This window comes from Physella acuta, unplaced genomic scaffold (assembly GCF_028476545.2).
Source record: "Physella acuta isolate Inbredline_101_S28 unplaced genomic scaffold, ASM2847654v3 ptg000308l, whole genome shotgun sequence".
NCBI lineage: Eukaryota > Metazoa > Mollusca > Gastropoda > Physidae > Physella > Physella acuta.
The window spans coordinates 743,322-815,410 of record NW_026731827.1 but is presented as its reverse complement, the minus strand read 5'-3'; the positions used below and the strand labels follow the sequence as shown (position 1 = coordinate 815,410).

Genomic DNA, 72,089 nt, shown 5'->3' with positions numbered 1-72,089 from the left:
GTTGGTTGGAGATATGCGGGGACCCATTCAGTCGGCAAAAAGTAATCGCACTGCAACATAGTATTCCTTCACGCAATTATCTACGGACTCAGATGTTACAGAACATTGAATTTTTACATATTGTTATAGATGAACCCATAGTTTTCCGTGTCGTTGATGACAAATGTAGCTGTAACTATAATCAGAGGAAGACCTGGATTCACACATAGGAAAATTGTTTAAAAGTCTAGAAGAAATATGTCAATCCATGATTTACAATTTGTTTAAACAGTAGGTTAACATGTTGTCAAATGTTTAAAATACACGGGTTAGCTGGTTGTGTAGAGAAAATGAAGTTACCCCATCCCACGAGTGAGCTCTTGAGGTAAAAACATTGAATTTCTGTATTGAAGACTTGAGCCAATGCTCGATACATATAGAACGCGTTAACAGCATCCAGAATATTCAGGTGAGTAGCGCTAAGTGTTGTACCGCAGCCACCGCCTGTATTTTTGTCATTGATGGAAATATAGGTTGCAATCTGTATTTGTTAAACTATAGGCTACATTGTAATAGGTACAAATTTGCATCTTAGAACAAAATTAGGAAAAACAAGTTTATTATTTATTTTTGTAAATACACATAGTTTATTTAATAATTCTACTTAAGTTCAAATGTTAGCTGGATTATGTTAGTAAGATTTATTCTAAATGATTGATTTGCTTATTTTTGCGCTTTTATCTATTCATTTAGCAAAGGGAGAGATTCTTCAAAAGAAAAATCTGCAGGTACTGTATACATTTTATTTATAAATTTTTCAACATGTGAAAACGGGCTTATTTTGCTGCCCTATAACTTTTTCTAATTTTTCTAATCATTACTTTTAAAATTCAAATTAAAACTTTAAATTTACTTTGTTTTTTTATACTTGTATACATAGTGTATCTGGTAAAGCTCTGTTATTTAAAAAAAAAAGTTACGATAGCTTTTATAAGCGCAATTATTCGTTGCGTATTTTCCTGTTAGCCCCAAAGTCGGCAAGCTAAATATAAGCACCAGGTCGTTTATGTTTGCCATTTTTTTTCTCCTTGCCGGATTTTTCTTCTTTAGTATTGTTTTACGAAACAGCATGCAGAACAAAGATAATTTGAGTATAGCATTGTTGTTAAAAATGCATAGATTTAGGTTTACCATAATAACATTTTAGTTTACTTTTTAAAAAATTGTTCGATTGTACGTTCCATAAGCAGTTTTTCCTCCCGCCATTCTACGGTGGTCTGAGGCACTTGGTTCAGGAACTTTCCACATTATTCTTAACACTAAATGACGATTTAGAAAATAGCCTTGTGATTTACGATGGCCCCAAAACTCCAATCACAGTTTTCCTAAATAGATTAATGCATCCATGACACTTTCAAGTACATTATTTTCTATTTCCTTCTTCTCTGCTGTTGCAACACCCCATAATATGTCTCTGCCTTTAAACAGCAGGATATTCCGTATTTGTGACATTTATAGCGGTGACAGGACAAATGATCTCAGGACAAATGATCTCAGACAAAATATCTCAGACAAAATACCTCATGGACAATTGATCTCAGGACAAATGATCTCAAGACAAATGATATCAAGGACAAAAGATATCAGGACAAAATATATCAGGACAAATGAGATATTTTGTCTTAGATATTTTGTCCTGAGATCATTTGTCAAGGAACCTTTATAGCAATACAATTGACTGGCTGAATTCCTCGCATATTTTCTAACTTGTAGTAGCCAAATCAGCGATAAAACAAGTCGAGGTTTTTATTAATACCATGTAAAAGTAACAAAGTTTTGTAAAAACAAAGTCAATAAATACATTTTTAATAACATATGTTTATTTCAATTTCAAAATTTGTAATAAACATTAAAAGAAAGTGTGATATATATTATAATATTTTTATAGTTTTATTATAAGAATCGATCTAATTGAAAATTAACATTAAACCCTTAATTTACTTTGGTAAGAAAAACGAAAATTAATTAATACCCGTATTAATGGTATTAAATGTTAACACATGATTTATAATTTATAATGTTAAATATAATTTAATTAATTTTACTAAAACATACACAACGATCATCCTAACAATTATAATATTGAAAATGATTATTCAGTTTTTAAAATATAACTTAAAGAAAATAAAAAATAGTGGTGTTTGAAAACGAAAGAAGATTGAAAAAACAATTGTAAAAAATAAAGTTAGTAAACGACAGCAAATATCTCTTTTTCATTATTACCTCGTAGGATACATACAGTATACATAATAAATATTATAATAAGCCAGTAAACTATAAAGAAATAAAATGATTCTTTATTAGAAATGAGTTACGATGTGACAATATTTTGATTCTAGTAAACTATCGCAATAAATTCAGATCAAGGTAGTAGTACCCGGTTGGTAACATTTAAAAACAAAACTAAAAAATACCAGCGGCTCGGCTAAATTCTTACTATCTATGATGGAGCTGCATTTTCTACTTTTTAGTTAAGTGTTTTATAAAGCAAAATGTTACTTTTCAATTACATACTTTTATTTTCAAAAACATGATAAACTGCTTACACAGTGCTCTTAATCTCGGCATTGGAACTCATCTGTGTGCTATAAATGGGTTCTATAAGCGATAATAAAAGTGTTATTTAAACAAAAATGTAATGCTAGAAATAATTCAATTTCTATAAATATTTAGGTAAACTTGACTTACAGATAATTACATCACAAGATATTTCTACACTTATTGTTTATAGATTGTCTTTACCTTGATGCATTTGCTACCGAGTCAACACTCATAGTGATGAACACATGTTTATAAAAGATTATCACAATTATTTTGCCTATTTTTTTCTGACTAATTTCGGTTCTAGCTGTCTTGAATCTATAAGAGATAAATATTATAGACGATTAGAAAAAAGGAAAGTAGGCCCTATGTGTTGTGTTAAAATTTAAAGAAGAGTATACTTTTAAACTTGTGGCAGATTTCGCCTGTTTCTACGACCTCTCCATTAGCAGGAAGAATGTGAACATAAACGTCCCTCATTTATTTTGATTAAAGATACTCAATTTCTATCCCTCGTCCACACCTTCACATTCCGGTTGTGAAAAAGGGGAAACAATAATTTATCATTGAGAAACAAAATACTCTTGTCTTTCAGTGCAAGATGACGATGTTAAAGAAATTAACAAAGTAAATCAGTAATCACAGTAAGATTTTGGTAAAAAGCTCAAGTTCAACTGAAGTTAAATGTTTCACAAATTACATGTAGGCAGGTGTGGAGTGGTTGTGTTCAAGGGGCCCGGGAAATTTAAAAACTGGCTCACACTTTTAGATTGAAATTTTCATTGTGCATTCAAATTGAACTTTACGCCTTGATTAAAGGAATGGGAATGGTAAAATGGAGAAATACCAACAAATTGTTTTTAAAAATCAAAACACTTTTAGGACGTATAGTTCCCGGGGGCCCACCGGGAAATTCAAGTGAGGAACCACCGGGATTTTCCCCAGAAGACCTGTGGTCAGTCGACCAATTTTACTTAAACTTTTTCATAGTGGTTTTAAAATTACCTTGATCTGTCGATACTCTTGAAATTTCTTCAAATAAAAAATATAAATGAATAGAATTAGACTAACAAAACATGTTGAGTTAATTTAAAAAACGTAAATTTTAATAATTCACTATATTAAGCTTTAATAACATAGATACGCTCAAAAAGTATTTAATTCTTAGCTTCCTTTACTTTTCCCGACTTAACATTTTTACCAACTAGCACGATCAGTAATCTTAAGCTCGCTCAATCTTTCGACCACATCATCATGTAACATTGATAATGAAAAATGCGTTAACTTTTCAATGCGTTAATGTTTTTCATATTGAGAAATAAATCAATAATTTTAATAGGACTTCGAAAACATTATACGCCTGTTAAGACTCAAGAACAATGATACCTGACATTTACTTTGACTTAACGGATAAAAATAGTTTTCTTAGTGGCCGTAGAAAAATAAAGAACAGTTATGTTTGATTAAAACACAAATATTAATTGGTTGTTTAGAAACTCAGTGATTGTTTTACTGAAAACTACACTTTGTAATAATTTAAGTAATTTATGCCATTGTCAATTTATAATTTCCTTGAGTTTTAGGCTTTTTAATATATTCTTTAGCTATTGAAAACACAAAAATATTAAACACATTCGATCTGTAGTTAAAACCGACACACACAAAAAACCACAAAAAAGGATTTTTAAGCTACAATTATTTAAAACAAGCGATACACTTTTATTTAACGTTAAATGGAAAATGCAAGACAGTTGCGATTCGGCCAATTAGAGTTTTAATTTTTTTTTAAATAAAATAAAGACTACAATGTAAAGTGATAATTGTTAGCATAATGCGTACGTTTGGTGTCTGTATTTTTAGCTATGAGATCCCATAGCGTAAAAAATTGTAATAGTGTAAATGAGAAATAAGAAGAAAAAAAACATCATTTAAAACAACAATATTTTATAAATGCTTTAAAAAGAAGAACATAAGATGTCTTTTTATCTATAATAATAGTTTCGCTGTCTATAAATATATGTTAACGCATTACTATAAAAAAAACGTGTGTCGCTCAGAAAATAGTATAGTTACTCACTCTTTTTATTATAAGTATTAAAATATAGGCGCATTGACATATATTCGATAATTTTCTTTTCTACATTAAAAAATGTGACTATTAAAAAATATATATATAAACTCAATTTTTAAAATATTGGGCACTTTAGTCCAAAATGTTTAAGATTTCTCTACAAATCGCTGCTTACAAGTAATGCTACGTTATTAGTGTTTTATTTGACAGTGGATTTTAAAAAAAATTATTACCTTGATAGGTCGACACTGTAGGAGTCTCTTCAGCTTAAAAAAATATTAATAAATAGAATCATAATAATATTTCTATTGTTAATAATAATAAATCATAAATAATCCACTCTAAAAACGTTAGGCCATAGTATTTAAATTTAGCTGACTCTTAAAGACTCATTCTGAGTATTTACAATATCATTCTGAGTATTTACAATACGTTTTATAGAATATTTTTTAACACATTACCTTTAGGTTTTTGGGCCTTTGAGTCATCAGACTTGATGTTGCATAGCTTCTTCAAAGATATTACAACTTCTTGTTTCAGCATACAATAAAATGTGAAAATAAACAGCCCCTGATAGAGAATGTGCAGTCAGAAAAAAATTGTTTGTATATTTTGTATGGCCTAATTAACGGATCCTCTTTGATTCATGCTCTTAAAAAGATGAACGTCAACTAATATAATACACTGTGGACAGGTGCCAATTACGAAATGATTACCTCTAGTCAATATAAAATGGGATTCATTATTTCAATGTAAAAAAAAAATTTCTTTTCGAATTATCACACGCGATGAATAAAAATATTCATTACATTATGTGGATTTAATAACGTTCGATGCAAATATAAGAACTCTGAGACAACGTACCAGGGGTAGATAATTTATCGATAGACATTTTATTATATTTTATAGAAATATCAATGTATGTATGAATTATTTTAAATTGTTGTAAAGACATTTTTAAACATAATAGATATTTAGCTGTAACTTTAAACAGGTTAGGTATTTAAACGTTGATGTAATGATACATTAATAAACATGCTAGGTATTTACAACTGTGGTAACGACACTTCAAAAAAACGAAGCAGAGCTTTTACCTGAAATGTGTTGAAAATTGCGAAGAGGTAATTGAATACGATTCTAAATTTCCCAATAGCGCAGAAAGCAAATATCCACGTAAGACCTAACAGAATAAACAGGCTCGCCGTCGCTCGAAAATTTGATATTGCACTAAAAATAGAAACATTTACCACATGTAAACGATCTAAATAGCACATTAAAATATGCAAATAATAGCTACGCCCAAGAAACATTATGTTTTTCATTAAAAAAAAATATTTTACCCATCTGGTATAATTTAACAAGGATAAAAATATTTAAGACCATCAACCCAAATAGCAGCTGTGAATTGAATATGTGTAATAATTCCTCGAGATAATATAGAAAATAATTCTTAGTAATCTAAAACCATAATTTAGAACGTTATTATTATATTTGTTGTGTAATATTTCTTCTTTATCGGTCTTTCTTTCGGCCAGTATGCATTAAAAAACAAATGATAACTGTTGTTTAAAAATGTTTTAGCTAACTACAAACTATTTCTTTGTTTTTCTATTTGTAGTATTCGGAGGTTACCTTGAGTTTGTTGTAGACATCTTTGCTATCAGTCGTAAAATCTTTAGAAATACGATGCAATTGACGAATATAATAAAAGCCACGGGCGCAATCAAACCGTAGTATATGGCAGGATGTTTTATCCAACATCTGTTTCATGTCAAATATAAATTTTATTTTATATTAAATATAGCGTATTGTCAACGATGTATGTCTTAAATTAACAAGTAAAATAGAATACGTTAAAAGTTGACATTGTTATGTCCCTTGAGAAGTAAAATGTGAAGAATAACACTAACAGTTAGTAGAACATCTTAAAGAATATCTTAAATTGCATGTAACACAAAAACAAACTTACAAATGACTAGATATCAGACCGTAATTGTCTGTTTTGTTTATAGCTAAAGTTATAGCTACAAATATAAATGGTGATCCTAAAAAAGGCAAAGAATGTATAGTATAGTAGGAATACTTTCAAATTTTTTAAAGTAACGAGTATAAATATTTTTAATTTTTTAACTTCAAATAATGCAACATATGAGCGTTAATATAAGAGCACAACAACTATTGAAATTTTTACACCTTACTGTTATAATGCAACCTTAATAGATTTATTTATATTACCCCATCCTGCGAGCGAGCATTTGAGATAAAAATTGTCGATGTATATGTTAAAAACACGGATCAGCGACAAGTGCATGTAATAGGCATTCACAGCCATCCAGAACATTGCAGCTAGCAGCGAATAGTGCATGCTTGCAGCCAAAACCTTAATAAAGAAAATTACAAGTAAACTTTTTAAAAGCCTACTACTTTTAAAAAAAAAACACACTATTTTTGCCTGTCACTCCGTGTTCGTCCATTCATCCGTCCGTCCTTCCATCCATCCGTCAGTCCGTCCATCCTTCAATCCATCCATCCATCCATCACATCGATACATTACATCAATCTATTTATCTCTCCATCCATTTCATCTGTCTTTCTACCTACTGAATCGATCGAACTAAGGTTTTGTTTTTGTTTACTCTCCCTCTTTCTCTTAATAAATAGCATGAAAACAATAAGTCCATGTCACTAGTAAGCATATGATTAAATTATATGTAGAACAAACAGAAAAACAGCTGAGCCATACCTTACACCAAACAGAATCCGTGTCATCATTTATTGCAAGGCCCAACAGGAAACATAGATTAAACGCTAGTAGCCCCCAACACATGTTGTAAAGTATCTTAGACGGCTCGTCCCTTCTCAGACGACTGGAGAGAAAGACACGGGTTAGACATATATTAGAGCTAAGTCATGAGGAAGTATGGCGGTAAAGTAACAATTGTTTGGATAGGCATTAGAGCTAAGTTATGAGGAAGTATGACGGTAAAGTAACGATTGTTTAGACAGATATTAGAGCTAAGTCAATAGGAAGTATAACGGTAAAATAAAAAAAAATAAAAAAAAAGTCAAATATTACATACAAATATCTAAATTATTGTTCAACTATTAGCAAATGTTATGGACCGTTGACAGCTAAGTAGTTTATACCTAAACATGGTGTAGATCAAGACAGTTATAAGCAAAGCTACGAATGAGATGGCACATCCGATGTACGAAATGTATGACAAAACTTCATCATCAGAGGCGTAGGTCGATGCTAGACTTTCCTGACCATACACATCCTGAAACGTTTATACATTTATTTATACTTTCTTTATCAGCTTGTTAGTCTGATATAATATCACAATTAGTTGTTGATTCTTTATAATAAATGGAAATAGAAAATGCCTAGATTGTAAACCGTTATAGTTTGAAAGACTTTAAGTAAACATAGAACTTAAACTATTAACTGTATTTTACTCTATTCCACTGATTTATTCTACTACAGAATGATAAACCAATGTCCAGCGAACTCATATAAACTCATTGTTTTAGTAAACTATATGGCTTTATCTATTACCATCACGCTAATTAGTCCAAGATTTAGTGATTAACCTAACGTTTCGCACCATGAGTAACGCAAAACTGGTCACGTGATTACATGTACAGACAGACATCCGTTCAGTTGTCTGCACCAGGCTACAGCCATCTGACGACCAACGCCCAAAATCGTCGCCATGATGCTTTTTCCAGAAAACGCAGACTGGAGAAACCAACTTCTGAAAAATAGAGACAAATTGAAAATTCAAAACATAATTAATTTAACAAATTTTACCTTTCGATAATCATTCACATCAGGAAAAAATCTATTTTAATAGAAATGTTTCTCTTCTCAATATTAGACACTGGGTGCCTTATCAACACGTCTTTTATAGTATGAGAGATCGTTCACAATATAAACTAACAAGACTTTGGCGAAGTTTTCTTGTAAAAAGTCACCGAGCCGTCTAAGCTGCAGACATTATACAATTAAAAATTCAAAGATAAATTAAAATATGATGTCGGGCCGGTCACAGTTACTTACGGTGTTATAGTGAGTAAATCCTATTGTGACGTTGTCGTGGAGTTTTATCGCTTCTTTTTTTGGTGTTAGAACTGATATGATCTGGCTGTTCACTATCAAAGAATTGGAGCGGTCTTGAACCTGGAATTGAACATGAATTAAATGTGCAAAATATTATTTAAAAAACTGATCTTTTAATTACCTGCTGTTTTTTGTTTGCTTATTTTCATTAATGATCATTGTTAGGAAAAATAGTGTATGTAAATTGAAACAAAAATAATGAAACCTAACTGCGAATAGCTTGTCAGACAGCTGAATAACAAACGATAGTCTTGTGTTTTGCTCGATGAGCTCTCCTGTGCTGAAAATACTTTCAAGAGACTTTACGGGTATATGTATGGACGATACGCCTGGAGTCAGCGTCATGGAGTCGCAGTCGAGCTTTCCGTTTACCTGTTGGATAAAAATAATGACAAAATTAATGAGAGATGTTTGTTTAAATACATCAAACTTTGTAATATATTGGGGTATTGTTGTTACTTAGGATTAATAATGAAAATAACTTCAGCATTTTTTCAAGCAAAAAATTATTTAGTGACATAAATAGTTAACCGATTGACAAGAATACACAAAATCCCAACGATTAATTTTTCAAACTCGAATACCTGCAATGTTTTTATATTTTTGGAAGCAACCAAAATAAATAAGAATCGGTGTATATAACAAAATTATTTTGATTTTAAAATGATCTTTCTCTCATATTAACCTCGATATTAATTTTTGTGTGTTTAAGCTTTGTTGTTTTTAAAATTGACGTTTTACCTTGATTTAGCGCGTATTTGATAATTTGTCTATGTTTTTAATTTACTTACACTTAAATAAGCTTAATCAAATTATTATTATTTTTATATTTCACTAAAAGTTAAGATTATATATTCAATTATTTTTTAAAAATTTACTGACTTATTAGATTTGATTGAATCCACCCAGGACAAACCTGGTGAGGTATCTACTTTAAATAGCCTCTACCTTTTCCGTCGTAAGGTCCGTGTGTGAGTTGGACAGCACTGTTAACTCAACACCTCCCAGCCGACTTGTGTTCATTTGATACGAGACAAGGGCGATTGTTGGCTTGACGTGTTTGTACATCCCTGACGTCAGTGAAACTTTATTCGATACACTTTCTATTATCTCAAGTACTCTGAAATTTTTTAACATTTTTGGCCAGAGTTTCTTCTGGGCATATCTTTGGGGGAGCGGAGCCCCCTGAAGAAAGTATACCCCTTCCCCCCCTCCCCGAACGAAATGGAATTATACAGAAAACATACTTTTACCAGTGTCCGTCTCCCCCCAGGAAAATGTTGTCCCCCCCCCCTACCCCCCCCCCCCACCCCCACCCCCACCCCCGGAGAAAGAAATCTGCAAGAAACACTGTTTATGGCTGCACAGAAAAAATGTGAATGTTTTAAAGATAATAATGTTTTTACGGAACAAAATGTTTTAAAAGATGATTGTTAAGGAGAATTGTCAAATCACATGAATAGAATATTTTCTGGATTGGCTAAAACCACCGGTTGTTCTCATTTCCAATTATAAATTGCTATTTTTTCCCACGTTTTCTTTAACTTGCTTTCGCGTCTGTTTTACCAATCAAATCTTGCGATCTAAATTTCGGGCACTTCCCAGTTAGCTAGCGCGCTGAAATTTTCAGGGAAGCTTTGTTTCCAATGAGAATACAATATTCAATTATTATGATTACTAAATTGATCCATGGAAAAATTTTATTGATAATTTTAGACCCCTATATATTTGTACAAAAAAGGGACATAACCTAGTAATTGTAATTTGATGAAAGTAAGGTTCGGTACTTTCCCTCTTGTGGCTTACTGAAAGAGCGAGCACGCGATTGGCTGAGTAGTGGTCACGCGGTGTTTGTGAACAAACCTATGCAAATCTGACTGATCATGAAGTAGAATGTTGATGGCAACACAGAAGAAACGTCGATTGGAAAACGCACGTGTTTTTTACGAGCTGTCTTCGTTTACCCAAAAAAAAAACTGAATGCGAGAAGATAAAATCGATAGCAAGATTTGAATGCAAACAAACAGACAAAGACTAAAAAGTAGAAAATAATTATTATTAAAAAAGTTTTTAAAAACTAATGTTTTCTGATTGAACTAAAAACTAGAAAATAAATGCTATACATCACAATAATGCAAGCGATCACTCTACTATCAGCGATGAAAAACGTGGGGCGCCGTGATTTTCTTATAGCTTCTAATACTGTTGACTCTCTACAAGCTCCCTAATAAAAGTCAATAGTATCATCTAATCAATAGTAATATAAGTTTTACATCTTAAAAAACTTTTACTTCGGCGCCCCACGTTTTTCATCGCTTATAGTTGAGTGATCGCTTGCATTATTGTGATGTAAAGCATTTATTTTCTACTTTTTAGTTCAATCAGAAAACGTGGGTTTTTAAAAACTTTTTTAATGATAATTATTAAAAGGATAAATGATCTAAGGACAAAAGATACCAGGACAAAATATTCAGGACAAATGATGCTATGGACAATTGATATCATGGACAATTGATCTCAGACAAAATTTCTCAGACAAAGTATCTCACGGCAATATATTATAGTATTTGAGATTATTTTAGTGTATTAACATTAAATAAACCGGGAGTGATCTCCCCTAAACTTTCTCGAATATTTTTATATAAAATAACAGGGGATGGGAACTCGGGCTATAGACATGATTTTTAATCCATTTTAAATACTTAAAGTTTTAAAAAAAGAATAAAATCTCGTAGACAAATTAATTGCACACCAAGTGAACGCGAAATAAAAAAGCGCATAATGGTGCGCAATATTATTAGTACTTTTAAAATTTACATTAGTTTTTTGAGAAATCGGAAGTAGCGTAAATTACTACTTCCGGTCAACGGAAATTACTCAAAATTTAACAGAAGGTAGAGAATTAGATCTTTTACTTACATGTGAAATTTCATTTATCTATCTGAAATAGTACTCAAGTTATAGGCTTTTGAAAAATTCAAAGTAGAAAAAGTACCACTTCCGGTTGTCGGAAATCGCTCAAAAGTTGATACGGATCTACGATTTTTATAAAATACTTATATATGAAATTTCATCAACCTAGCTGTAACGGTACTCAAGTTATCGTGTTTACACACGGACACACAGACACACAGACACACAGACACACACACAGACATACGGACAAGATTGCAAAATTATGTTTTTCCGTATCAGTGAGGTGTAAAACGTCAAGATTTGTAAAAATCTCGATTTTTTTTTGCACGATTACAATACTTTCTCTACACTACGTGTATACGAGAAAGTAAAAAGGGATTTTACTTACAATTTTTACACATAATAATTGTGACAAAATGTTTGTCTCATAGGTATGTCACATTACATTAAATATATTAAAATTACAAATGCAAATAAAATATTCGCAGATTTTAAAATAAGCTTCGATAGACAGTGTAGATCATTAGTCCTGAGATCATTTGTCCTGAGATCATTTGTCCTGAGATCATTTGTCCTGAGATCATTTGTCCTGAGATCATTTGTCCTGAGATCATTTGTCTGATATCATTTGTCCTGAGATCATTTGTCTGAGATCATTTGTCCTGAGATCATTTGTCCTGAGATCATTTGTCCTGAGATAATTTGTCCTGAGATCATTTGTCCTGATATCATGTGTCTGAGATCATTTGTCCTGAGATCATTTGTCCTGAGATCATTTGTCATGGAACCGTTTTTGATAGGTCAAATGAGATTTCTTTTTTTAATAAATCATTTTTGTTTAGTGTGTCTATTATTTTTATATAAATATATCTGCTCTTCTAGGTAAAGTGTGAAATTACTATGTTGGAGACTGATTAAAAAACAAAATAAATACAAATAAATAAAAATGATTCATATGTAATGACCTTTGGAAGTTTTAAAATAGTAACGTTTCTACTTTTAGTTGAGCACATTTTACTAAATGTTTGACTCATGGTCTCGTTTGTTTGCTCTCTTAAAATTTAAAAACGTTTTATTGTAAAATTTTGATGGAACTTTTCACACATTCAATAGAATGCCGGCTTTACTCTTGGCTGATAACGAACAGATATGCACCCAAACACACACAGACACACAGACACACACACACATATATATATATATATATATATATATATATATATATATATATATATATATATATATATATATGTGTGTGTGTGTGTGTGTGTGTGTGTGTGTGTGTGTGTGTGTGTGTTTGTATTTGTGTGTGTGCATATAGCTAGTTACTGATGTTTAAAGTAGATCTAGCAGCACTTACCTTCCCGCACTGCTACCATCTAGCTCTAATTTCTCCAATTCACCAATGCTGAGCAAAATGTATTCAGCGACACCGGGTGTCTTGAGTATGGTTTCCTCTGTCAAAGATTCCAGCTCACGGATGAATTGCACGATAGTTGTGTTGTCCGTTATGTTCAGAAACAACTCGGCTTGAGCTAAATTGTCTAAATTACGCGTGTGTTTAAGTTTTTATTTACGTCTCACCTAAATATTTTAGATTTAAAAGTTACACAGTACCAAAATACAAATAGACAAAAGTACTTTGTTCTATATTGATACTACTCACTGATGTTTTGAGTGGTGGTATAAGGTACGTGTTCCTCTACAATCTCACCCCACTTTGCAATGCCATCTTCTGCGATGCTTTACATCATATGAAAAAAATTAACGCATTAAAAAGTTTTAAAAATACTACTCATTCAGAATTCATTTGTATTTGTTATTCTTATTAGTTAATAACGTTAGCACAGTCTTGAGGATAATTCTTTAATAAGTAAAATGTTTACCATTTCGCTTTCAATTGCAGAATTGAATCTGGCAATGGTATGTTTTGAATCCGAGTTTCGCCTACATAAGACTCATTATATTGTAAAGTATAGTTCATTTTTTTAATTTCAAAAGCTGTACAGTGTATGCTTTCTGCAAACAATTTAGAAATGTATTAAACATAATTTTACATTCTTTAAAATAGATCAGCATGTATACACTTTTTTATTTAAATTTTATTAATCACATTGTTTATATTTCTTTGCGCTAAACACGGTTTTGAAACTAAAGTAAAATGAACAAGACATATTACTAAAAATCCACATAACTCTTATCCATATAAATTCGCTTGGTTTTAATTTAGTAAAAATGAAACTAACCTGGATCGGACACGAAAATAGAATCCACATCCACACCAATCCACATCGACTCACTTGGATTTAGTGTACTTAGCTCCAAGTCTTTCTGTATTGTAAGTCTCGTGAGCTCGGAGCTAAATGTGTTCACCACTGTGGCTTCCATGTGGATAATATAGAGGTACTTGCCATCTGACGTTAAGCTAAAACATGCACAAATCAGCGCCGTTTTCATTAACGTTCTATGTATTTATAGTTTATAGCAGTCATTAAACCAAACCCACTGTTGAACGATCTTCATTACTGTATTTTTTATTAAACGCACAGGTTTTATATAAAATGAAAATGAAGATTTTAAAAAATTGCAACTTAAGTTAGAAATTATATGGTTTATTTTGCTTGGCTGCAAACTTCTTTACTTCGATGAACGAAATAATTTAAGTACACACATTTTTACAGCTATAGTCACAGACCAAAATATTATATTTAAAGGTCTGAAATTTGTTTTTAATGACTATTAAAATGTGAACGTAAGACCAAGCCAAATACTTTTTCATTAAGTTACGGCAGTATACACCGAGCTTTTTGATTTTTCTTTTTCTTCTTCGTTCCTGATTGCAATGTTTGGAAATAATTTCCTCCAACGCAATGTCAACTTGTTATGCGTCATATAGGTAGTTGACTCCGAATTTATCCTTCTTGGGTTCGCTTCTAAATCATTTGTCCATCCAAGGTAAAATTAAAGACATCAGTTGTTTGATTTTGGAGCTTTCTCTTAAAAAGGGCTAAAATCCTAGCTATCGAGACACGTCTGTGCTAGGGTTCAAACTCGCGACTTTTCGTTTCAGCAATCTAGTCGGTTCACGCCGTCTAATCTAAAAGTTGCATATTAGATGTAGTAAATCGCGAATCAACCAAACGGTCGCTTAGACATCAGTGAAAAATTAATTTTAAATTTTTTTTTTAATTTTAAAAATTAAATTTAGACGATGTAGATCAGTGGTTTCCAACCTTTTTCGAGTGGCGACCCCCTTTTATAAAAAGTAAGTGACCCGCGACCCCCATAGAATTAAAAAGCCGAAATTAGTATGGAAATTAATACGCACTAAAATAAGATTTTCTAGTAGACTTTCAATATGAACTACCCTTGATAACTGTTTTAATAGCATGAGTAAAATTGCATACTATTCACTAAACCTTCGTGGTTAACTTTTTAATTAAAAAATTTTTTGTTAACGCCAACCTATGTCATTATAATTATCTTAATTTTGTTTTTAATCGAAGAATAGTGTTGAAAATATATTCTCGAAAAGTCAATCAATTTTACGTTTGGGTATGAATGGTGAATACTACACCAAAAATTGTGTGTGCAGTTTTTCATATTACTCGGAATCACTCTGCAAATCAAAGAATTCATCTTGTAATTCATCGGGAATGCTGGCAACATCAACGGAAGAAGAGAATGGGTAGTGCGTAAATGCAGATTCTTCTTTTTTTCAGCTCAGAGAAATAGCGATGCAGTTCGTTTTCAAGAGAATCAAGATGCTCAGAAATCGCTTCTTTCAAAATTTTAATTATCTCACAATCAGATTCATCTACCACACCGCAGAGTTTCTCAAATTTACAATATTTCCAAGATTCATTTTCTTTACCGATTTTGCAGTTTCGATAAAAATGCCCCGAGATTATCATGGAAAGTTATAATATTCGTTCATTTTCCCTGAAGTTTCAGGTTAAGCTTATCTTGATGTTCGAACACATCTGCTAGGTATGATACTCTCTCCAACCACTCCATGTCGTTTTAAGTATACCAAAAAGTCTTGTTTCCTTTGCACTTCCAAGAACAATTTGATTTCAGATTTCAATTCAAAAACACAATTTACAACATTTCGTTTGACAGCCAGCTTACTGTAGTGTAGAAGAGCAGAACCTCTTGATCTATATTAATGTTTTTGCTCAGCTCTTTGAAGGCTTAATTTCAATGACAAATGTGTTATTTAACATTTACGTACATTTACTTTGATGAGATTTTCTGCTATTGTTTTTTTTTTGCTTGGCATTTTCTATCGCGACTTCATTTGATGCTTGCACTAATGCTGGTGAAAACTTCTTGTTCGATCAAGTTTCTGGCGTTTGCAACTAGCTTCTTACCGACGAAAGAACTCCATATATGTTTGGTGTGTTCCGAATGACTCGTCTCAAATGACGTTTTAGTTATGAAGATTTCATAGATTCGTGACTGAGAACAACTTTGTACAGTGCGCTTTGTTTCTTCTCTATTACATTTCCAGTGATGTTAATGAAGCCGAATTTTAAAAATTCTTCTAAATATTTATGTTTTGTTTCAAATTACTAAGGTTTAGTATACCAGTTGGCGACCCCCCCCCCCCCCCCAGAAAGACCTTCGCGTTCCCCAAGGGGGTCGCGACCCCCAGGTTGGGAACCCGTGATGTAGATGTCCGGTGAGAAACACAGATCTAGTTGTTGGTAAACGGGATCATTTCTTGATGTTTGGAGAAACACAGATCTAGATGTTGGTAAATGGGATCATTTCTTGATGTTTGGAGAAACACAGATCTAGATGTTGGTAAATGGGATCGTTTCTTGATGTTTGGAGAAACACAGATCTAGATGTTGGTAAATGGGATCATTTCTTTTTGTTGTCCGCCAGCCATTAAAACCGACGAAGACAGAAGGGAGACATCAAGGAGTAGGATGGGAGCAAGAGAGAAATCTATTTCAAGATATAGAAATACAGAGAGTGTGGGAGAAATCTATTTCAAGATATATACATATAGAGAAAAAAAAATATAGATATAGAAATAGAGAGGGGGGAGAGAGAGATATATATTTCAAGATATAAAAATAGAGAGAGTGAGAGAGAAATATATTTCATGATATAGAAATAGAGCAAAAGGGAAATATATTTCAAGATATAGAAATAGAGAGAGAGAGAGAGAGAGAGAGAGAAAATATAGATATAGAAATAGAGAAAAGAGGGGAAAAAAATAAATGAAAATAGTGATAGGGTTGGGGTGAGAGAAAATGTAAAATATTTGTGCAAGAGAGTATGCGTAAAATTTTTTATTCGTACTTATGCTTTGTAACATTTTTACTTTCTCGTATATACGAAGTATAGAGAAAGTATTGTAATCGTGCACAAAAATCACTTGAAATTTTAACAATTTTCACCGTATAACACCTCAGTCCTTCATCACATCCGAAGTATAGAGGACTTATTTTAATCGGGCAAAAATTATCAATCCAGATTTATCAAAATTAAGAGGTTTTATGCCTAATCCAGTCTGAAAAACTGGGCTTTGCAATTCTGTCCGTATGTCTGTGTGTGTGTCTGTCTGTCTGTCTGTGTGTCCGTGTGTAAACACGATTACTTGAGTACCATTACAGCTAGGTTGATGAAATTTCAAATATAATTATTTTATCAAAATCGTAGATCCGTATCATTTTTTGAGCGATTTCCGATAACCGGAAGTGGTACTTTTCCTACTTTGAATTTTTCAAAAGCCTATAACTTGAGTACTATTTCAGATAGATAAATGAAATTTCTCATGTTAGTAAAAGATCTAATTTTCTACCTTCTGTTAAATTTTGAATAATTTCCGTTGACCGGAAGTAGTAATTTACGCTACTTCCGATTTCTCAAAAAACTAATGTAAATTTTTAAAGTACTAATAATATTGCGCACTATTATGCACTTTTTTTTTATTTGGCGTTCACTTGGTGTGAAATTCTTTTGTCTACGAGATTTTATTCTATTTTTAAAACTTTAAGTATTTAAAATGGATTAAAAATCATGTTTATAGCCCGAGTTCTCGTCTCCTGTTGTTTTATATAAGAATATTCGAGAAAGTTTAGGCGAGATCACTCCCGGTTTATTAAAGATGTAAATAGATGTCATTTGCGTTTGCTAAATGCGAAAAATTAAATTTAAAATCTTGAAGACAAAACGCGCCATAAACTTACTGAAAACTCACGTGAACTACTTGAACCCCACCAGGAACTGAGACTGTCAGCCGGTTTAGCTATGAATAATTATAAATTAGAATTAATGGTGACCTCGGCTGTTCTAAAATCTGGAGCTTCAGACATTCATTTAGGCCTACATATGTTAGAGTGGACAGACTTACAACGGCGGTCATGATTTGCTGTAGTTGTTCCGTTCTCTTGGCTCGTGAACTCCAAGACGTGTGAAAAGTTTGATTTTGTTTTACAAAGGTTAAAACAAATCTGTAATCAACTGTTCTACCTGGACATTTACAACGGTTAAAACAAATCTGTTATTAACAGTTCTGCCTGGACATTTAAAACGGTTAAAACAAATCTGCAATGAACTGTTCTACCTGGACATTTACAACGGTTAAAACAAATCTGCAATGGACTGTTCTACCTGGACATTTACAACGGTTAAAACAAATCTGTTATTAACAGTTCCGCCGTGTGATACTTACAAAGGTTAAAATAAATTTTTAATCAACAATTCGGATAGTTCACACATTAAAAAAAACAATGTCGACTAAAGTGTTAAGATACTTTAAAAAAAACTATCCATTACATAGACTACTCGCAAAGATAAATGATCTCAGTTGAAAATTTCAAAAGTGCACTATTTAAAGTTAGAATAATGATATAGCAAATATTTAGAGACATTAAGTCATTGTATCCTACCTCCAAATTGGTTGATCAAACATTCGTCCCAATAACAGCAAAAACTGCACCTGATCATTTTTTTGCCACTATAGATACAGCTATGACTGGCATTAAGTTCTTTTGTGATGCAATTGTTTAAATCTTCACAGGAGGTAGATAATGACAAACCTTCAGCTTTTAACACAATTTCCGAATGGCACATGTTCTAAAAGTCGTTACATAAAAAAAATATGATTTTTATAATTAGAAATAACTGATCGCGTAGTGCAGACTATTTCTGAACCAGAACTGAATACATTTTGATAAAACTACAATGAGTTGCTTAACATTTTAAATTTATGTTTGTAGAAATTGGTCTTGCTTTACATCGAATGATCAGAATTAGAATCAGAAGGTTGACGCAATAAATTATTCTACAAGCATGTTACGTTATGTCACATCCTGCACCTTTGTTCTCTCACAATGTACCACACTTGATTGTACACAGGCGTGGCTTGTGTCCGCATGCTCGCATGAGCTGCAAGTGGAACTTTGATCATACAGGTCGTCAGCTGTGTCTTGAGAACATAGAAAGATATTGTCAATTTATAAATATATATAAACACGTAAATAAACAATTATTCCGTATATATCTATATGAATACCCATACCTACTTCTATATCTATATCCCCATCCCTATCCACTTCCACATCCATATCCCCATCTACATCAACTTTAATATCTATATCTATATCCCCATTCCTATCCACTTCCATATATATATATATATATATATATATATATATATATATATATATATAATATATATTCCCATCTACATCCACTTCCATATCTATATCCCCATCTACATGAACTTCCATATCTATATCCCCATCTACATGAACTTCCATATCTATATCCCCATCCCTATCCAATTCCATATCCATATCCCCATCTACATCTACACTTTCATATCTATATCTATATCCCCATTTCTATCCACTTCCATATATATATATATATATATATATATATATATATATATATATATATATATATAATATATATATATATATATATATATATATATATATATATATATATATATATATATATATATATATATATATATCCCCAGCTGTACCGTCATTATTGTAGTATAATATAATGTTAGCTGTATTGTCATTATTGTAGCATATATTGTTAGCTGTACCGTCATTATTGTAGTACAATATAATGTTAACTGTATCGTCATTATTGTAGTATAATATAATAATAGCTGTACCTTCATTATTGTAGCATATAATGTTAGTTGTATCGTCATTATTGTAGCGTATAATGTTAGTTGTATCGTCATTATCAGTGAGTTGAAGGCACATCTAGCCTTGTTGATACGGCATTTTATGTCCTCGTCTGCTCCCCCGTCCTTATTGATCACGCTTCAAACATATGTGCATGTGTTTGTTTCTCGTAAATCTTCTCTATTTAGCTGTATGGGCAGGTCCTGGCTGTTATTGATTCTGATGACCTCTGTTTTGTTTTTATTGATTTTTAGTCCCACTTTTGAGGCTGCGTCAGATAGCCGATTTAGCTTGGCTTGCGTATGTTGATGCTTATGAGATAGTAGGCAGATGTCATCGGCAAAATCAAGATCCCCCTTTTTGTGAAACTCCACTGGATTCCTGTGTCGTTTTTTTGTGGCCCTCAGCATGATCCAGTCGATTACCATCAAGAATATCATTGGCGATAGCATACATCCCAGTCTTACTCCCGTCGTCACCGTGAATGGTTTTGTTAGCTTTCCCTTGTGTATTACCTAACTGGTGGAGTCTTCATATAGTTTCTGTGTGATAGATATAATATTTTTGGGTATTCCATAGTGGCTCATTAACTTCCAGATAGAATCTCTATTCACACTGTCAAACGCCTTTTCGAAGTCGACAAAAGTCATGCATAAGGGGGATTGCCACTCAAGGGACTGTACTATAATGATGCGCAGCGTGGCGATGTGGTCAGTACATGACCTGTCCTGATTAAAACCGGCATGTTCTTGTCTCAGCTTTTTGTCCAAGGCATCTCTAATTTTCTCTAGGATGATTCTTGTCAGCACCTTACTTGGAACTGAAAGAAGCATTATCCCTCTCCAGTTCTTGCATTGTGTCAGATCTCCCTTCTTTGGCAGTTTTATCAGGTATCCCAGCTTCCAGTCAGATGGGATTATCTCTTCTTCCCAAATCTGCTTAAGTAGAGGATGTAGTATGTCTGCTGATATGGCTGGGTCTGCCTTGAGTGCCTCTGGTGGGATGCCGTCCGGGCCAGCTGCTTTACCATTTTTCATGTTTTTTATTGCTCTTATGGTTTCTAACTTTGTGGGTGGATCTGTACACACATCTAGTAGGTGATTTGCAGTTGGTATATCGGGGATGTTTAATGAGAGAGGCTGGTTTAAAATCTCATCAAAGTGCTGTACCCATATGTCTCTCTGTTCTGTGTCACTTGTTAAGATATTTCCTACTTTATCCTTTACTGGTTTGTTGGGATTAATGTTCTTGCCTGATAGTGTCCTGGTTACTTCATAGAGCCTCTTCATTTTTCCTTGTCGTGCCGCAGTTTCTGCCTCCTCTATCATCTCCTGTATGAACTGTCTTTTGTCTTCTATTACACTTTTCCTGACCATGCGATTTACTTCACAATAATGTGTTCTGAGGTTTATTTTCTCTTTTTCAAGCTTACATTTGCTAATCTTCTGCTTTATCTCTTTTGTATATTCAATTTTGGCCCATGTCTCTGTTGTGATCCATTCTTTTGGTTCATTTTTTCTTCTCCCCAATATGTCAGTGCATGTTGACTTCCATAGTTCCTGTATTCCTAGCCATTTTTGCTCTACTGTTTCCTCTTCCAGGTTGGAGAGTGCTTCATACCCTTTTTTTACTGCGCAGTTAAAGTCTTCCTTTATTTTTGGACACCTAAGATATGTTGTATTGAATTTAAAGTGCGGTTTATCAGCTCGATCCCTGTAGGATTTTAGTTTTAATTTTAGTATTGCAACCACGAGTTGGTGGTCTGAGGCTGCATCTGCACCTCGTTTCGCCCTAACATCCATTAAACTTCTTCTCCACTTTCTGGAAACTGTGATGTGATCAATTTGGTTCTTTGTTTTGCCTTCGGGTGACGTCCAGGTGGTCTTATGTATATCTTTATGAGAGAAAATTGCCCCCCCCCCTATAATTAGATCATTAAATGCGCAGAAATCAGCAAAGAGTTCCACGTTTTCATTTATTGTGCCTATTCCATTTTTCCCCATTGTGAGCTCCCGTTCTTTCTTTTCTTTTCCAACTTTAGCATTCATGTCTCCCATTACTATCTTTATATCTCTTTTTGATGATTTGTCAATTTGAGCCTGCAGGGCGCTGTAGAAGTCCTCTTTCTCTTCATCTGTTGCAGCATTTGTGGATGCATAGCACTGGATTAAAGTTGTTTTCCTTCCCTTGGCATTGAGACGAGCTGCTATGAGTCGTGGCGAGACTGGTTCCCATGCAATCAAAGCATTTGTTGCTTCTGGAGACATCATTATGGCTACACCTTGCGTGTGTTCATGATCTTCGTCCTCGTGACCTGAGTAGATGACAGTCTCTCCCGAGACCAACCTAGTTTGGCCACTGCCGTTCCATCGTGTCTCACTTAATCCTAGGACTTTTAATTTATACCTTCTCATTTCTTTGGCGACCTGGGCTGATCTGCTGCTTTTATATAGGGTTCTGATGTTCCAGGTCCCTAATCTGGTTTTGGTCTTGGGCGTTAGGAGATTTGTAAGCAAACTAGCTTCCGTTAGGCTTTCACTAGTAGGCACCATGTGCTCTTCTAGAGAGGACCCCCCTTGACCAAGTCGGTGTTGGATTTGTGTATTTGCAGTTTCTGTAGCGGTATATTTTTTTTACGAGATAAGGTTGCTAGCCTTATGTTTCAACCCACAACCTGGAGAACCAGGGTGTTAGCTTTGGTCTGATCCCTACCCTAGCAGACCTTCCCAGCTTGGTAGAACCTACCAGGAGTGCACCGTCATTATTGCAGCATATAATGTTAGTTGTACCGTCATTATTGTAGTATAATATAATGTTAGCTGTACCGTCATTATTGAGGCATATAATGTTAGCTGTACCGCCATTATTGTAGCATATAATGTAGCAGTTATAATGTTAACTGTACCGGCACATGGTCCGAATGGGGCCTTATCCAAAGGTACAAAATGCCCCATAGCCGTCTCACATTCTACTGCCGATAAAACCGAATTATAACCTTCTGAACTTGTCACCTTTTTTAAGCTCTCCCGTATCGACATAAGTTCACAATTACATTTCAAGTTGTTATAGCCGAAAACTCTGAAATAAAAATTAGGGACATACATAAACAGTGACAAAAGGTTATTCTATATTTTAGTTCTGTAAAATTTTGAAGATTAGTTAACCGTTGGAGAAATTTTACTCTCCTTTGAGATGTAATGTCGCCTACATCTATTTACGCGATCTCCTTTGAAAAATATAACCCACGAAGATATCTTACTTACATTTCAACTTTTCGGGATGCCAGTGTTAAAAATGCGTATTTGTCCATTTCTTTTACGCCATTGAAGCTTATATCTCTGTTGAGTTAAAATTAACAATTTAGTTTTGGTTAAATTAGTTAAGATAAATCAAAGACTTTGGCAATGAAGATTGTTTGATCCTTAAGCTACATTTTTACTTATCTGTTTCTATGTATGGCCGTTTTGGGATTTCAATAATTTAAAAAACAATGAAAAAAATAATTTTGAAAACATACTTCTCCTTTATTCTGTTTAACTAACTTAAACGGCTAAACATATTGTTTTTTTTTTGGGTATTGCTAGAAGTAGGACCATCATCTTTTCGTTTCGCCACTGGATTTTATTGTTCTAATTCTCCAGTAAACGAACCTTTATTGTTACAAATATTCATTTTATTCTAAGTCTTTAAAAAAATTTAAAACATGACAATAATAGCTGTTTAATAAACTGTGTACAGAATTTTAAAAGCAACGTAATATAAGAAATATTTAATTTTTTTTAAAATATTTAAACAACAACATTCATATTTTGCTTACAAAGTGCGAAGCCTTGGTAAATACTTGAAGTTAAATTTGGTGTTTGAGATACCAGCAATTCGATTATTGTTCAAAATTCTAGTTCCAAATAATTTCATTACAAAAAAAATATTATTAATGGTACATCTTTTGTGAAATTAATAAACACTGTACAGGTTAATATTGTCAGTTACATGGTTCACACTGGGACAATAGTTATTGTTGCCAGTTATATGTATCACTCTGTGATTACTTGGGTGTTCTGTTTTAGAAAACGGAATGGAGATTATCTCGTTCTTGCCAGATTTATTTGATAAACAATGCTTTAAGTGATTATAAAGTCAAATAAATTTTAAAGCAATGAGCAGCCCTAGTAGCAATAGAATTTCAGTAACAGCGCTAACAATAGAAACTGTCCTGACAATTGTCATTATTTTTAAAGGACAGTGTAAGTTGATTACTGTTATAAAACACTTTTGAACACATCTTCACTTTCAGGAGTCGCAGTCAAGTTAATACGTAATTGGAAAATAGTCTCATGTTTTTATGAAAAAGAAAATGGCTTACAATATTCGAAGGCTGAACAGGCTTTTAAAAGCCATTGGATGAACTTTGGAAATAACATTGTAAGGGATGGACCTGAAAGCATTGTATTGATTGATTTAAAAAATAAAATTATCATCAATATCACATTATGAGTAAACGAAGATATGTATGTATGTATATATATATATATATATATATATATATATATATATATATATATATATATATATATATATATATATATATATAGAGAGAGAGAGAGAGAGAGAGAGAGAGAGAGAGAGAGAGAGAGAGGGAGAGAGAGAGATTCATATATAGGTGCATCCCCCCCCCCTAAAAAATAATTAGTTCTTGAACTGTGTCCGCCACTGTCTTTGAATAACGTGCACTAACAGTGTTTCAAGTTTTTCCATTCCGAGGAGATCATTTTCTTTAATTTCTGTTAATCTGTTGTAGCTGAGATCACTGTTAATATTGAGATTGAAAATTATTAATGAGAAGAAAATAAGAATATCATTACGTTAGGTATTATTTTAAAATTTACAAATTTAATAAAATTAATCAGTCTCATTCAATTTAAATCAAAGTTTCTTTCAGGCATCTCTTCCGGGTGCACCCCCCCCTCTGAAAAATGTCCCACTTCCTGGCAATTTAAGTCCCCCCTCCCCAGAGTTTTAAGTTCAACCACCCCACGCACTTCCTGAGAAAATTGTCTGGTCTGAAAGAAACGCTGCTTACAACTGTTATAATTTATTGTATAGGTTTAAACAGCTTAAGACTAAGCAGGCCGTAAAATGTAGATTGATTTTAATGTGTATTAAATAGAAGCTCAGTACCAGATAAATTCAGCGGTTTTAGTAAAATTGTGGGTTATTTGATTCATCTAATATGAACTCACTCTTTTTACAAGTCAAACATCGTCAATTTTGAGCTAACTTACACAACATACCCACGTTAAACTATTAATCGAAACTATTTTCGATTAGTTTTTGTCAATATAGCGTACAAAGTGTTATTTGTTTTACTTTCTGATTTCATGTCAGAGTGACTTAGACCGTGTGTTTTCGAGCTTTAATACTGCGGACTTATTTGAAATAATAGTTTGGTTATTTTCCCGTTTGGTCGTGATTTTTAGAAAAAACTAATGTAGGCTATTATGTTTGTGTATCTTATAGTGAATTTGTATAAGACTTTTGTTATTTTAATACAATTTTTAACATTGAATTTTAATTATCTATCAAACTATAATTGATTTGGACTTATTCATGCTATACTAAAACGAAAAGAAATATTTTCTACTCACATATCTAAAGCGTCAGTTGAGATGTTAATCGGCATTTTAATCAGTGAGTCGGTTAGTTCGAAACAGTTGACGTGCGTCTGATTGCACGCACACTCGGCGTCACTGACGACTCCACTAGTCATAGTACAAGCCGCCCTTTCAGCGTACACGGACATTGTGTTGGTAAAACATACAGTGATGAGTACAGCAAAGGACAGGCGGTTCATGCCGAGAATAATGCTGAGTCTTTTGTTGACCTTTCCTTTGCGATTGTTTTGAGAACTAATAGTTATAAATAGAAGGGAAAAAATTAAACCACACAACATTAAACTTAACATGTATCTGGGCTCTGAATCTTATCTAATCCTAACCTAGTATCTCACACTGACTGTAATCTCAATCGAAACAACTAGACTAGGTGTGTTACTAGGGGGGGGGGGGATTTCATCATGCCGATGAATTTTATTATTTAAATGAAAATAGCTGGAAAGTCTATTTGAGATTTTGTTTTACTTCGGTCGTTAGCCTAATTGCTAACACGTAAGTCTCGAGTTCGAATCCGGGTTCAAGTCAATAGACCGTCCCTGGGTCCACCCAACTCTGATGGGTACCTAACTCATGTTAGGGAGAGTAAAGGCGGCTGGGCATATTGCTGACCACACTATCTCTTCATATGCCGAGGTCACAGAAAGAAGTGAACTCTACTTCACTCGCCCTATAGACTGTCAGGTTTGAAAGGGAACTTTACTTACCTTAGCCTAATAGTAACAATGGCTGTGATGTTGTTTTTTTTTTACTTGTAGGATATAAAATATAAGATATAAAAATCTCGATTCGAATTGTTTTTGTGTCTATTTCAGTATAAAATGTAACTAACACTGCCACCATAAGACTTACTCCAACATCGAACCGTGTTCAAAACTATACATCATATCCAGTTCATAACCTAACTACTTGTGTTCAAATTAAATTTTGAAAATTGTATTAAACTACTTCATTAAAGACCTTTCAAGTTTTAACCTATCAATTATCAAAATACTTGGTTAAATCGAGTCTGACAAAATAACACTAATACAAACAATTTATTGGACCTCACAACACCAGTGAACGGTGGCTAAAAAGCTTCAAACTTAATGCTTGTGGTCAACCAAACATAATCCAAATGACGTTTTTTTAATCAAGAGTCAAAGTCATGCATGTAATCAAGTGGGCCTCAAATAAGGAAGTACAACATAGCAATCTGAGTTTGTGTTTTTGTAAACTCAACTTCCGTTCATTATTAAAATAGTGCTAAACAGTGTTTTTTTTTAGTAAAATACGTGCTAACGTAAAAAATTACACATCAGTAGCTCGCAGTGGTGCTTAGACTTTTCAAAATCATCCTTTGATTTTCTGTCTTCTGGTGTTTGCTTCCATTTTTTACAAAATCGTTCTACTATTTTATTTATACTTTTCAATTTGTCCATGCCAGGAATTTTTGGATCTCCCTCTTTTTCTTTGCCTGTATGGAATCAATGATATAACTTTCGCTGTAATACTTAATTCCGATTTTTTTTAACCGAACCCCACCCGTTTCATATGCGCATTTGACGAAACTTTTAGTTCGATCGCCGGCATTGACAAAATCAGATTATGAATCATACGAGTCGTGTGTATGTCTTGACATCCGCCGAACCCCTGCGACTAAATAACCGAACCACTGAGGTTCGATCGAACCCAGGCTAAGAATCACTGCCTTTTGTTCTACCCGTCTTTATTTTCTCTATGTGTCCGCTCTCCTGGGGTTTAACCCTGCTCTGTCCCCTAGGGAGACTGATGTGTTATGTATTTGGTCAAACCAATTTGTATTTCATTTAAAGCCGCCGTAAGCAGTCTTTTAAAAAATGTGTACTCTGTTCCAGGACTCCATTGTTGATCGGAAACTGCTGATGTGTGTCTTATGTCAAATTAACGGTTTGATGGTTGGCTAATTTTTTTCACTTTTCGTTTACGTTATTTTTGTTTTTAACAAAACAGCATTCAAATGGGTGTAGGACAAATGACCGACATCCAAAAGGCCGACAAGACAAAAGGCCGACACGGACAAAAGGCCGACATGGACAAAAAGCAGACAGCCAAACGGCCGACAGACCATAAGGCCGACAAACCATAAGTCCGATAAACCATAAGGCCGACAAGCATAAAAAATTCAAAGATCGCAAAAAATGTGTTACTGCATATCACCTATCTTGAAAACCATCAAAATAAGGCATGGAATAAGGTGAAAGGTTCAAGAGAAGAGAAGATGCTAGTTGCTATTCTTAAAAGGTTAACAATGGGGTCCAGGCGACTTAAGATTACGAGAGTGTCTTAAACCAGTGGCGGAACTAGAATAAAAGGGCCACCACACAATTTTTTTTTATACAAACACAAAAATGCGAACATAATATACTCATTGCTGGCCTGTTCGGGTTTTGAAAATTAGTTTTTTTTAATTAAAACAAATTAAAACATCATGTAATGTGTGTAAGTCCATTAGTCTGTTTTATGAAAAGCAGTTTTATTTTATCTTTGCTTTAAGACCTCTTAACATCTAGTCGGTCAAAAGAACATAAAACATGAAAGCTTTGCATAAGTAACGAGCCGACCCGCGGCGAATCATACGCCGCTATTTAGTTGTTTTATTTTCTACTTTTCAGTAATTCATAATTTGAATGCTGCCACTGAAAATATTTGCTTTAAAACACTAAAACCCTCCTTTCCCCCCAACCCCTACCTCCCCGCCCCCCGTGAAAGCAGCCTCTTCTTAGTTATCTCCGCTAAGTTTAAAATCGTTTCAAACTAAGTTATATGCCACTAAACCCGTCACTAAACCCGGCTCTACGATGGTAAACATTTAGCGTGAACCATGTTTGGGTGGGGGTGGGGGTGGTAGCGATATGCCTAGAGAGGAATAGAGGGGGCTGCTAGGCTAGCTGAGTTTGTTGGAGAAGGAGAATCAAACACTTGAGCAGCATACAATGTGTAAACTGTGTCACGTGACCACTGTCAGGGACCTGTTCCTGCCATGAGGTCACCTGTTTGCCTGCAGCAGTTGCTCCAAGTCTTTGACACATTGCCCTGCCTGCAACACCCAGATTCTGGCCACCGTCACAACCTACTTCACCTGAGGGCCGCTGTTGCTGTGGTCTGGTTATTGTCTTTCACACGAGAGGCAAAGCTAGCAGCCGACTCCACCTATTCAGCATATACCCTAAACACTTTCTTTGAGGCTCTCTTAAGGGGGGGGGGGGGTCTGTCTACCGGAGCAAAAATTGAAATCATAGAGAAAATATATACTTCAATCAGTGTCCACACTCTGGTAATTATGTCATTCCCCCCCCCCCCCCCGGATAAAAAGGTCTGAAAGAAAAAACTAATTTACCATGTACCCTAAACAGAGTTTCTTTGAGGCATCTATTTGGGTGAGGGGGGGGGGCTGTCTACCGGAACGAAAATAGAACTTATATAGATAATTAGAAAATAAATATTTCAACCAGTGTCCATACTAAGGAAATGTACGACCGCCACCCCAAAATGTCAGACCACCCCCCTCCGGGAAAAAATGTCCAAAATAATTACATACTGAGTCCTACAATATGGACCTTCACACATGGCTCTTAAGATGTTACAAAAGTAACACAGGCAAGATCCTACTTGTGTACCTCGTTATACGGGCTAAACTTTTTTCCAATTTTAAGATGTTTCATACCAGACGTAGTTACTGTAATCTTACTTGCTGGTTGTTGTTATATCGCTACACAAAACGGCCTAAACTGGGGAAAAACTGATAACCGAGAAAGTTTTTAGTTCAAAAGTAACAAGTGCCTTTGATGTGTTTTTTTTTTCGAACACCCCCTGGGAAGGACCTCAAACTGTCTCACGTTATGAATACTAGCTCCACTGGAATCCATCTAGGACATTATCATTTAAACAGATGGAAAACTTTATTTGTAGATTGTGTAAATAATGTGTAGATATACATTGTAATATACTTAAGAGACGCTTTATTTTTATACTTATGTAAATAATTGTTTGAATACATGTATAAAAAAAATATACCATTTGTAGACCTATAAGTTTTGTAATATGTATTTCTTTGAAACCATTCAGCTCTGATGCGTACCTGACATACTTTAGGGACAGTAAATGTGACTGGGTATCGAACTGACCACACTACCCCTTTATAAGCCAAGGTTACAGAAAAAAGGTGAATTCTTCTTCACATGTCGCACTAGTCAGGCAGTCGGAATGGGTAGCCATCTACAGTTTTGTTGATCGAAATCTGATTTTTAACAGTAGCTAAAAATTGTTCTTTATTTTCATTTAGGTTTACCTCTAAACTAAATCAAATAAAAATTTATTCTGTGTTGTATTTTTGTATAATCCATTTCTCTCGGTGTCTGTGTAGCCTCTTGAGAATTGTTGCAAACCAAATGCATAATTTGGTAGAGAAATATGACATGTTTTGTTTTCCATATGACATATATATTTTTAAACATAGGACTACTTTTTAAAAATTAATTGCTATTATAAAGATTAAGTTTAATAATTATTTTGATGTTTTGTTAAGTTTAACAAATTTATTTTATTCACAATTATTGTGCGTAAAACATGTAAACAAAACCATTTTGACAGTCAATAAAAAAAGTTCGAATTAACTAAAATCATTATAAATAGGCTTATTATATATATATATAATATAACCATATTTTTCTTTCGTTATCACAATTTAATAGCTAATTCAACAAGAATTAATTCATTATAAGTAAATTTAAAATACAAATACACAAATGTTTATAGTAAATTTGTATACACCCAATGTTTAATCAAATCAACTACTACTAAATTCAGTAAAATAATTTAATTGTTTATAGTTTAAGCAACCTCTTAACATCTTTATGAACAAAATGGTGCACAATTAAGTACTGGTTGTCGTTATTGTCGTCGTAGATTTAAACGGCAGTAACTGATAATAAATAAGTAAATGTGTAGGCCTACTCATACAAACGTATATTTTATAATTACTAATTAAGTTGATTCTGCTTTAGAAAGTGATTTTGTTAAGACAATTTAAAAGCAGATTGTATATGTCATAACTGCCAATCTTGAAGACTTTCAGCTTACAAGTTTGAATGTTATTTTGTTAAGAATAATAAAAATAAAATGTGTGTATTCAGTTTTATAGTATGTAAACGGCTAGATGTTTGCTTATGAGTATTTGCCAATACGTAAATAACTTAGAATATATATATATATATATATATATATATATATATATATATATATATATATATATATATATATATATATATATATATATATATATATATATATATATATATATATATATATATATATAGTATTTACTATCTTCGTCTTCTTCGTGGACATGAACAGGAATCGAAATTTGAGACTTTACTGTGTAAAATAAATGAATTATTAGTTAATTATAATTATTACTAATGATGAATATTCGACATTGTTGATTGTATTTACAATAGTGTGACAGATACTGACAGTATTGATACACTATATAACGATATAAAACCATATTATGATATAATGTCTCTATCATTAGGTTCGCACTCATTGCATTAATTGAAAACATAAAAATATAAACAGGGAGCGATCTCCCCTAAACTTTCTCGAATATTCTTTTATAAAAAACAGGGGGTGGGAACACTCGGGATATAGACATGAATTTTAATCCATTTTAAATACTTAAACTTTTTAAAATAGAATAAAATCTCGTAGAAAAAAGAATTGCACACTTGTGAAAAAAAAACTAAAACGTGCATAATAGTGCGGAATATTATTAGTACTTTATAAATTTACATTCGTTTTTTGAGAAATCGGAAGTAGCGTAAATTACTACTTCCGGTCAACGGAAATTACTCAAAATTTGACAGATGGTAGAGAATTAGATCTTTTACTTACATTTGAAATGTAATTTATCTATCTGAAATTGTACTCAAGTTATAGGCTTTTTAAAAAATCAAAGTAGAAAAAGTATCACTTCCGGTTATGAACCCTATAATCAGAGGAAGACCTGTATTCACAAATAGGAAATATTGTTTAAAAGTCTAGGAGAAATATGTCAATCCATGATTTACAATTGTTTAAACAGTAAGTTTACATGTTGTCAAATGCTTAAAATACATGGGTGAACTAGTCTGGTTGTGTAGAGAAAATGAAGTTACCCCATCCCACGAGTGATCCCTTGAGGTAAAAACATTGAATTTCTGTATAGAAGACTTGAACCAATGACTGATACATATAGAACGAGTTTACAGCACTCCAGAATATAGTGGTAAGTAGCGCTAAGTGCTGTACCGCAGCCACCGCCTGTATTTTTGTCATTGATGGAATTATAAGTTGCAGTCGGTGTTTGTTAAACTATAAATTGAAATTTTTACAAATAGACATTTTAAATATAAATGAGAAAAAAAAATCATTTTATTTTTGTAAATACACATAGTTAATTTAATAGTTCTCCTTAATTTCAAATGTCAGCTGGATTATATTAGTAAGATTTATTCTAAATGATTGATTTGCTTACTTTTGCGCTTTTATCTATTTATTTAGCAAATAAAAAAATCTGCAGGTACTGTATAAATTTTATTCATAAATTTTTCAACATGTGAAAACGGGCTTATTTTGCTGCCCTATAACTTTTTCTAATTTTTCTAATCATTACTTTTCAAAATTCAAATTAAACCTTTAAATTTAATTTGCTTTTATTTATACTTGTTTACATAGTGTATCTGGTACAGCTCTGTTATTTAAAAAAAAAGTCATGATAGCTTTTATAAGCGCAATTATTCGTTGCGTATTTTCCTGTTGGCCCTAAGTCGGCAAGCTAAATGTAAGCACAAGGTCATGAATGTTTGCCTATTTTTTTCCACTTCGCGGATTTTCTTCTTTAGTATTTTTTCCCACGTTTTCTTTAACTTGCTTTCTCTGTTTGTTTGTTTGTTTGTTTTTCCAATCAAATCTTGCGATCGAAATTTCTGGCACTTCCCAGTTAGCTAGCGCGCTGAAATTTTCAGGGAAGCTTTCTTTTGGATGACCATAGAATATTCAATTGTTATTATTACTAAATTGATCAATGGAAACATTTTATTGAGCATTTTAGACCGCTATATAATCTATATATATATAATTCTCCTCTTCGAGCCAATAGAAAAAAAAACGAGCGACGCGTAGCTCGCCTCTCTCTTGCCGCGCGCAGTGAAGCGAACGATCCCACGTCGCGACAGGCTTAGGGGCAGATAATTTAGTTTGAACCGACTTTAAACTTACAGGAGGTAACTATTACCACTGGTGGCCAGTTTGGGGGAGACGATATGGTCGAGTGGTTGGGCACACGATTGCTATCCCACTCGACACGGGTTCAAATCTATGTGTTCTAGTCAGTAACCAGCCCTCGTCCTAACCGCTATCAACTAACCTCTGACAATCATTCACTTGCGATTGAGACCGAAGAAGAAAGGGTCTCTCGTTTTTTACGAGTTGTCTTTTTACGAGTTGTCTTCGTTTACCCCAAAAAAGTGAAAAGATAAAATCGATAGCAAGATTTCAATGCAAACAAACAGACAAAGACTAAAAAGTAGAAAATAATAATCATTAAAAAAGTTTTTAAAAACCCACGTTTTCTGATTGAAAAACGTGGGGCGCCGTGATTTTCTTACAGTTTCTAATACTGTTGACTCTCTACAAGCTCCCTAATAAAAGTCAATAGTATTATCTAATCAATAGTAATATAACTTTTACTTCGGCGCCCCACGTTTTTCATCGCTTATAGTAGAGTGATCGCTTGCATTATTGTGATGTATAGTATTTATTTTCTACTTTTTAGTTCAATCAGAAAACGTGGGTTTTTAAAAACTTTTTTAATGATTAATATTTTGAAACAGCATGCACAGCAAAGATAGTTTGAGCATAGCATTGTTTTTGCAAATGCATAGATTTAGGTTTACCATAATAACATTTTAGTTTACTTTTTTAAAAAAGTTTGATTGTACGCTCCATAAGCAGTTTTTCCTCAATCCATTCTACGGTGGTCTGAGGCATTTGGTTCAGGAACTTCCCACATTATTCTTAACACTAAATGACGATTTAGAAAATCGCCACTCCTAAGCCTTGTGATTCACGATGGCCCCAAAACTCCAATCACAGTTTTCCTAAATAGATTAATGCATCCGTGATACTTTCATGTAAATTATTTTCTATTTCCTTCTTCTCTGCTTTTGCAACACCCCATAATATGTCTCTGCCTTTAAACAGCATGATATTTCGTATTTGTGACATTTATAGCAATACGATTGACTTGCATAATTCCTCGCATACTTGCTAACTTGTAGTAGCCAAATCAGCGATAAAACAAGTCATTTTTTAATAACATGTACATGTAACTATTATTTGTAAAAATGAAGTCAATAAATACATTTTAATAGCATATGTTTATTTCAATTTCAATTACAAGAATAGAATTAATTAAAATAACTTAAAACCGTTAATTTACTTTGGTAAGCAAAATGAAAATTAATTATTACCAGTATAATGGGTATAAATTGTTATCAAACGATTTATAATTTATAATGGTCAATGGTTTTACTTAGTTTTACTAAAACATATACAACGATTATTATATATAAAAGGATTCAGTTTTTAAAATACAATTTAATGAAAATAAGAACATAGTGGTGTTTGAAAATGAAGGAAGTTTGAAAAATAAATTGTAAAAAATAAAGTAAATAATCAAAAGCAAATATCTCTTTTTCATTATTACCTCTTAGGATACATACAGTATACATAATATATATTATAATAAGCCAGTAAACTATAAAGAAATTAAATGATTCTTTATTAGAAATTAGTTACGACGTGACAATATTTTGATTCTACTAAACCATCGCAATAAATTCAGATCAAGGTAGTAGTACCCGGTTGGTAACATTTAAAAACAAAACAAAAACAACTAAAAATACTAGCGGCTCGGCTAAATTCTTATTATCTGTGATGGAGCTGCATTTACTACTTTTGAGTTAAGTGTTTTATAAAGTAAAATGTTACTTCTCAATTACATACTTTCTTTTTCAAAAACATGATAAACTACTTACACAGTGCTCTTAATCTCGGCATTGGAACTCATCTGTGTGCTATAAATGGGTTCTATAGGCAATAATAAAAGTGTTATTCAAACAAAAATGTAATGCTAGAAATAATTCAATTTCTATAAATATATAGGAAAACTTGACTTACAGATAATTACATCACAAGATATTTCTACACTAATTCTTTGTAAATTTTATTTACCTTGATGCCTTTGCTACCGAGTCAACACTCTCAGTGATGAACACATATAAAAGATGGTCGCAATTAATTTGCTTATTTTTTTCTGACTACTTTCGGTTCTAGCTGTCTTGAATCTGTAATAGATAAATATTATAGACGATTAGATTGTTATGTTCAAAGGGTGTTTAGGTCAAATTTTGTTGTGTTAAAATTTAAAGAAGAGTATACTTTTAAACTTGTGGCAGATTTCGCCTGTTTCTACGACCTCTCCATTAGCAGGAAGAACATAAACGTCCCTCATTTATTTTGATTAAAGATACTCGATTTCTATCGTTCGTCCACACCTTCACATTACCGTCGTTAAAAGGGGGAAACAAAAAATTTATCATTGAGAAAAACAAAATACTTGTGTCTTTCAGTCCAAGGTGACAATGTTATTGAAATTAACATAATAAATAAATAATCACAATGAAATTTTGGTAAAAAGCTCAAGTTCAATTGAAGTTCACAAATTACATGTAAGCAGGTATGGAGTGGTTGTGTCCAAGGGGCCCAGGAAACTTTAAAACTGGCTCACAATTTTAGATTGAAATTTTCATTGTGCATTCAAATTAAATTTTACGCCTTGATATAAAGGAATGGGAATGGTAAAATGGAGAAATAACAACAAATTGTTTTTAAAAATCAAAACACTTTTAGGACTTATAGTTTCCGGGGGCCCACCGGGATTTTCCCCAGAAGACCTGTGGGTCAGTCGACCAATTTTACTTTTAACTTTTTCATGTTGGTTTTAAAATTACCTTGATCTGTTGATGCTCTTGAAATTTCTTCAAATAAAAATATAAATGAATAGAATTAGACTAACAAAACATGTTGAGTTAATTTAGAAAAACGTGAATTTTAATAATTCACTATATTAAGCTTTAATAAAATAGATACGCTCAAATAGTATTTAATTCTTAGCTTCCTTTACTTTTCCCGACTTAACATTTGTACCAACTAGCACATCAGTAATCTTAAGCTCTCTCAATCTTTCGACCACATAATCAGATCCATTTTCAAAGGTAAAAAAATAATGTAACATTGATAATAAAAAAAAAAATGCATTTAAATTTTTTTTATTAATAAAATAAAACAATAATTTTTAATACGACTTTGAAAACATTATACATCTGTAAAGACCCAAGAACAATGAAATCTGACATTAACTTTGACTAAACGGATAAAATATTTCTCTTAGTGGCCGTAGAAAACAAATTAAGAATAGTTCTCTCTCTTTTCATTAAAATATAGGCTCATTGACATATATTCGATAATTTTCTTTTCTACGTTTTAATGCACACATTAAAAAATGTGATTATTAATTTTTTTAATTTATACTCTATTTTTAAAATATTGGGCACTTCTAGTCCTAAACGTTTAAGAATTCTCAACAAATCACTGCTTAAAGGTAATGTTAGGTTTATAGTGTTTTATTTGACAATGGATTTTAAAATAATTTATTACCTTGATAGGTCGACATTGTTGAAATCTCTCCAGCTTAAAAAAATATTAATAAATAGAATCATAATATTTTCTATTGTTAATAATAATAAATGATAAGTAATCCACTCTAAAAACGTTAGGCTATTGTTTTCAAATTTAGCTGACGCATAAAGACTCATTCTGAGTATTTTCAAAAGGTTATATAGAATATTTTTTAAACACATTGTAATCTATTGAGATTTGTGAAGTCAAGGGAACTCACTCTTTTTGTATTATTTATATTTATAATGTTGTTATTGAGTGATGTCCCTTGTATTTATCTATCGCTTCTTCCTGTTTCGGTTTCCATCATGTTAGCTGAGGCCCAATAAAATCTATATACAAACAGCATGGTTTCTGTCGTCAGTGTTTCCAATCTATTACAACTTGCGACGAGGATAAATCAATCGACTTAAAAGAGCACATGCTTACTTTAAAAAAAAGCTTGCTAGAGCATATTGGCTAAGTATTTCTAGGATAATGGCGCTGTATGGCCAAATAAAAGAATTTGATTCGAATGATGAAACCATTCATGATTATCTAGATAGGTTAAGCTTTTACATTGAAGCTAACGACGTGACGATAGAAGCCAAAAAGAGAGCTGTTTTGTTAACAGTCATAGGGCCTCAACAATTTAGGCTATTAAAGGACTTATGCGCACCAGCTAGTCTAACTACTAAGAGCTTTAACGAGCTGAGCAGACTGCTAACAGACCACCATGCGCCTGTACCATCAAAGTTCCTGTGTAGAGCCAGATTTGACGGTAGGATTCGTCAACCAAACGAGTCAATATCAGAATATGTTGCTGCTTTACGTCATCTAAGTAAATTTTGTGAATTCGGAGACACGCTGTCTGACAGACTATGTGAAAAGTTTGTGACAGGTGTAAACAGCCCTGATGTTCAAAGAAAGTTGCTGCTCGAGTCAGATCTAACATTAGAAAAAGCAATACAACTTGCAACTTCATTCCAGCAGTCATCCGATGCGGCGAGATCTCTAGCACCCTCAGGGATCCATGCAGTAAACAGCAGGTTAGTCAACAAACACCAACCCCATCAGAGCATTTCAACATATGCTAAACATCCTGCACGTTCAAATCCTAGATCTAAATCTAGTAATAATGATCAAAAATGTCGTTGATGCAAAGGTCCCCATGCATCTCATCGATGCAAGTTCAAGTCAGCAACTTGTTATAAGTGCAGTAAGCAAGGTCACATTGCCAAGGCCTGCTTTGCAAAGTCTTCGTCTGTTGCTAAATCTAGCCAGTCAAGACAGGACCGCAACCAAAGAAAGCACTATGTTAACTCTCACCAAGACTACCTAACCCAACCAATAAACCACTCTAACTGTGAAAATGCTCAAACTGATTCGCAGCCGGATTTCAACCTGTTCTCTGTGAAATCAATAAGTCATGCTCCCATCAATGTACTAGTTAATATCAACGATAAGAGCATCAGCTTCCAACTTGACACTGGAGCATCTCTAACAGTCGTCACAAAGAAGGACTTTGACGCTGTCACAGGAGGATCAGTGCCTCTACAACCAATGTCACAAGTGTCTAACAACATACACTGGTGACAATGTTCCGGTGATAGGAGAGTGTATGGTTCATGTAAGCTATAATGGTCAAAGTGTTAAACTTCCTCTTCTTATGGTTGAAGGAAATGGACCACCGTTACTAGGTAGGAACTGGTTAGTTGATCTTAAGTTAAATTGGGAGAGTATATTTTCAGTGAACAAAGCAAGAGAATCTAGTTTTACTTCAATAGATAAAGTAGTATCTGAAAATAAAAGTTTTTGGTAATTCAGGATTACTAAATGATAGAACAGTGAAGATAAGCATTAAAGACACAAATCCAAGATACTGCAAAGCTAGAGTTCCACCTTATGCAATGAGGGATAAAATTGAAAATGAGCTAAGTAGATTAGAATCTAATGGCATCATAAAGAAGGTAGACTATTCCGATTGGGCAACGCCCATTGTGCCAGTGTTAAAGAAGGATGGTTCTGTAAGAATTTGTGGAGACTATAAAGCCACACTGAATAAGCAAATAGAGCTAAATAGGTACCCTATTCCTAACATTGAGGAAATTTCTTTGAATTTGGCAGGAGGAGACACATTCACTGAATTAGACTTTAGTCATGCTTACACTCAACTAGAACTGCATCCAGATTCTAAAGTCTATACGACAATAAACACACATAAAGGACTCTACCAATATGAAAGACTATGTTTTGGTATATCATCTAGCCCTGGAATTTTCCAGGCTGTCATGGACAGTATTTTTAAGGATATTCCAAATGTTTGTGTTTACTTTGACAATGTGTACATAACTGGTAAGAATGACACTGAACATCTTAAAACACTTGATAAAGTCTTGAAAATAGTTGGTGAAAAAGGGTTAAAGATAAACAAAGATAAATGTCAATTCATGCTGACAGAAATTAGTTTTCTTGGTTATATTTTAAGCAAGCAAGGTCTCAGACCTCAACCTGAGAAAACAAAAGCCATTAAAGAAGCACCCAAACCTAAAAATACCCAACAACTAAGAGCTTTTTTGGGCTTGATAAATTACTATGCGAAGTTCATAGGGAATCTGTCTGGTAAACTATCACCACGGTACAAGCTGCTGCAGAAAAATGCAACTTGGCACTGGGGTAAACAACAAGATGCTGCTTTTAAATCAGCAAAAGAAGCTTTGTCTTCTGACACCTTACTAACTCACTATGACCCAGGGAAAAGACTTATCTTAACATGTGATGCTTCACCTGATGGTGTAGGAGCAGTCTTATCCTACATAGATGAAAAGGGTGACAGACCCATTGCTTTTGCCAGTAGATCTTTGAACCAGGCTGAGAAAAATTATTCTCAGTTAGATAGGGAAGGCTTAGGCATCATTTTTGGTGTTAAGAAATTTCACAAGTTTCTGTTTGGTAAAGAATTCACCATCTTTACAGATCTTAAACCATTGCTAGGTTTGTTTGGGGAAAACAAACCCCTACCTGAGCATGCCTCACCAAGAATTCAAAGATGGGCTATCACACTAACTGCATACAATTATGAATTGAAATACAAACCTGGATCTGAGAATAGTGCAGATAGTCTTAGTCGATTACCTTTAAAAAAACTAAAGCCTTAGTTATGTACCAGAAGATGTATTTGTTCTTTTCACTATCATGGATAACTCCAATATAAATGTGAATGATGTTAAGAGAGAAACACAAAAAGATGAGTGCTTAATAAAAGTATATGAGTACTGTAAGAATGGTTGGCCTGAAGAGTCAGTGAATGATGACTTAAGGCCATATAAAGTAAGAAAAACAGAATTAAGTCTAAAAGATGTAGAAGATGCAGTCCATTATCAGTCAGAGTTGCCTAAACAAAGTATTTGTAACTTAATAAATGATTATGGTGATATGGCAATTTCAAATGCTTTTAAAGAGAATACATTAGTAAGAAGGAATGTGATCAGCAAACAACTTTGCTAACATCATTAGCACTTACAGAAACTAAAAGGGTAACATCAAAAGAAAAAAAAAAGATTTTTGCCATTTAATACACCCACTTCAAATACTGGATCACAGTTGCAAATTGATATGGTCCAGGATAGTACTTTTAAACAGTATTTTTGGTTACCAAAAAGCACTATCAGATTACCTGGGAAAATTGATCAATCAAAGAAATCTATGTCAGTTAAGGATCTAAATAACAGCATGATACTTTCAGATGCCAATTCAAAAATAGTTCCATTAAATCATGACAAAACATCCGTTGAAAGAGAATTTGCAGTTAATGAGAATGTGTATCTGAGAAATTATGGGAGAGAGGAAAAATGGATACCAGGTCAAATTGTTCAATGTACAGGACCTGTGTCTTATAAAGTAAAAACAAATGATGGACTTATTGTCCGTAGACATGCAGACCAGTTAAAAATAACTTGTGCAGATAATAAGTGTGAATCTATCAATCCCACCAAATCTGATCAGTTCACACCAACTCAGTTTGTTCCACAATCAAGTTCTGTTGATATGAGTGAACCAAGTAGTCTAGATTCAGAAAATGTAAATTCTGGAATTAATGATTTAGATCCTAGACCTCCTGAGATAGAGAATCCATATGGTCAGAATCTTGAGTCACCAAATCAAAAGCCACTGAGAAGGTCAAACAGGACAATCAAAGTCCCAGATAAGTTAGACCTATGATTTTAAAGGTCAAAAGGACTTTGACGTCATTGTTTTGTATTTTAATTATGTTGTAGCATAGTTTGCATTTGTTTGTAAGGGTGTAATCTACCATAATGTTCATGTTACAATATATTTGGTGATTTTAGGATACTATCAATTGTTCTATTGAGAGATGTGTTGTTGTTTACTAAGGGTAAAGGGATGTAATATATTGAGATTTGTGAAGTCAAGGGAACTCACTCTTCTTGTATTAGTTATATTTATAATGTTGTTATTGAGTGATGTCCCTTGTACTTATCTATCGCTTCTTCCTGTTCCGGTTTCCATCATGTTAGCTGAGGCTCAATAAAATCTATATACAAACAGCATGGTTTCTGTCGTCAGTGTTTCCAATCTATTACACACATTACCTTTAGGTTTTTGGGCCTTTGAGTCATCAGACTTGATGTTGCACAGCTTCTTCAAAGATATTACAACTTCTTGTTTCAGCATACAATAAAATGTAAAAATAAACAGCCCCTGATAGAGAATATGCAGTCAGATAAAATGTGTGCTTATAATTTGTATGGCGTAATTTACGTTTACTTTCTGTTTCATGCTACTAAAAAGATGAACGCTAACTAATATAATACCCTGTGGGCAGGTGCTGTTTAAGAAATGATTACCTCTAGTCAAAGTAAAATGGGACTCATTATTTCAACGTATAAAATATTTCTTTTTCTAATTATCACACCCGATGAATAAAAATATTCATTACATTATGTGGATTTAATAACGTTAGCTTCGATGCAAATATAAGAACTCTGAGACAACGTACCAGGGGTCGATAATTTTATCTTTAGACATTGTATTATATTTTATAGATATATCAATTTAGGTATAAGTTATTTTAAATTGTTGTAAAGACATTTTAAACGCGATAGACATTTATAGTTGCTGTAACTTTAAACAGGTTAGGTATTTAAATGTTGGTGTAACGATAATTTAAACATGCTAGGTATTTAAAATTGTGTAATGACACTTCAAAACAACGAAGCAGAGCTATTACCTGAATTGAATTGAAAATTGCGAAGAGGTAATTGAATACAATTCTAAATTTCCCAAATGCACAGAAAGCAAATATCCACGTAAGACCTAACAGAATAAACAGGCTCGCCGTCGCTCGAAAATTTGATATTGCACTAAAAATAGAAACATTTACTACATGTAATCGATCTAAATAACATATTGAAATATGCAAATAATAGCTACGCTCAAGAAACATTCCGTTTTTCATAAAACAAAATAATGGAAATTCGATATAGACCTGTTTATACACATTTTACAAAGATTAATAAAAACAATATTTTACCCATCTGGTATAATTTAACAAGGATATAAATATTTAAAACCATCAACCCAAAAGCAGCTGTGAATTGAAAATGTGCAATAATTCCCCGAAATAATATAGAAAACAATTCTTAGTAATTTTAAACCATAAATTAGAACGTTATTATTATATTTGTTGTGTAATATTTCTTCTTTATCGGTCTTTCTTTCGACCAGTATGCATACACAAATAAATGATATCTGTTGTTTAAAAAAATGTAGCTAACTACAAACTATTTCATTGTTCTTCTATTTGTAGTATTCGGAGGTTACCTTGAGTTTGTTGTAGACATCTTTTCTATCAGTCGTAAAATCTTTAGAAATACGATGCAATTGACGAATATAATACAAGCCACGGGTGCAATCAAGCCGTAGTATATGGCAGGATGTTTAATCCAACATCTGTTTCATTTCAAATATTAGTTTTATTTAATATTATATATGGTGTATTTGTCTGCGATGTATGTCTTAAAATCAACAAGTAAAATAAAATACGTTTAGAGTTGTAATTGTTAAGTCCCTTGAGAAGTAAAATGTGAAGAATAACACTAAAAGTTTGTAGAACACCTTAAAGAATATCTTAAATTGCATGTAACAAAAAAGCAAACTTACAAATGACTAGATATCAGACCGTAATTGTCTGTTTTGTTTATAGCTAAAGTTATAGCTACAAATATAAATGGTGATCCTAAAGAAAGACAAAGTAAGTATACTATAGCAAAAATAAGTTCTAATATTTTGAAAGTAACATGGATAAATATTTTAAATTTTTTAACTTCAAATAATGCATCATATGAGCGTTAATGTAAAAGCAAAACAACTATTAATATGTTTACACCTTTCTGTTATAATGCAACCATAATAGATTCATAATAGATTTATTTATATTACCCCATCCTGCGAGCGCGCATTTGAGATAAAAATTGTCGATGTATGTGTTAAAAACACGGATCAGCGACAAGTGCATGTGATAGGCATTCACAGCCATCCAGAACATTGCAGCTAGCAGCGAATAGTGCATGCTTGCAGCCAAACCCTTAATGAAGATAAGTAAAAGTAAAATTTTTAAAAGCCTACTACTTTTATTTAAACAAGTTTATTAAAAAGTCTAGTGACATTTAAGCGCAATTTCCTTATGTTATCTAAAAATAGCTCTGTCGTAGCGTAAATCAAGAGCAGGGTTAGTAAAACCATTGGTTAGTTATTAAAACGTTTTTTATTAATTTTCAGTATTTTACATGTTTTATTTACAATAGAGTTACATGACTAAAAACCATTGCGCGCCTACTGAACGTGATGACGCAGCCATTGAACGTGATGGCGCAGCTATTGAACGTGATGACGCGTGTTGTGCGGTTGGATAAATATGCCTACTAATTCGGTCCAAATTTTAATTAATTCAAAAAACATTTTGTGACCGAACGAAAGGATATTTTTGAAAACTTTCTTCGGCAATATTGTTTTAAATTAAATTATGGCAGGAATCGATTGGTACATGTTTCAAGTCGCTAAGTGGTCTGGTTGCCGAGATATGGGTCAAAAACTGCTTTTTCGAGTTTTTTTTTGGCTTTTCCGGGAAATCCATGAAAGAAACCCGAAATTTTTATGGCCTATGTTCATCCTCGTAACTTGCTTAACATAATTGCTTTTGGAACTAGTCATCGATATTGCTTTGTTGAGGAGGAGATACGACTTAAAGCTGCGGACACACATCCATCCATCCATCCATTCATTCATACATTCATACATCCAGCAATGACGGGTAATAAACGCAATTCTCCAGAATGGAAATTGCGCTAAAAAACCCACTATTTTTGCCTGTCACTCCGTGTTTGTCCATTCATCCGTCCGTCCGTCCGTCCATCATTCCATCCATCCATCACATCGATACATTACATCAATCTATTTATCTCTCCATCCATTTCATCTGTCTTTCTACCTACTGAATCGATCGAACTAAGGTTTTGTTTTTGTTTACTCTCCCTCTTTCTCTTAATAGCATGAAAACAATAAGTCCATGTCACTAGCAAGCATATGATTAAATTATATGTAGAACAAACAGAAAAACAGCTGAGCCATACCTTACACCAAACAGCATCCGTGTCATCATTTATTGCAAGGCCCAACAGAAAACATAGATTAAACGCTAGTAGCCCCCAACACATGTTGTAAAGTATCTTAGACGGCTCGTCCCTTCTCAGACGACTGGAGAGTAAGACACGGGTTAGACATATATTTGAGCTAAGTCATGAGGAAGTATGACGGTAAAGTAACAATTGTTTAGATAGGCATTAGAGCTAAGTTATGAGGAAGTATGACGGTAAAGTAACGATTGTTTAGACAGATATTAGAGCTAAGTCAATAGGAAGTATAACGGTAAAGTAAAAAAAAAGAAAAAAATAAGTCAAATATTACATACAATTGTTTAGATAGGCATTAGAGCTAAGTCAATAGGAAGTATAACGGTAAAGTAACGATTGTTTAGACAGGTATTAGAGCTATGTCATGAAGCAGTATGACGGTAAAGTAACAATTGTTTAGGTAGACATTAGGGCTAAGTCATGAAGCAGTATGACGGTAAAGTAACAATTGTTTAGGTAGACAATAGAGCTACGCCATGAGGCAGTATGACGGTAAAGTAACAATTGTTTAGGTAGACAATAGAGCTACGCCATGAGGCAGTATAACTGTCAAGTAACGATTGTACCGCCATCAGGTAACTCCAGTCTACTCTATTATTTTTCTACGCTCACAGCTGATACGTATCGTGCCCGTAACTAAGTTTCCCAGACCCTCTGACAGCTTTGTTCCATTATTTGACTTAATATTTACAGTTACACGATTAAAAATGTCGTTTATTATTATTCTTTCGCAGTTGACGGCGAGGTTAAAATATATTATGTCAGATGTTTGGAATATAATGATAAATTAATTTTTTCTGGAGTTTTATTGTGTCTTAGGTGTTTGGTATGTTTAAAAGAAGAAAAAAAGTCAAATATTACATACAAATATTATCTAAATTATTGTTCAACAATTAGCAAATGTTATGGACCGTTGACAGCTTAGTAGTTTATACCTAAACATGGTGTAGATCAAGACAGTTATAAGCAAAGCTACGAATGAGATGGCACATCCAATGTGCGAAATGTATGACAAAACTTCATCATCAGTGGCGTCCGTAGATGCTTGTCGCTGCTGACCATACACATCCTGAAACGTTTATAGATCTACATTTATTTATACTTTCTTTATCAGCTTGTTAGTCTGATATAATATGACAACTAGTTGTTGATTCTTTATAATAAATGGAAATAGAAAATGCCTAGATTGTAAACCGTTATAGTTTGAAAGACTTTAAGTAAACATAGAACATAAACTGTTAACTGTATTTTACTCTATTCCACTGATTTATTCTACAACAGAATGATAAACCAATCTCCAGCGAACTCATATAAACTAATTGTTTTAGTAAACTTTATGGCTTTATCTATCACCATCACGCTAATTAGTTCAATATTTAGTGATTAACCCAACGTTTCGCACCATGAGTAACGCAAAATTGGTAGCGTGATTACATGTGCAGACAGACATCCGTTCAGTTGTCTGCACCAGGCTACAGCCATCTGACGACCAACTCCCAAAATCGTCGCCATGATGCTTTTTCCAGAAAACGCAGACTGGAGAAACCAACTTCTGAAAAATAAAGACAAATTGAAAATTAAAAACATAATTAATTTAACAAATTTTACCTTTCGATAATCATTCACATCAGGAAAAAAATCTATTTGAAGAGAAATGTTTCTCTTCTCAATATTAGACACTGGGTGCCTTATCAACAAGTCTTTTATAGTATGAGAGATCGTTCACAAAATAAACTAACAAAACTTTGGCGAAGTTTCTTGTAAAAAGTCACCCAGCCATCTAAGCGGCAGACATTATACAATTAAAAATTCAAAGCTAAATTAAAATATGATGTCGGGCCGGTCACAGTTACTTACGGTGTTATAGTGAGTAAATCCTATTGTGACGTTGTCGTGGAGTTTTGTCACTTCTTTGTTTGGTGTTATAACTGAAAGGATCTGGCTGTTTACTATCAAAGAATTGGAGCGGTCTTGAACCTGGAATTGAACATGAATTACACGTGCAAAATATTATTTAAAAATCTGATCTTTTAATTAACTGCTCATCTGCTGTTTTTTTGTTTGCTCATTTTCATTAATGATCATGGTTAGGAAAAATAGTTTATGTAAATTGAAAAAAAAAATGGAACCTAACTGCGAATAGCTTGTCAGACAGCTGAATAACAAACGATAATCGTGTGTTTTGCTCGATAAGCTCTCCTGTGCCAAAAATACTTTCAAGGGACTTTACGGGTATATGTATGGACGATACACCTGGGGTCAGCGTCATGGAGTCGCAGTCGAGGTTTCCGTTTATCTGTTGGATAAAAATAATGACAAATTTAATGCAAGATAAGTGTTTAAATACATCAAGTTTTGTAATATAATGGGGTATTGTTGTTACGTAGGATTAATAATGAAAATAACTTCAGCATTTTTCAAGCAAGAAATTATTTAGTGACGTAAAAAGTTAACCGATTGACAAGATAAACAATTGGTTGGTCGATTTGGGTATCCCAATGATTAATTTTTCAAACTCGAATACCTGCAATGTTTTTATTTTTATTTTTGATATCAACCAAAATAAATAAGGATCGGTGTATATAACAAACTTAATTTAATTTTAAAATGATGTTTTTCTCATATTAACTACGATATTAATTTTTGTGTGTTTAAACTTTGTTGTTTTTAAAATTGACGTTTTACCTAGATTTAGCGTGTATTTGATATTTTGTCTTTGTTTTTAATTTACTTACACTTAAATAAGCTTAATCAATTTATTATTATTTTTATAATTCACTCAGAGTTAAGATTATATATTCAATCATTTTTTTTTAATTTTACTGACTTATTAGACTTGATTGAATCCACCCAGGAGAGCACTATGGTGTTACCATGAAGGTGCAGCATCAAACCTAGTGAGGTATCTAAATAGCCTCTACCTTTTCCGTGGTAAGGTCCGTGTGTGAGTTGGATAGCACTGTTAACTCGAAACCTCCCAGCCGACTTGCGTTCATTTGATAAGACACAATGGCGATTGTTGGCTCGACGTGTTTGTACATCCCTGACGTCAGTGAAACTTTATTCGATACACTTTCTATTATCTCAAGTACTCTGAAATTTTTTAACATTTTTGGCCAGAGTTTCTTCTAGGCAAATCTTTTGGGTAGCCGAGCCCCCCCCCCCCTCCCCGAAGAAAGTCTATCCCATACCCCCCCCCCCCCGAACAAAATGGAATTTATACAGAAAACATATACTTTTACCAGTGCCCCCCCGGGAAAATGTTGTTCGCCCCCCCCCCCCCGGAGAAAAAAGTCTGGAAGAAACACTGTTTTTGGCTGCACAGAAAAAATGTGAATGTTTTAAAGATAATAGTGTTTTTACGGAACAAAATGTTTTAAAAGATGATTGTTCAGGAGACTTGTCAAATCGCATGAAAAGAATATTTTCTGGATTGGCTAAAACCACCAGCATATACCAGTAGTTCTCATTTCCAGGTACACTTTCAGGCACGGATATCTATAAAGCACAAACTGAAAAAGTATATTTCATCTGTTTTTGTTATAATGGCGTGAATTCAACTCGTTAGTTGAATTTTTAAACTGCTTCTTATATTATCTATTTATCACTGTTTTTATTCAACGCGTTTTTAATACATGTACAATACGATTAATTTATTATGTAGTGCAACATTTTTTAGCACTAAGTATTTGATGGTGATATGATAGATGATCTCAGGAAAAATTATCTAGGACAAAATATCTCACGGAAAAATGGTATCAGGATAAATTGTCTAATGCTTCCATATAAATTGCTATTCCAATTATAGAATTTGAAATTATTTTAGTGTATTAACATTAAAAAAAAGGATTTTACTTACAATTTTTACACATAATAATTGTGAGAAAAAGTTTGTCTCATAGGTATGTCACATTACATTAAATATATGAAAATTACAAATACAAATATAATATTTGCAGATTCAAAATATGTTTCGATAGACAGTGTAGATCATTAGTCATGAGATAATTTGTCCTGAGATAATTTGTCCTGAGATCATTTGTCCTTAGATCATTTGTCCTGTGATCATTTGTCCTGAGATCATTTGTCCTGAGATCATTTGTCCTGAGATCATTTGTCCTGAGATAATTTGTCATGGAACCGTTTTTGATAGGTCAAATGAGATTTCTATAGAATGCCGGCCTTTACTCTTGGCTGATAACGAACAGGTACGCACCCAAACACACATATATATAGGTATATATGATGATATATTTGATATATATGATATATATATGATATATATATACATATATATATATATATATATATATATATATATATATATATATATATATATACATTTGTATTTGTGTGTGTGCATATAGCTAGTTACTTATGTTTATTGTAGATCTAGCAGCACTTACCTTCCCGCACTGCTACCATCTAGCTCTAATTTCTCCAATTCACCAATGCTGAGCAAAATGTATTCTGCGACACCGGGTGTCTTGAGTATGGTTTCCTCTGTCAAATATTCCAGCTCACGGATGAATTGCACGATATTTGTGTTGTCCGTTATGTTCAGAAACAACTCGGCTTGAGCTAAATTGTCTAAATTACGCGTGTGTTTAAGTTTTTATTTACGTCTCACTTAAATATTTTAGATTTAAAAGTTACACAGTACCAAAATGCAAATAGACAAAAGTACTTTGTTCTATACTGATATTACTCACTGATGTTTTGAGTGGTGGTATAAGGTACGTGTTCCTCTACAACCTCACCCCACTTTACAATGCCATCTTCTGCGATGCTTTATATCATATGACAAAAAAAACGCATTAAAAAGTTTAAAAAATACTACTCAATCAGAATTCATTTGTATGTGTTATTCTTATTAGTTAATAACGTCTTGAGAGTAATTCTTTAATAAGTAAAATGTTTACCATTTCGCTTTCAATTGCAGAATAGAATCTGGCAATGGTATGTTTTGAATCCGAGTTTCGCCTACATAAGACTCATTATATTGTAAAGTATAGTTCATTTTTTTAATTTCAAAAGCTGGACAGTGTATGCTTTCTGCAAACAATTTAGAAATATATTAAAAATAGTTTTACTTTCTCGTATATACGAAGTATAGAGAAAGTATTGTAATCGTGCAAAAAAAAATCCAGTTTTTACAAATCTCGACGTTTTACACCTCACTGATACGGAAAAACATAATTTTGCAATCTTGTCCGTATGTCTGTGTGTCTGTCTGTGTGTAAACACGATAACTTAAGTACAGTTACAGCTAGGTTGATGAAATTTCATATATAAGTATTTTATAAAAATCGTAGATCCTGATCAACTATTAAGCGATTTCCGATAACCGGAAGTGGTACTTTTTCTACTTTAAATTTTTCAAAAGCCTATAACTTGAGTACTATTTCAGATAGATCAATGAAATTTCACATGTAAGTAAAAGATCTAATTCTCTACCTTCTGTTAAATGTTGAGTAATTTCCGTTGACCGGAAGTACTAATTTACGCTATTTCCGATTTCTTAGAAAACGCATGTAAATTTATAAAGTACTAATAATATTGCGCACTTACTATTATGCACATTTTGTTTTGGCGTTCGCTTGGTGCGCAATTCTTTTTTCTATGAGATTCTATTCTATTTTTAAAAGTTTAAGTAATTCAAAATTATGTCTATATTCCAAGTTATATAAGAATGTTCGAGAAAGTTTAGGGGAGATCACTCCCGGTTTATTTTATTTAAATTTTATTATTCACATTTTTATATTTCTTTGCGCTAAACACGGTTTTGAAACTAAAGTAAAATGAACAAGACATATTAGTAAATCCACATAACTCTTATCCATATAAATTCGCTTGGTTTTAATTTAGTAAAAATGAAACTAACCTGGATCGGACACGAAAATAGAATCCACATCCACACCAATCCACATCGACTCACTTGGATTTAGTGCACTTAGCTCCAAGTCTTTCTGTATTGTAAGTCTCGTGAGCTCGAAGCTAAATGTGTTCACCACCGTGGCTTCCATGTGGATAATATAGAGGTGCTTGCCATCTGACGTTAAGCTAAAACATGCACAAATCATCGCCGTTTTTTCTTTACATTCTATGTATTTATAGCAGTCATTAACTAAACCAACTGTTAAATGATCTTCATTAATGTTTATTGTTTTTTATTAAACACAGAGCCCTATATATAATGCAAATGAAGATTTAAAAAAAAGCAGTTTAAATTAGAAATTGTATGGTTTATTTTGCACAGCTATAGTCACAGACCAAAATATTATATTTATAGTTCTAAAATTTGTTTTTAATGACTATTAAAATGTGAATGTAAGACCAAGCAAAATACTATACACCGAGCTTTTTGATTTTTCTTTTTCTTCTTCGTCCTTGATTGCAATGTTTGGAGGTGATTTCCTCCAACAAAATTCATGATTACATGTCAACCTGTTATGCGTCATATAGATAGTTGACTCCTCGAATTTATCCTTCTTGGGTTCTCTTTTAAATCATTTGTCCTTCCAAGACAAAATTAAAGACAACAGTTGTTTGATTTTGGAGCTTTCTCTCTAAATGGGCTAAAATCCTAGCTATCGACTCACGTCTGTGTTCAAACTCGCGACTATTCGTTTCAGCAATCTAGTCGGTTCACGCCGTCTAATCTAAAAGTCGCGAGTTATATATAGCAGATCGCCAACCGACCAAACGGTCGCTCAGACATCAGGGAAAATTAGTTTGCGCAATTTTAGACGATGTAGATGTCTGGTGAGAAACACAGATCTAGATGTTGGTAAATCGAATAATTTCTTGCTGTTTTCGTGGAGAAACAAAGATCCAGATGTTGTTAAATGGGATAATTTCTTGATGTTTGGAGAAACACAGATCTAGATGTTGGTAAACGGGATCATTTCTTGATGTTTGGAGAAAATGTAAAATATTTGTGCAAGAAAGTAAGCGTAAAATGTTTTATTCGTACTTAAGCTTTGTAACATTTTGTAAAGATGTAAATAGATGAAATTTGCGTTTGCTAAATGCGAAAGATTAAATTTAAAATCTTGAAGACAAAACTCGCCATAAACTTACTGAAAACTCACGTCAACCACTTGAACATCACCAGGAACTGAGACTGTCAGGCGGTTTAGCTATGAATAATTATAAATTAGAATTAATGGTGGCTTCGGATGTTCTAAAATCTGGAGCTTCAGACATTCATTTAGGTCTACATATGTTAGAGTGGACAGACTTACAACGGCGGTCATAATTTGCTGTAGTTGTTCCGTTCTCTTGACTCGTGAACTCCAAGACGTGTAAAAAGTTTGATTTTGTTTTACAAAGGTTAAAACAAATCTGTAATCAACTGTTCTACCTAGATATTTACAACGGTTAAAACAAATCTGTAATCAACAGTTCTACCTGGATATTTAAAACGGTTAAAACAAACCTGTAATCAACTATTCTACCTGGACATTTACAACGGTTAAAACAAATCTGTTATTAACAGTTCTGCCGTCTGATAATCACAAAGGTTAAAATAAATGTTTAATAAAACAATTCGGATAGTTCATACATAAAAAAAAACAATGTCTACTAAAGTGTTAAGATACTTTTTAAAAAACAACTATCCATTACATAGACTACTCGCAAAGATAAATGATCTCAGTTGAAAATTTCAAAAGTGCACTATGGTTGTCAATTAATATTTAAAGTTAGTGTAATGATATAGCAAATATTTCGAGACATTAAATCATTGTATCCTACCTCCAAATCGGTTGATCAAACATTCGTCCCAATAACAGCAAAAACTGCACCTGATCAGTTTTTGGCCACTATAGATACAGCTATGACTGGCACTAAGTTCTTTTCCGATGCAATTGTTTAAATCTTCACAGGAGGTAGATAAAGACAAACCTTCAGCTTTTAACACAATTTCCGAATGGCACAGGTTCTAAAGTCGTTACATAAAAAAATATTATTATTATAATTAGAAATAACTGATAGCGTAGTGCAGACTATTTCTGTACCAGAACTGAATAAATTTTGATAAACCTACAATGAATTGCTTAACATTTTAAATTTATGTTTGTAGAAATTGGTCTTGCTTTACATCGAATGATCAGAATTAGAATCAGAAGGTTGACGCAATTATTTATTCTACAAGCATGTTACGTTAAGTTACATCCTGCACCTTTGTTTTCTCACAATGTACCACACTTGATTGTATGCAGGCGTGGCTTGTGTCCGCATGCTCGCATGTGCTGCAAGTGGAACTTTGATCATACAGGTCGTCAGCTGTGTCTTGAGAACGTAGAAAGGTATGGTCAATTTATAAATATATATAAACACGTAAATAAACAATTATTCCGTATATATCTATATGAATACCCATACCTACACCCACATCCATATCCACATATCCACTTCCTTTTCTATATCCCCATCCCTATCCACTTCCATATCTATATCCCGATCTACATCCACTTCCATATCTATATCCCCATTTATATCCACTTCCATGTCTATATCTATATCCCCATCCCTATCCACTTCCACATCCATATCCCCATCTACATCCACTTCCATATCTATATCCCCATCTACATGAACTTCCATATCTATATCCCAATCCCTATCCAATTCCATATCCATATCCCCATCTACATCCACTTCTATATCTATATCCCCATCTACATCCAATTTCATATCTATATCTATATCCCCATTCCTATCCACTTCCATATATATATCCCCAGCTGTACCGTTATTATTGTAGTATAATATAATGTCAGCTGTATCGTCATTATTGTAGCATATAATGTTAGCTGTATCGTCATTATTGTAGTATAATATAATGTTAGCTTTACCGTCATTATTGCAGCATATCATGTTAGCTGTACCGTCATTATTGTAGCATATAATGTTAGCTGTACCTTCATTATTGTAGCATATGATGTTAGTTGTATCGTCATTATTGTAGTATAATATAATGTTCGCTGTACCGTCATTATTGCAGTATATAATGTTAGCTGTACCGTCATTATTATAGCATATAATGTAGTAGTTATAATGTTAACTGTACCGGCACATGGTCCGAATTGGGCCTTATCCAACGGTTCAAAATGCCCCATAGCCGTCTCACATTCTACTGTCGATAAAACCGAACTATAACCTTCTGAACTTGTCACATTTTTTAAGCTCTCCCGTATCGACATAAGTTCACAATTACATTTTAAGTTGTTATAGTCGAAAACTCTGAAATAAAAATTAGGGATACACATATACAGTGACAAAAGGTTATTCTATATTTTAGTTCTGTAAAATTTTGAAGATTAGTTAACCGTTGGAGAAATTTAACTCACCTTTGAGATGTAATGTCGCCTACATCTATTTACGCGATCTCAATTGAAATATATAACCCACAAAGATAGCTTACTTACATTTCAACTTTTCGGGATGCCAGTCTTAAAAATGCGTATTTGTCCATTTCTTTTACGCCATTATAGCTTATATCTCTGTTGAGTTAAAATTAAAAATTTAGTTTTTGTTAAATGTGTTAAGAAAAATCAAAGACTTTGGCCATGAAGATTGTTTGATCCTTAAGCTACATTTTTACGTATCTGTTTCTATGTATGGCCGTTTTGGGATTGCAATAATTTAAAAAAAAAATTTTGAAAAAATTAAATTTGAAAACATACTTCTCCTTTATTCTATTTAACTAAATTAAACGGCTAAACATATTGTTTATTGTTTGGGTATTGCTAGAAGTGGGACCATCATATTTTCGTTTCGCCACAGGATTTTATTGTTCTAATTGTCCAGTAAACGAACCTTTATTGTTACAAATATTCATTTTATTCTAAGTATTTAAAACAATTTAAAACATGACTATAATAGCTGTTTTATAAACTGTGTGCAGAATTTTAAAAGCAACGTAATATAAGAAATATGTAATATTTTTTAAATATTTAAAACAACAAAATTCATATTTTCCTTACAAAGTGCGAAGCCTTGGTAAATACTTGAAGTTAAATTTGGTGTTTGAGATCTCAGCGATTCGATTATTGTTTAAAATTCTAGTTCAAAATAATTTTTTTACAAAAAATATATTATTAATTGTACATCTTTTGTGAAATTTATAAACAATGTACAAGTTAATAAATATACAAACACGAAAATGTTGCCAGTTACAGGTATCACACTGGGATACAATAGTTATTGTTGCCAGTTATATGTATCACACTGGAATACAATAGTTAATGTTGCCAGCTATATGTATCACATTGGGATACAATAGTTATTGCTATAATATCTCTTGATCGGATAAGATTACTTGGGTGTTCTGTTTTAGAAAACGGAATGGAGATTATCTCGTTCTTGCCAGATTCATTTGATAAACAATGCTTTAAGTGATTATAAAGTCAGATACATTTTAAAACAATGAGCATCCCTAGTAGCAATAGAATTTCAGTAACATCGCTAACAATAGAAACTGACCTGACCTGACATTTGTCATTATTTTTAAAGGAAAGAGTGAGTTGATTACTGTTATAAAACACTTTTGAACACATCGTCACTTTTAGTCAAGTTAATACGTAATAGGAAAATAGTCTCATGTTTTTATGAAAAAGAAAATGGCTTACAATATTCGAAGGCTGAACAGGCTTTTAAAAGCCATTGGATGAACTTTGGAAATATCATTGTAAGGGATGGATCTGAAAGCAATGAATTGACTGAATTGAAAAAATAAAATACCATCAGTTTGACAGTATAAATAAGAGAGCGGGTGAAAGAGTGTATGTCATATATATATACAGTGGCGTAGCGAGGTCGGGTGTCAACCGGCGCGGCACTTAATGGTGTCACCCCCCTCAGAGGCGTTGCGACCCTTCCCGGGGACAAGCTTTCAAGTTTTCGATTTGCACCCCCCCCCCCCCTCAAACTTTCGATTTCCACCCCCCCCCCCTCAAGTTTTTGATTTGCACCCCCCCCCCCCCTCAAACTTTCGATTTGCACCCCCCCCCCTCAAGTTTTTCTCTATATATTTTGCTATTTTTTGCCTTGGTGTCACCCCCCTAAATGGTGTCACCCGGTGCGGTCCGCAAACCCCGCCCCCCCTCGCTACGCCCCTGTATATATATATATATATATATATATATATATATATATATATATATATATATATATATATATATATATATATATATATATATATATATATAATTTATATATATATATAAATATATATTTATTTATTTATTTATTATTTATTTTTTTATTTTTTTATTTATGTATATATGCACATGAGCACACAAACGCACTCACACACACACATAGACATAATATAGGCCTATATTATATATATATATATATATATATATATATATATATATATATATATATATATAGAGAGAGAGAGAGAGAGAGGGAGAGAGAGAGAGAGAGAGAGAGGTGCCCCCCCCCTCAAAAATAGTTAGTTCTTGAACTGTGTCCGCCACTGTCTTTAAATAACGTGCACTAACAGTGTTTCAAGTTTTTCCATTCCGAGGAGATCATTTTCTTTAATTTCTGTTAATCTGTTGTAGCTGAGATCACTGTTAATATTGAGATTGAAAATTATTAATGAGAAGAAAGTATGAATATCATTACGTAAGTTAGATATTATTTTTAAAATTTACAAAGTTAATATACTTAATCAGTCTCATTCATTTTAAATCAAAGTTTCTTTCACCCCCCGCCCCCTCTGAAAAAAGTCCCCCTTCTCGGAAATTTAAGTCCCCCCTCCCCAAAGTTTTAAGTTCAACCACCCCACTCACTTCCAGAGAAAATTGTCTGAAAGAAACGCTGCTTAAAACTGTTATAATTTATTTTATAGTTTAAACAGCTTAAGACTATGTAGGCCGTAAAATGTAGATTTATTTTAATGTGTATTAAATTTGGACGCTCAGTACAGGATAAATTCAGCGGTTTTAGTAAAACTGGGTTTTTGGATTCATCTAATATGAACTCACTGTTTTTACAAATCAAACATCGTCAAATTTGAGCTAACTTACACAACATACCCAAGTTCAGCTATTAATCAAAACTATTTTCGATTAGTTTTTGTCAATATAGCGTAAAAAGTGTTATATGTTTTACTTTTTGATTTCATGTCAGAGTAGCTTAGACCGTGTGTTTTCGAGCTTTAATACTGCGGACTTATTTGAAATAATAGTTTGGTTATTTTCCCGTTTGGTCGTGATTTTTAGAAAAACTAATGTAGGCTATTATGTTTGTGTATCTTATAGTGAATTCGTTTAAGACTTTTGTTATTTTAATATATTTTTAACAGTGAATTTTAATTATCTATCAAACTATAATTGATTTGGACTTATTTTTGCCATACTAAAACGAAAAGAAATATTTTCTACTCACATATCTAAAGCGTCAGTTGAGATGTTACTCGGCACTGTAAGCAAAGATTCGGTTAGTTCGAAACAGTTGACGTGCGTCTGATTGCACGCACACTCGGCGTCACTGACGACTCCACTAGTCATAGTACAAGCCGCCCTTTCAGCGTACACAGACATTATGTTGGTAAAACATACAGTGATGAGTACAACAAAGGACAGGAGGTTCATGCCGAGAATAATGCTGAGTCTTTTGTTGTACTTTCCTTTGCGATTTGTTTGAGAACTAATAGTTATAAATAGAAGGGAAAAATTAAACCACACAACATTAAACTTAACATGTAACTGAGCTCTGAATCTTATCTAATCCTAACCTAGTATCTCACACTGACTGTAATCTCAATCAAAACAACGAGACTAGGTGTGTTACTACGGGGGGGGGGGGGGGGGGGGGGGGGAATTTCATCATGCCGATGAATATTATTATTTAATGAAAATCGCTGGAAAGTCTATTTGAGATTTTGTTTTACTTCGGTCCTTAGCCTAATTGCTAACCCGTAAGTCATTTATTTAATTATTATTATTATTATTAGGCCTATTATTATTATTATTATTATTATTATTATTATTATTATTATTATTATCTATATATATAATTCTCTTCTGGGAGACGTTAGAAAACAAGCTGCAAGCGCCTCCTTACAGTCCCCTCTCTTTCTCTCTATCACTATCACTACCACCCCCACCCCCACATGGTCTGGTGAGTTGTCGTCACGCTAAATGTTTACAAAACGTAGAGCCGGGTTTAGTGACGGCTATTAGGGGCAGATAATTTAGTTTGAAACGATGTTAAACGTACAGGAGGTAACTAAGAGGAGGCTGCTCTTACGGGGGGAGGGGGGGGGTGTAGGGTCGGGGTTAGGGGAAAGGGGGGGTTAGTGTTTTAAAGCAAATATTTTCAGTGGCAGCATTGGTACTGTCGAATTCACAAATTATGAATTACTGAAAAGTAGAAAATAAAACAACTAAATAGCGGCGTATTATACGCCGCGGGTCCGCTCGTTATTATTATTAATACTATTTTATTATTACCATTATTGATACTCCTTTTATTGTTATCATTATTATTATTAAAACCGCATTAAGATAAAACAGCTATGGACACACTACCTCACGGTGAAAATATCTGGGTAATCTATCGTTTTAGGTACGTAAAATCGCCCGCGACTAGTAATGTGAAAAAAAGGTGACTCCTTACATTTTAATAATTATTTCACATTTTGAGGAGGATTTATGTTTTGAAAAATACCAAAATATTTCCTTGTTTCATTTATGTACCGGTTTTTAAACAATTGAATTAAAACTTTTCAGTAATAAATGAACACCAGCGATGTTTCCAACAGATGCAACCATGCTCATTTACTATAGCAGACATCTTGTTAGTTTTATTTTTATAGACTTATAGCCGAGATTCAGGCGGAAGTCACTCTATTTTACAAATGGCTGCTGTTTATATAGCAAATCTTGCTTGCAGACACTTCTGTTTAAAGTCAATTTCTGGCCTATATTGATATATTTAGCCATTGATTTAGGTTCATTATTCATGTATCTATAATATTTGACACAAACATATCACAATATACTTCTATTACAGCCTTGACAATGAGGTAACGTTTTCGTACATTAATAGCCGCGGGCGATTTTACGTACCCAAAACGATAGATTACGAATATCTGTAGTCAAACTACTATTTGTGTTCAACTTAACTTTTTTTAAATGTAGTTAAATACTTCATAAAATACCTTTCAAGTTCTGATCTATCAATTATGAACTCTGTCAAAATATAACAATAATAAAAACAATTTATTGGACCTCACAACACCAGTAAACGGTAGCTTAAACGCTTTAAGCGTATTGCTTGTGGTCAAACAAACATAATCCAAATGATGTTTATTTAATCAAGAGTCAAAGTCATGCATGTATTCAAGTTGGCCTCAAATAATGAAGTACAACATAGCACTCTGAGTTTGTGTTTTTGTAAACTCAACTTCCGTTCATTATTAAAATAGTGCTAAACAGTGTTTTAGTAAAATACGTGCTAACGTAAAAAATTACACACCAGAAACTCGCAGTGGTGCTTAGCCTTTGATTTTCTGTTTTTTGCTGTTTGTTTCCATTTCTTTCAAAAGCCTTCCTCTATTTTTTTTTTATCATTTTCAATTTGTCCACGCCAGGAATTTTTGGATCTATCTCTGTTTTCTTTGCCTGTATGTAATCAATGATATACATTTTTTTTAATACTTGTTTCCGATTATTTCACCGAACCCCACCCGTTTCATATGCGCATTCACCGAACCTTTAGTTCGATCGCCGGCATTGACAAAATCAGATTATGAATCATACGAGTCGTGTGTATGTCTTGACATCCGCCGAACCCCTGCGACTCAATAACCGAACCACTGAGTTTCGATCGAACCCAGGCTAAGAACCACTGCCTTTTGTTCTACCGGTCTTTATTTTCTCTATTTGTCCGCTCCCCTGGGATTTAACCCTGCTCTGTCCCCTAAGGAGACTGATGTGTTGGGTATTTGGTCAAAATAATTTGTATTTCATTTAAAGCTTCCGTAAGCAGTCATTTAAAAAGTGTGTACTCTGTTCCAGGACTCCATTGTTAATCGGAAGCTTTTAATGTGTGTCTTATGTCATATTAACGGTTTGATGGTTGGCCAATTTTTTCACTTTTTGTGTATTTTATTTTTGTTTTTTACCAAAAACAGCGTTCAAAATAAAGATAATTCAAGCTCGGCTAAAGTTTAAAATGTGTGTAGGACAAAAGGCCGACAAGACAAAAGGCCGACAGCCAAAAGTCCAACAAGTCGCAAGGCCGACAGGACACAAGGCCGACAGCCAAAAGGCAGCCAGCCAAAGGGCCGATGGACCATAAGTCCGACAAACCACAAGGCCGACAAGCATAAACAAATACTAATATCGCGAAAAAAATGATTAACTGCATATGTCCTATCTTGACAACAATCGAAATAAGGCATGAAATAAGGTGAAAGGTTCAAGAGAAGAGACGAAGCTAGTTGCTATTCTTATAAGGTCAGTGCCGGCGTGGGGTTATTTAGCGCCCTAGGCAAAACTTATTAAAACGCCCCCCTTTTCACACAAATTTATTACTAAAACATATGTATAAGAAAACAATTAATTAAAAGTTACATATTAATTGATCATCAATTGCATACGCGTTATAGGTAGACATCAAAATCGATTTTTTTTTTTTTTGCCTCCTTCGTCTCAAAAGTTTGTACTAATTTCTTCAATTCCAGTTTGCAAACGTTATCACATTCTATTGAAACTGCCGCTAAGTCCACGAGTCTACTTTGTACTTTACGACATAGACCCCGCCCCTCCCCCCCTTAGAAAATTTTAAGTGTTTCCCCCACTTCCCGGAAGAACAAAAAAACGACTTTAAAAAAAGTTCTTGTAGTGTTGGGCTCCCTGCAGACCCCCAAGGTGAGTTCCAAAAAGGAGCTTACCTGTTTTAAGCTTGATTGTCTTTAGTTATAATTTTAATATGTCTATATTGTGTGATTATGTAACGATTTTTTTTGTTTTTGAAAAATAAAAGGTTATAAATGTCATAGATTCCAGCCTAAAATTGTTAAATATGAATCCTTTATGAGAGGGTGAAAAATATGAAAAGACAATTAATTAGATATTTAATTTTCGACTAAGACTGTAAGTCTACTAACATTAAGTATTGCAATCTACAACGGCTATTGATGTATTAGTTTTTCAACTTGGTAATGCTAAAAAACCTACCAAACTGTTTTGTTTAGAACCGCTGCTCTATATATTTTTTACAATAGCAAATAATAACTTAAAGTTGTATTTATATGTCAATGTAAGCGGTCAACCTAAGGTGCAGGAATTTGAAATGAATATAAAGTAAAGCAACGAATTATCTCCCATTTGAAAATATAAATACCAAACTTTTATTCAAGGGAAATAACTTTAACAAGAATAGCTAACATAACCAAGTCAAACTAAGACATGCTTGAAAAGCACAATAATGCGTTGTAAATTTCATTACGTAACAATAATTCTAACAAATCGTTTATATTAGCTATGTAAACTTGTAAAAACAATATATTTTACCGGTTAAATACTTAACTGTAGGTTTTGTTTGAAAGTTCGAAAGCAGCAGCTTTATTATAACATACTTCTATTCAACATTGATGACACACTATTAATTGAGAGGATATATAATCTGATTCATAAAATTTTGGATCCCTTTATCAAGGGACGCATTTCAAAAATTCAAAAAAATAATATACCGGTAGCTGTTTTAGTTATTGCTGTAATTATTGATTAAATATTTTAAAAAATTGTAATTTGAAAAAATAAAGTTTACGGTTGGTTATACATTCTATCCTATTTAATATTATATATTAATACTTTAAGAGTGGTAATATAGATTCCCAAAAATATAAAGATTTTTCAACTAGAGAAGGTCTACCTTTCTTTGTGTTCCTTACTGAATTGAAATCATTTAACTTACGGTAAACTCGACTACTCGATATGCTCTACTACATTCACAGCACATATCAAACTTCGATATCTAAACATAACTAGACACCACCTCGCTTAACTTCACCAAGCTCTACAAACGATACTCCAAATCAACAACGATTTCACTGGACCTACTACTACACTTTAACAGTCAATATAATTCGATACCTTAAGGGGGTAGGCCCCAGAAAACAACAACGTCTTAATTGAAACTTTTTATTGATTTATTTGTGGATATCTAAGTTAGGGTACGAAAAGGAAAATATTTGCAAGCATCAGTGACTCTTTTGAAAATATCGTTGCCTTGGCAACGGCGGCCATCTTGAAAAAAAACAGCATTTCGTGGTGTTCTAAAATTTCATAAACCAACATATATATCGGCTATATAATCATTAATTCCTCTTCTACTATCATTAGTAGAGTCAGCTAGCTAGTTTTTGTTGTTCCGAAGAGCCTGGTACGTTGGACTCCCAAGTCCTCTACATAATAGCGTGGGGTAGGAGAGGTGCAAGACTGCCGAGAACTAAGAAGGGTTTGCTCTCGACCCTAACCAGATATCTTGACTTTAAGCTGCGGCCTTCACGTGGCTTCGGAAGAGTGCCACTAGTCGGACCAAGCCCATGACCCCCCCCCCCCCCCCCAAAGGGTGCGGAAAGGCTCGTGGTAGCCAACAGCAGCTAGAGGTTTTTGATCTGGCCGAGTAGAGCTGATGTATGCGCTAAGTACAAAGCATGACCGAACGCCCCCCACGATCAAGCTGGGTACCAGGCGGTAGGACGACGTCCCGCGTCTGGTGGGTGGGGAAGGAAAGCCCGGTGAGAGCCCACGGAAGTAGCGACTGATGTGTGGGGAACTCTTGTGGTCGGAGTTTGCTACACTGAGGCCTGCCTGGCTAATGGAAGTCAACCTTCTGGGCCGGTTTCCGTATAAGGAAGGAAGGAAGAAGATAGTTTTTGTAACAGAAAACACTCTAGAAATTTATTTATTTTTTGAATTTTTAAAAATTGGTATGGTTAAATTTCATTGAAAATAATGCTAAATTAAATGGTTTTTCACCATAAAAGAACTTTGAAAATTTGAAAAAAAAAATTTCTAGCAATTTTTTCTGTTACAAAAACTAGCCAGCTGATTATATTAGTGTAAGTAGGATCAATGATTATATGTGCGGTTTATATGTTAATTTATGAAATTTTAGAACTCTACAAAAGGTAGTTTTTTACAAGATGGCCGCCGCTTCCATGGCAACCATATTTTCAGAAGAGTCCCTGGTACGTGCAAATATTTTCCCTTAAGTACCCTAGCGTATACATACACAAATAAATTTAAAAAAAGGCTTGGTAATTAAAAAGTCTTTTTTCCCATTTTTTTTTCCGGAGCCTTCCCCCTGAATACCACAATACTCAATACTCTCGAACTCCAGAAGTGAGATACTTCATCACCTGCATTCTCATTTCTCTATTACCAATCAGATTCCACTAGAACTTCAACTACAAAACAGCCGAATAAAAATTATAATACTTTAACACTTCTATACTTTATACCTACGAAACCATATCAGCAACATCCAAATCTATACGATTCATCAAAACTTACCAAACAAGCGCAATACTTTGAACACCCCGTCATTAAAAAATCTCTATACACCAGAACAGAAGGAGGTGGGGGCTTCATTTTCACCATCGCGAATAAATATAGGCCTATATATACCTAATTTTGGGTTGGGGATGCAAAATTGATAGTTCTTCCTGGGCACCGAAATAGATAGTTACTCCTTTATAAAAGTTATTAAATATTAGGTACTTTTTGATAATAGCTATTAAAACCTCTTTACCCCTCCCTAGGGACGGCGCCCTAGGCGACCGCCTAGTTCGCCTTATAAGTAGCGCCGGCCCTGTATAAGGTTAACAATGGGATCCAGGCGGCTTGAAATTGCGGGAGTGTCTTAAACACAAAAGGATCAATATATAAATAATGCGATTTTTAATGATTTTTAAATTTATTCAATAATGGTAGCAATAGTAGGCACGGAGGCCTTTTTCACATTGGCCGTTAAAAAAAAAAAAAAAAAAAAACGTAATAACAGCATTTAAAAAATCAATTGTAGTAAAGACATCGCAGTAACATAGCACTAAAAATGTGGAATAAATGAATAATATTACATAGTTATGATACAAAATGAGATAAAATAAGAATATAATAGATGAATGAGAAATATTGCAATGAATCAATTAGGGAGTTCATTAAATAATTGTTGTTTTAGTTTAGCTTTGAATATATTTTCAGATCTAGATAGTTTTATTTTATTAGGAAGATTTTTCCACATATTAGAACCAGAGTAGGTGAAGATATGTTATTGGAAAAAAAGTTGTATATGGGATCGGTAAACTAAGACCACGATTTAATTTTGTTTAAAAGAAATTAAGTCTGATAAGTTAGAGGGGCTGTTTCGTGAAATATTTTATATAAAAAAGTATAAATTTTCTTTTTATTTAATGGAAGTATATTAGTTGTAATAAAAGAATCCAGACTACTAGACACGCTAGTAATCAGTTTTATTGCACTTTTTGTAATGACAGGACGCTGTTTTGTTATAAAGCTGCCGTCCTACACTACAGAAGCGGTCACTACTGTCTTTTATAGTTCCTTCTATGACAACGAGGTAAGACAACCATCAAAGAACGAAGTCAAAAGTCCACCGGCAACAAGGCGGAACATCAAGAGACAGTGCTACTTGCTTTCCTTTTAAGGTGGACAATGGGGTCCATGCGACTGGGGATGACGGGAATGTACAAAAGATAAACAGATAGGTAATGTTACAAACATATTTTACAAAGAAACCAAATGAAGTATACCGATCACGTATATACCGACAAACTTTGAATTATATTTTAGTCTGGTCCATTGCAGATTGAGTAAAACAAATTGTTTACTTGATTAGTTGGATTCATTAATTCTGTTGTGATTGTGATACAAAAACGAAAAAAAAAAACAATATTTACAGAAAGAGGACAGGATAATGATTGTCATTACAGAAAAGAAAACAGAACTAGACTTGAATTTCTACCTGGCATAGTATACAATTTACCATACTATGCCTTATTTTTTTCTATTTTGTAATATAACTTTATTATTATCTAACTGGTTTTCAATAAAAATTAAACATGTCTGTCGGCCTTTTTGTCTTGTCCGCCTTTTGTCTTGTCAGCCTTTAATCCAGCTACTCCCCATTATCATTGCACCTCTAATGAAAGATTAAAAAATTTAAATTACCTACATACCGTGCTACATTATGGAACGTGTTGGCACTACTTGCAATATGTCGGTTACATGACAGTTACGTAATATCTTCTTGGAAATTTAAAAATAGAACCACGTCATTTATTTTACACAGATAAGTGTAAAACATCTTACAGAGAACACTTGTAAGTAGTGCCTACATTTATCTTTTTATATGACCGTGCTTAAAAAGTATTGCTGACATATAGTTAAATTCATATTGTGCGTATAGAAACATTAATTTAATGGGTATATTTATATTAACCATTTAATTTGTTAACATTTGCCCACTTTTTCAGCTCGAATTTTATCCTCTTCTGTATAAGCTAATTTGTGTATTTGTCAAATTCTAGTAAAAAGATAAGCCTACATATCTTTGTATAATTAAAGCCATATGTATGTTGAATGTACTGTAATCAGTGGCGTAGTAAGGATCGTATAATGAGGGGGGTTCAAATTTTTTCCATAATTATATATACATAAATAAATAAATAAATATATATATGTATGTATATATATATATATATATATATATATATATATATATATATATATATATATATATATACTAGCATACCCGTCCCCGCGCGTTGCCGCCGGGATAGAAGAAAGTCTGACGAAATATGTAAGAAGGGTTTTATGAATGTGTTACCAATTCTATGTTCTAAGACGCGTGACGTTGTTTTCTAAAACTGAGATATTCAAATATAAACAATGCCTGCGCTTGGATCATAAATATCGGGACACTGGTTTACCTACACTATCGCATGATAACCTTGAGTGTATGTTAATCTGTCACCGTAATAGTGAGAAAGAACACACTTCGGTGACCACCCATGTGTCAAGGACGTAGAAGATCGCTCTCGGGAGCCCCCGAATACACTACCGCAGAGGCGCCGTGTAAAGCCCCGGGCTACTTAAAACTAACATAGGCGCCATAGTGCTCACAGGATAAACCAGAACGCCAAATAGCATCTTGAAACAATCATGCACATTACGACATTCGCAAAAGTGACACAACAGGATTTTTACTTTCTCGTATACAGAGTATAGAAGAAGTATTGTAACCGTGTAAAAAAATCACATGAAATTATGACAGTTTTCATGGTTTTACACCTCAGTATGTGCGGAATGGCAGGTTCGGATAACGTTGGGTTCTGACTGTTCTGTCTTTACTTGGATTATATTCTGTACCCTTGTCTACCCTTGGCGTTGAAATATCACTTTCTGTTTATATTGCTATTTCAGTTACAACTCCTGCTTCCACCCCCCCCCCCCCTCTACATGTTTACACATACAAACATAGACATACGGAAAATATAGCAAAATTATGTTTTTTCGACTCAGGGAGGTGTAAAACGTCGAGATTTGCAAAAATCTCGATTTTTCTTTTTGCACGATTACAATACTTTCTCTATACTTCGTATACGAGAAAGTAAAAATAAATTCAAAATCATTTCTATATCAGGAGTTGCTATACCCCAAAGTGTTTATTTCTTTAACACGTAAAAAAAATAATTTGACGTATTATAATCATCAGTGTGACTGATGTAATTTGTTAGCGTAACCAATGGTGTATTATTAGATGCTCGTTTTTTAAATGCATCATTCGCAATGTGACGAAACTGTACAACAAGATTTCCTCAGGATTCAAAGTTTTTTTTTAGAATTGTGACTTTAATGTTTAGATTTGAGCTGCCCTCCGAAACTTAATATTTTTACGGAATTATTTTCATTATTTTGAGAACTGTAAGTTTTGGAATTCTTTGGATTTTTTATGGACTAAAGGAAAGAACCCAGTTAATAATCTGACCTTGGTTAATATACCTGATTATTAAAAAAAACATTATTACACGGCCCTCAGCGGCCCATGTGAGCCTTTTGGGGCGGAAACTGACATTTTTGTTCTCAGCGAAATCGAAACCTACCAGGGCACAGGCGGGCATGCCTGATTCAGTTTATCTTATCCATTGTCTATCGCACTTTTTAGAACACTCGCTATTCTATTAGAATATTTAGTTACGCCATATTTCAATGTACTTCCTATTAACTTGTCCATCCTGAATTGCAACATTCAACTTCCTGGTGAAGATCACAAAGAAACTAAGCGAGCTAAATCTAAAGCTGTATGGAAAGGAAAACCCAGCCTATATCTTGCTGAAGAAGATGATTGTTTAAAAAAAATTACTTCATTTTGTTGAAGACACGGAGAGTGGTAAATTATTAATGCGAGCAAGCGTTTTCTTGCATGAATATGAAACAAAGTACGAGAAAAATGGCCCGTTGAGGAAGGATACAACGGGCACTAGGTTGATAGTTCTATTTTCTCGGTACTTTAATTTATACAAAATATAGTCATAGGCATATCCCTAAACCATGCACCTAATCTCATTCATGACAAAAGTCACATTTAGAGTTTCTTTCAGGCAACTCTACTTGGGAGGAGGGGGCTTCGCCCCTCCCTTCCCCCCCCCCCCCCCCCCACACACACACTCCAAAACATGTCTACCGTCCCATTCAACGAAATATAATTATATACTTTTTCCAGTGTCCGCCCCCTCCCAGAAAATTCTACCCCCGCCCCCGAAAATTTCAAGTACCCCCACCCCTCTCCGGGGAGGAAATAGTCTGAAAGAAACACTGGTCGCTCGCATTTGTAGATCATACAAACTAAAGGAAGAATCTGGGCGGGGCTTCGCCCCTACCGGAAGAGATGATTGAAAAAAAAACTGCACGCTAAACACTTTTTAGATTAGAAAAAGTTCCCCCCTCCGGGGAGGAAAAAGTCTGAAAGAAACACTGGTGTCGCGCTTAGCCACTACCCGAAGAATTGCTTTAAAGAAATTGCAAGAAAACCACTTTTTAGATTAGACTCATTAATTAGGCGGTAATTTTATTATAGAGTATCGATGAAGAAATTTCTTTTGAGTTGGGGAGGGGGGGGGGGCTCAGACGTTCTTTCTCGAGGGTGGGGCTTCGCCCCTACCCGAAGAATTGTATGAATGAAACTCTTCACGCAAACCACTTAGATTAGACCAAATTGCCTTTGTATTCAATGTTTACTCGAGAAACAATGACGTCATATTACCGAGATTATTTTCTACTCTATGCTAAATGTGACCGCGTCATACTTCGTCTTTCGTTTCACTGTGAGAGTTTTTAATTTCCTTGTGTTTTCTCTAGAGCGTTCTTGTCAGACAGATAGATAGATAGATACATAGAGAGACAGCGAAACTATTAGTATTAACGAGAAAAATGGCCCGTTGAGGAAGGATACACCGGGCGCTAGGTTGATAGTGCTGTCTCTTTTCTCTAAACTAAAACCAACCCACCCCCCCCCCCACACACACCACCCCCACCCCCACCCCTCCCACCCCCACCCACCCCACACACCACCCCCCCCCCCCAATCCCACCCCCCCCCCCCACCCCCAAAAAAACATGTCTACCGTCCCATTCAACGAAATATAATTATATACTTTTTCCAGTGTCCGCCCCCCTCCCCGAAAATTCTACCCCCGCCCCCGAAAATTTCAAGTACCCCCACCCCTCTCCGGGGAGGAAAAAGTCTGAAAGAAACACTGGTGTCGCGCTTAGCCACTACGCGAAGAATTGCATTAAAGAAATTGCGAGAAAACCACTTTTTATATTAGACACATTAATTAGGCGGTAATTTTATTATAGAGTATCGATGAGGAAACCACCCCACCCCACCCCCCACACACACACACCACCACCCCCCCCCCCCCCACCCCCTACCCCCCACTCCCAAAAAAATCATGTCTACCGTCCCATTCAACGAAATATAATTATATACTTTTTCCAGTGTCCGCCCCCCTTCCCGAAAATTCTACCCCCGCCCCCGAAAATTTCAATTACCCCCACCCCTCTCCGGGGAGGAAAAAGTCTGAAAGAAACACTGGTGTCGCGCTTAGCCACTACCCAAAGAATTGCATTAAAGAAATTGCAAGAAAACCACTTTTTAGATTAGAAACATTAATTAGGCGGTAATTTTATTATAGAGTATCGATGAAGAAATTTCTTTTGAGTTGGGGAGGGGGGGGGGCTCAGACGTTCCTACGCGTGGGGTGGGGCTTCGCCCCTACCCGAAGAATTGTATGCAAGAAACTCTTCACGCAAACCATTTAGATTAGACAACATTTCCTTTTTATTCAATGTTTACGCGATAATCAATGACGTCATTATATTACTGTGTGCACTTTCCGCCGTGAGATTATTTTCAACTCTATGCTAAATGTGTCGACGTCATACTTCGTCTTTCGTTTCACTGTGAGAGTTTTTAATTTCCTTGTGTTTTCTCTAGAGCGTTCTTGTCAGATAGAATTTTTTCTTATGTTTTCTCTAGAGCGTTCTTGTCAGACAGAGCGTTCTTGTCAGATACACAGACAGACAGCGAAACTATTAGTATAGATGTTATATTAAGCTATATATATATATATATATATATATATATATATATATATATATATATATATATATATATAATCTAAATCAAATATCATAATATTGAAATAAAAGTGTTATTGGCTCTTAAAAAACTGGGATATTTGGTAAATTGTAACTTTTGGCTCTTCCTTCTCAAAAGGTTGCTGACCCCTGTTATAGAGTATCGATGACGTCATTACTATTGGGTATTTTTTGGGCATGTTTATTCGAAAATCAATGACGTCATATTATTGTGTGTACTTTCCCGGCTTTAGACTCTTCCCTACTATATGTTCCATGTGATTTAACGTTCCGTTTTCTGTATTACTGTGCATGTTTTAACTTTCCTTGTGTTTTCTCTATAGCGTTCCCAACAGATAGATAGACAGAGTGACAGACAGACAGCGAAACTGTTATTAGTTTGTTATTGCTATGCATATAATGTTTTATATATAAAAGTGCGAACGTGTTTGTCTGTTTTTAATATCGGTCAAATATACGACAAAGTTCACAAACAATAATAGTAAACTACGCACGTAAGTAACCTAATAACCTACTTCAAAACCGTCATTACTAACTATAGAAAATTGTACTCAGTCACAACACATTAGGTCGATGAAAATAGGTTTTGCTTTACGATTGATCATTCTAAACTGGTTGCAACTGATGTAAGTCTATTTGATCTATTTGATTTATATTTCATGGATTTCAATTTCTGTAAGTAGGCCTATTTGATTTTTTTAAATTTTACAACTAATAGCGGGAAATTCCAGTTTCTTAAGAGCATCATCTTGAGAAAAACGAGTTTTTTATAAGGCTAACACCACTAATATGTTGTCTTATAAATGATATTACTAGTAACCGTTAAGAATACTACATTATTTTGATTATATGATACATAATTACTCACATAACATTCAATCATGTGTTGCTCTTTTTAACTCATTGTGTATACCCAATACTTTAGATGCGTTTACACTTATGCATTCGCACACAGACTGAGATGCTTGTTTATTCTGTGTGTGTGTGTGTATGTGCGTGTATCTACAATTGCGATATCAATAATACAGATTACTGTACTTTATAAAGCAATTTAAGCAATTTATTATTGTAATGTACTGGATACAACATTTTCGATTTGGTTAAAATAAAAATTTTGACGTTAAGTGTTTAGACTTACAACAGAAAAATATATACTTTTCAATGCAAAACGTAGATCAAAGTGTAACGCAACTTTCAACAGTAACCATCAAATATTCAGTTTGAACGACTTCAACACTTGCTTGTTTCAATGAAGTAATCTTTATATCCACATATTTTCAGAAACTGACAACGGAGATGTTACTCATATCTTAATGAAGCGGAATACGAACATAACATTTTCTATTTTTCACCCAACATGCTTGGCTCATATGCCAGAATTTCAATTCATTACTCATCGAGAGCATTCACCCTTTACTTGATGATGATTTCAGGCGTTGAAATCATTAACAATAAAATTGAAGACAGTGATTTGAAATTTGATGAAACTATCTTCAAAGATTTAACTTAGATATTTTCCAGACTTAATACTGAGTATGTAAACAAGGGTTTTGTTTACACCATCTAATAAACAATTTTATGTTTATGTTTGAAGTTTTACGTATATACATGTTTATGAACAGTCTGTATTTCTTTCTGTATTTGCTTATCACCCAAAGTAACCAAAAAAATTCGCAGATTTTTCTGTATCTTCTATTTGTTAAACGCTTTTTAAAATGTCGTTTGACATTAAATGTAAAGAAGGTTTCTTTGAGGAAAACGTACACATCCAAACGTTCTAAATTTTTATATGAATGGATTTCAAAACATTTCAAATGTCCATCTAAAATCTTGGCATATCCTTTAACCTTTGAAACGGAGATCTCAAGGCTAGCAACATTTAGACCAATCATCTCCTCTAGGGAGACAGGCGTATACTTAACAGAACTGGCCGAGGCTGGGTTCTACTACTCGTCCCAGACCTCGTCTGTCATCTGTCAAGGCTGCAGCAAATCTCACGCTTTAACGGCGTTCACGTCCAGCCCAGAGGGTAGAGAGTATCACGGGAGTGGATGTCGCTTCACTCAGCCAGGCTCAGGTGTGGTCTCACAAGAAGATCAGACGTCACCTGGGGCCTCCCAGCCAGCGGCAGAGGGTAGAGAGTATCACGGGAGTGGGTGTCGCTTCACTCAGCCAGGCTCAGGTGTGGTCTCACAAGAAGATCAGACGTCACCTGGGACCTCCCAGCCAGCGGCAGAGGGTAGAGAGTATCACGGGAGTGGATGTCGCTTCACTCAGCCAGGCTCAGGTGTGGTCTCACAAGAAGATCAGACGTCACCTGGGACATCCCAGCCAGCTGCAGCCAATCAACATCACCACAACACTGGGGCTGGGGGAAGTGGTCGAAGGTATGCTGGTCACCCATCCAACCCTGCTTACATCACAACACAAAAGAGATTGGACAGCTTTGGCCAATGGCCAGCTGGTCACACCCACCGCCCACCAGATCTCGCAAAGTCTGGGTTTTATTACGCAGGTAACTTCTAAACCTGACTTGACTTTAAAACTAGAGAAAAAAGTTTTTGATAATTGCATTCAGATTAATTCAAACCAGATTAATTCTGTTTTAACACTTGTCAGGTTATGCTGACTGTGTCCGCTGTTTTCAATGTGGACTGGGATTAAAGTCGTGGAAAGCAGGAGACGATGTTGTGGAGCAGCACCGAAAATTCAGACCAAACTGTCCGTTTCTGATGTTACAGCTTCAATATTGTAAGTTGTGGGATTGGCTTAGTTAAAGCACACAACAATTCATTTCAATATTGTTAATTATTAGAGTGACTTGCTTAAAGCACACCAGAATTTTTTGCAACAATGCCAGGAGCCGTGAGATTTGTTATCTTTCCTTTGTAGCGGACAACCACGTACTACTTGGTCACGGCTCTGGGAGCCAGAGATCCCTTGATTCACGTGACAGTCAGGCGACAAACGTTGAACCTCAGTTGTCATCAGATACACCTGGTCTGCAGGTAGACCAAACAAATAGTTCTCAAACTTCCCAAAACGCTAACAGTGTCACACAAGCCGTGAGTGGTGAAGGCGTTGGTCGTCAGACTAATGAAGCGTCTGGTGGCGGTAAGATATTGTCTAAAGCCGTGTCTTTATCATGTCTAATTATCTTGGTCGCTATTGTTATGCTAATTCACATACATATTATTTTAATACACCATTTGAAGTCTCTTGAGATCTACATATTACAAGGATTTATACAATAATCATATAGTACAAAAATAATAATGTGTTTTGTTTTGTCGTTTAACTCGTTGTTCTTTACTAAAGGTCTTTCAATAATTGAAAAGTTAGACTTT

General features: G+C 33.9%; 2 protein-coding genes and 1 long non-coding RNA gene across 3 annotated transcripts in view; 1 reads left to right on the top strand and 2 right to left on the bottom strand.

The window, feature by feature from the left end:
- Nucleotides 1-5,112: 5,112 nt before the first annotated feature.
- LOC131940021 (uncharacterized) lies at nt 5,113-6,406 on the bottom strand. The gene is made up of 3 exons (XR_009386510.1): nt 6,284-6,406; nt 5,746-5,878; nt 5,113-5,221 (listed from the first exon to the last, which is right to left on the bottom strand). It is a non-coding gene; the product is annotated as an uncharacterized LOC131940021 (long non-coding RNA).
- A 27,716-nt stretch (nt 6,407-34,122) lies between these two features.
- LOC131940038 (adhesion G-protein coupled receptor G2-like) lies at nt 34,123-45,538 on the bottom strand. The gene is made up of 12 exons (XM_059298577.1): nt 45,424-45,538; nt 44,957-45,090; nt 43,962-44,085; nt 42,772-42,916; nt 42,493-42,568; nt 42,154-42,282; nt 41,561-41,693; nt 40,923-41,031; nt 36,310-36,342; nt 35,604-35,630; nt 34,825-34,937; nt 34,123-34,680 (listed from the first exon to the last, which is right to left on the bottom strand). The coding sequence occupies exons 1-11, from the start codon at nt 45,469-45,471 to the stop codon at nt 34,897-34,899; spliced, it is 999 nt and encodes a 332-aa protein (XP_059154560.1). The 5' UTR covers nt 45,472-45,538; the 3' UTR covers nt 34,123-34,680; nt 34,825-34,896.
- A 23,726-nt stretch (nt 45,539-69,264) lies between these two features.
- The window catches only part of LOC131940108 (baculoviral IAP repeat-containing protein 3-like), a 3,892-nt gene continuing 1,067 nt past the window's right edge, over nt 69,265-72,089 (top strand). Inside the window, exons 1-4 of the mRNA XM_059298685.1 lie at nt 69,265-69,368; nt 70,024-71,257; nt 71,362-71,493; nt 71,635-71,856. Of these exons, the coding sequence (XP_059154668.1) occupies nt 70,321-71,257; nt 71,362-71,493; nt 71,635-71,856 (1,291 nt within the window). The 5' untranslated portion in view covers nt 69,265-69,368; nt 70,024-70,320. The remainder of the gene's footprint in view (nt 69,369-70,023; nt 71,258-71,361; nt 71,494-71,634; nt 71,857-72,089) is intronic.

Excerpts from the sequence above, each read along its gene's own strand:
- LOC131940038 (XM_059298577.1), bottom strand. The coding sequence starts at position 45,471 with ATGTCTGTCTGCACATGTAATCACGCTACCAATTTTGCGTTACTCATG. Across the intron at positions 42,917-43,961 it reads CGGATGCTGTTTGGTGTAAG|GGTTTGGCTGCAAGCATGCA; the intron begins GTATGGCTCAGC and ends ATCTTCATTAAG. Across the intron at positions 41,694-42,153 it reads ATGTCTACAACAAACTCAAG|TGCAATATCAAATTTTCGAG; the intron begins GTAACCTCCGAA and ends TTCTATTTTTAG.